The sequence below is a fragment of the Crocodylus siamensis genome, chromosome 6 (assembly GCF_052110815.1).
Source record: "Crocodylus siamensis isolate JL-2025a chromosome 6, ASM5211081v1, whole genome shotgun sequence".
Classification (NCBI taxonomy): Eukaryota; Metazoa; Chordata; order Crocodylia; family Crocodylidae; genus Crocodylus; species Crocodylus siamensis.
The window spans coordinates 46,722,341-46,794,053 of record NC_143400.1 but is presented as its reverse complement, the minus strand read 5'-3'; the positions used below and the strand labels follow the sequence as shown (position 1 = coordinate 46,794,053).

At 44.1% G+C, this 71,713-nt stretch overlaps 6 protein-coding genes across 6 annotated transcripts; 1 reads left to right on the top strand and 5 right to left on the bottom strand.

The window, feature by feature from the left end:
* Positions 1–6,061: 6,061 nt before the first annotated feature.
* On the bottom strand, positions 6,062–7,030 carry LOC149862637 (olfactory receptor 10A7-like). The gene has a single exon (XM_090054027.1). The coding sequence runs from the start codon at positions 7,028–7,030 to the stop codon at positions 6,062–6,064; it is 969 nt and encodes a 322-aa protein (XP_089910153.1).
* A 15,077-nt stretch (positions 7,031–22,107) lies between these two features.
* LOC149862636 (olfactory receptor 11A1-like) lies at positions 22,108–23,085 on the bottom strand. The gene has a single exon (XM_090054026.1). The coding sequence runs from the start codon at positions 23,083–23,085 to the stop codon at positions 22,108–22,110; it is 978 nt and encodes a 325-aa protein (XP_089910152.1).
* A 7,490-nt stretch (positions 23,086–30,575) lies between these two features.
* On the bottom strand, positions 30,576–31,547 carry LOC149862635 (olfactory receptor 11L1-like). The gene has a single exon (XM_090054025.1). The coding sequence runs from the start codon at positions 31,533–31,535 to the stop codon at positions 30,576–30,578; it is 960 nt and encodes a 319-aa protein (XP_089910151.1). The 5' UTR covers positions 31,536–31,547.
* Positions 31,548–40,800: 9,253 nt separating this feature from the next.
* Positions 40,801–41,778, bottom strand: LOC149862634 (olfactory receptor 11A1-like). Its single transcript, XM_090054024.1, has one exon. The coding sequence runs from the start codon at positions 41,776–41,778 to the stop codon at positions 40,801–40,803; it is 978 nt and encodes a 325-aa protein (XP_089910150.1).
* A 6,264-nt stretch (positions 41,779–48,042) lies between these two features.
* Positions 48,043–49,014, bottom strand: LOC149862633 (olfactory receptor 11L1-like). The gene has a single exon (XM_090054023.1). It carries the CDS (start codon positions 49,000–49,002, stop codon positions 48,043–48,045), a length of 960 nt encoding a protein of 319 aa, XP_089910149.1. The 5' UTR covers positions 49,003–49,014.
* A 13,827-nt stretch (positions 49,015–62,841) lies between these two features.
* On the top strand, positions 62,842–63,768 carry LOC149862632 (olfactory receptor 6F1-like). Its single transcript, XM_090054022.1, has one exon. It carries the CDS (start codon positions 62,842–62,844, stop codon positions 63,766–63,768), a length of 927 nt encoding a protein of 308 aa, XP_089910148.1.
* Positions 63,769–71,713: the final 7,945 nt, after the last annotated feature.

The following is a 71,713-nucleotide window of genomic DNA, read 5'->3' as shown; positions in this document are numbered from 1 at the left end:
AAGGATCTGTCCACACTCCGGAGATTTCATGGGACTGGGGGGGGGGAGGGGGTTTCTTAGGTCTCTGGGGCTTCAGTGGTCTCATGGGGAGCTTCTCTTCCCCTAAACAAAGGCTTACCTTGCTGGCACCCCAAAATACAGCTTGCAGCCCTGGATGTAGTGCATTTGCTGGGGTGGGGAGATTGGTTCCCCATTTTCCCCTCTTGCAAGGTCTTTTCCCCACCCAATGGTATATTGTGAATAAATACATATATAAACCTACAGGCAAAGATGATTATTTTTTAGTTTTGGTATTTATTTCTTCAGTTAAGTTACACAAAGGAGAACGATTTGAATCACCCTGATATTGGGCTGCTGGCTGTAGAGCTGGCTAGCTACAGCTGGTGGTAGCAATTAGTAATTACCACTTAGAAAACCCAGTTAAATACAGATGCAATTAAGAATACAGGGGGTCTGCTGACATGAACAATCCCGTTTCACCTTGCATTTAAAACACATCCAACCAACTTTAATTAAGGAGAGTTCTGCCACTTCAAAAGTGTTCTAAAGTCTGGCATATGTATTAATTGAGTACTTTAGTCTGCTTTAAATGAAAACCATCATGTGTAAAAGTGTCCATGATTGTGTGATTGATGTCTATGTAGCAGAGATTAACATTAAATCCCTAACCTGTAACCTTACCCTGCATTTTACTTTTCTGTAGCACCCACTAATTTTTGTCATCTAATCTGCAGTGCAATAATATAAGACAATGGAGACATGTTGTCCGCCTTTTCCTCGTTCTACCCACAGATTTCCTCTGGGCAGTAGATTAACGTATCTAGGAGGACACAGAAAATTCTAAAGGAAGATCCAACAGCCAGTGACTTCCTCTACCAAACAGCGATAAAACCCATTTTATTCTGTATTGTACTAACATAGGGCCACAAACCTATGGGTAACTCTCTAATGCACATTTTTCACTGTGCTGCCTATTGTGTACATAGAATGAGGAGACAACTCAGAGTCATAGACAGATAGGTAGGTAAATGGATACATTGATTTAGTGTAATCCATGTTTGTGTATATGTGAGTCTGTGAACCCTCACATGGTGTTATTGAAACAGAAATATATCCCATGCAGAGACAAACTGTGACTACTCTGGGGTTTTTCTTGTGGTTTTCAGGGGGAATGGAACTAAGAAAGAAAATGTGTGGCTAGCCATGAGGAAGAGATAAAGAGATCCTATTTATGACTTAAAAAGAGCTTCAGCAGGTGGGTTAAACTTTCCTAAATGATGCCCCCAGGTTTCCTCCCAGCCCAGGTGTAGGGAAGCGGACCTCAGCCACTGCTGCTTCTGCTGCATCTGCTCTCAGTTTATCTCAGCTCCCCACAACCCAGCTGGGACAGGGCAGGGGCAGCTCTAGATCTTCCACCCCTGAGGCAGCTGGGCACATTGGCAGCCACAGGCAGGGAAAGGGGAGCCTGGGAGAGCAGGGGACATGCCACTAAGCATGGAGGAGCATGAAGGTGGTACAATTCTTACCTATTTTGGGGACTTCAAGGAGTAGAGCTTTGCAAAGCTTCTGTCACTGATTCAATTCAGTAGTGATTCAGCCTGATTTAGTGGCCAAATCTCCAAATCTGAATTGAATTAGGAAACCCTTTAATCTCTCAGAATCAAATCAGAACCTTCTGAATCTATTTGGAGAGATTCGATGATTTGGATATAGACACAGCTTTAAATGTTTTTTCTACATACCTCAAGGTAACAGGCAGCTCATGAACACTAAGATGGTGGGGTAGATGGAGTGTCCCACTGGAACAGGTGGGGGTCCCCAGCTCACTCAGTGGCAGACCCAGAAGTCGACCAGAAACACTCCCAGTCCAGTTCTGGGTCTGCTGTGGAGCACATGGAGACCCCCCCCCCCACACACACACACATTCCCTGGCTTGGTGACTGGTGCCTCCTGAGTCTGGGGAGCACCTGGGGTCCCCCCCATGGCTGATCACCAAGCTGGAGGGCATGCCACTGTGGGTGATCCACAACAGACTTGGAACTGAACTGGAAGTACTTCCAGTCCACTTCCACACTCCTGTAGGATGCTCCATCCACCCCAAAATTTCAGCGCCATGTACCTCGATGTATGTTGAAAAAACATTTAAAGCTGTTTCTATGACTGAATCACTCAGCCTCTGAATCAGCATTAAATCTTCAGATTTGGATTCAGCCAAATTGAATTGGGACAGTGATCCAAACCAACAAAATGAATCACTGTCCTTTGAATCGGGCCAAATCTGAATCCAATACTGCCCACTATGCACACCCCTGTTAAAGAGTGCAGAGTTACTTCTTTTGTGATGTGATCTGAAAAGGGATGACACTGCAACAGTACTCCCCCTTAGATCTGCCTCTGTTTCTTCCCAAATTATTTCAGGAAATATTTGAGGATGTGTTGGATGCGAACAGCCTAATTTGATTACATTTTTCTTAACTGAGTATTTTTTAAATAGAATTCAATCAATTTATTTGCTGGTGCTCATTGGCGAAAAAAATATTAAAAATGGGATTTTGTCAGGCATTGTTCAGGGATGATGCAGGGATAGCTATACCTATGTTCTGCTGTGTATATTTCCCATGTTTCTGGGCTTTGCTTCTTGTGGCATGGGGATGGAAGGGACTTCCCTGCCCCTACCCTACTGCTTCTTGTGCCACAGATTTTTTAAAGTCTTCCTCAGGGGCACTGGGTGTTGGCTGCAGCCAGGGCTGGGGATTTTGATTGGAATGTGCTGAAGTTCCTGGCTAGAGGGTATTTCCCCTTCGCTCAGGCTCAGACAGATTATCACTATATTTGGGGTCAGGAAGGAATTTTACCCTATGGTAAAACTGGCATGGATTGCAGTGGGGTTTACCATCCTGTGTAGCCAGAGGTGTGGCCCTCTCCATGGAATCTCTCTCAAGTATTTTCACAACCTTGCAGCAGCAGGACCTTGACCATTGTGGAGGTGACCGTGCTATGCTTTGTGTTGTATCAGGGTTGAGTGTACAGTTTTGCTAACAGCTTAGACAGTGGATTTGTATAAGATGATTCAAATAGGGATGATCCTGCATCAGTCAGGGAGCTGGACTACCTAACGTCTCAAGGTCCTACTCCTCTATGATTCTCTGGACAAACTGTGTAGTGGGCCTCAGAACACATGATCATCTCCTTTATACAACTTCCTCCTTTTCCTCCTGTCTGCTCTTCCTTAACAAGTTATAGCTACCTATAACAGTATTCCCATCATGTCTCCATAATCCAAATTATATAAGATGTTGAATAGCACTGGACTAAGCGCCAAACCCTGAGGGACACCATTGGCCACTTCCTGCCAAGATGATACATTAGAACTGTCTGGGTCCTGCCCTGCAGCCAGTTCCCTACTCACCTGACTATCACATTTAAGCCCACAATCTTCCAATTTTCTCATGAGAACATCATGGGATACCAGATCAAAAGCTTTTTGGAAGTCGCGATATATAATGTCAGCCTCCCCTCCCTTATCAAGGTGGTAAATCACCTGATTATAAAAGGAGATGAAGTTAGTAAGAGAAGACCTGCCTGCAATGAAGCCATGCTGGCTGTCATCCAGAATCCTACCTTCTACAAGCCTGTCACATATAGACTCCTTAATGAATTTTTCCAGGATTTTCCTGGGATAGAAGTTAGTCTAATTGGCCTATAGTTATCCAGGTTCTCCCACCTCCTCTTCTTGAAGATAGGAACAACAGTGGCCTTCTTCCAGTCCTGGGGGACGCCCCCCCCCAGAGCGCCATGATTTTTGAAAGGGCTTCTCCAGGGGTTCTATAATGTCTTCGGCCGGTTCCTTCAGCACTCTTGGATGAAGTTCATCCAGACCGGCTGATTTATACACCCAACTTCTTTAATTGATCACACACCAGTTCAATAGCAACAGTAAGAAGGGGGTCATTTTAACCCTGCTCATTCTGTACCCTAGCTGGAATGATTTTCCCCTTGGCCAGGTGGAAGACTGTTGCTTCTCAGGACCCCATACCCAAGACATCGTGGAGAAAATCCCTGAGCTCCTCCAGCCCACTGACCACTACCCTATGCTCTTTATCCATGTGGGCACAAATTACATGACTTGGAGCAATCCCAGCCGGGTCATGAAGCACTACATGGATTTTGGAGCGGGGCTTAAGAGGAGGGAGATAAGGATCAAGGTAGTGAACCAAAGACTGTGGTACTGGTGTCACCAGGAAGGCTTCAGCTTCCATGACCACAGTCCTCTCTTTGGTGAGAGAGACAGTGAGCTTCTGGGAAGGGATGGCCTCCACCTCTCTCCACTGGGGAGCAGGCTCTTTTCAGCCAGATTGGCTGACCTGCTCCACAGGTCTTTAAACTAAGCCCTCCAGGGGGTGGGGAGACTACCACCACTGCTGGCCTGCTGAGCAACCCTTGCAAAGCCAGCAGGCCAAGGCACTCTATGGAGCCCACCCCTGCCCCAGCCCTGGTACAATCTGTGGGCAGGGCAAGGGCTTTCAAAGGGACACTTGCCTGCCTGTACACAAATGCCAGGAGCTTGGGGAATAAACAGAAGAAACTTGTGCTCCTGCTAAACACAAACAATTACAATGTCATATGGATAACAGAGACCTGCTGGGACTTCACCCATGACTGGGCCACAGGTATAGATGGCTATACCTTGTACAAGAGAGATCAAGTGGAAAAAAGGGGTGGGGGTGTAGCTGTCTATGTCAAGGAAAGTTACGTGTCCCTGCAAGACCCTCAAGATTAAAATCCATGGGGAACACAGCACAGGGGACACAATGGTGGGAGTCTACTACAGACCTCCAACCTAGGATCAAGAGCTTGACCAGGAGTTCGCCAGGGAATTGGCCGAGGCCACACACTCCCGGTGCACGGTTGTCATGGGAGACTTCAGCTACCTGGACATCTTGTGGGAAGAGTGCTCACCCAAATCTGAATGGTCACAAGACTTTCTCACTTGTGTGGATGAGCTCTATCTGATGCAAGAAATCTATGAGCCATTGAGAGGCGAAGCACTGCTTGACCTGGTACTGGCATCAAGGGACGACCTTATCAGTGACCTAACAATTGAAGGGAAGCTGGGTGACAGAGACCATGAGCTGATCACCTTCACCATCTGTCATAAAGCTGGCAAATCAGTCACCTATAGAGAAGTCCTCAACTTCAGGAACACTGACTTTGACAAGCTCAGGAAGTTTGTCAGTGAGGCCCTAAGGGGCCATGACCCAAAGGGGAGGGGAGTTCAGGAAGAGTGGTTGCTCCTCAATGGAGTGATTCTGGATGCACAAGTAAAGTCTATCCCACCTCAGAGGAAAGGCAGAAAAAGGGCACAGCAGCACCCTTGCCTCTGCAGGGAACTAGAGCACCTCCTGCATCTAAAAAGAAAGACCTACAAAGGATGAAGGATGTGATCCACCTCCAAGGAGGAATATTCTTCACTGGTCCAAACCTGCAGAGAGTGAACCAGGAAAGCCAGGGCTGTGACTGAACACCACAACACTGGGAACCTTGAGAAGTGCCCGGAGCTGAAACACTTGCTGTTGTATAAGTGGTGAAATGTGCATCAGCACTGAGAATATGGTGGCGGCGCGCTTTTGAACTAAAACACCTCAGAGGTGCTTTAGTTCCAAAGTGCACCGCCACCATTTTCTATGCACTGACACCATTTTCTGTGAGCATTTCAGCTCTTATATAACTGCACATGGTGCATTGCACTTCGCCTCAGCTCACATGCAGAGCAGACTCAAATAATCGAGTCTGCTCCAAAGTCGCGAAACCACAGCGCGTCATGGGAAAAAAAAATTGTGTATAAATGCCCATTATTATCAAGTTTGTGTACAGTTCCTCTCCTCTTTGTACTACTAGAAGACATAGGCAGTTTACTTGCATTGACTGACTCTAACAAAGGTTTTTGTTTGTGCTTTTGTTTTTTTTCCCCCATGGGCGGAAGGGAAACAGTCTGAGACCTTACAGGGAAGACAACACAAGCTTACTATCTGAAACAATACATTCATTATGTAGACACTTCTTAACTGGACACTTTCTGGCCTATCATTTTCTTGACAGCAGATTTAATCTCTTTGTTTCTCAGGCTGTAAATAATTGGGTTAACTGTTGGAGTCAATACTGTATATACCAGGGAAAAGAATCTTTCTTTGCTCTGAGAATGGGCTGAACTGGGTTCCATATAAACAAATGTTCCTGACCCATAGAACAGCGAAACCACGATTAGGTGCGAGGAGCAAGTGGAGAAGGCCTTACTTCTGCCCTCTGCTGAAGGCATTTTGAGGATAGTGGAGATGATGAAGCCATAGGACAAGAGGATAAGCAAAAAGGGGACCATTATGAGGAGAACAGTGAGAATAGTAATAGCAACTTCATCTTTGTGGGTGTCAGTAGAAGCCAGTGTCAACACAGTAACAATGTCACAAAAGAAGTGGCGAATTGTATTAGCCCCACAAAAGGGCTTTGTAAATACTGAAAGAGTTTGGCTGAAGGCTACCAAAGTACCAATGGTCCATGCACCAGCAGACAACTCAGTGCAGACTCTCTGGTTCATGCTGACTGTGTACTGCAGGGGGTTGCATATGGCGACATAACGATCATATGCCATGACAGATAGGAGGAAGCACTCTGTGATTCCAAACAACAGGAAGAAAAACATCTGAACACCACAACCCAGAAAGGAGATTGTCTGGGTCTCTGAGAGCAGGTCCACCAGCATCTTTGGGATTGTTACTGAGGTGTAGGAAGCCTCCAGGAAGGATAAATTCCTAAGGAAGAAATACATGGGAGTATGAAGGGCAGGCTCCACTAGGGTGACAATAACTGCCAGGAGATTCCCAAAGAATGCAAACACATAGAAGAGCAGCACTAGGACAAAGAGCAGCACTTGGAGTTCTTGGAAGTCTGAGAATCCCAGCAAAACTACCTCCGTCAAACACGACTGGTTGCTTTTCCCAGTTTCTTCAACTAGTTTGAAATCTTCAGTTGCCATGGTTCCTGTGAAGAAAGTGATAGTGCATAACTATTGTAACATGTTCTCACTTAATCTTAATAAAGGGAGTGTCTTTTGTAATAGAACTACAGCTATGATGAACACTTTTTGGTATGGTCAGGCTAATCTTCCATACAACCCAGTATCATTTCGCTGATAGTGGGTGCAATACATTGAACAGGGCATCTCTACAGTGATCTGTCCCTGATTTAGTAGCCTTCCTGGGCATATGCAGACAAAACAGGGGCCCTAAATTGAAGCGGTGGATTTAAAAAAAACACTGCTTAAATTTAAGGTTGAATAAATCCCCAAGTTATGCACACACCTTTCCTGCCTCTTCAGTGGGGAGGGGAGGGCAAGCTGCCAGTGGGCAAAGCGATCCCTGGGCTGTTGTGGGGGGCTGGTGCTTCCCTTTGCAGCAGCAGCCATCCATCCCCCCGGTGGCATCTGGCCACAGGCACCTGGCTCGGGTGGTCCTGGAGGGCACCACAGTCACGGAGGGAAGCACCAGGCCCCCACACACCTCAGGCAGGCAGTCTCCAGGTGGGATGGGGGTAGCCAAGAAAGATCAGGCTTGCTGCTTTTCTTGGGTGAAGCCTGTTTTCCCAGGCTGCTGCCAGGATGCCTGCAGGGCTTCCTGCAGAGCCGTGGAGCTTCATGGACCCCAGTGCTTCACTCCACAGCTGTAGGGACAGCAAACTAAAACTGCTTGAAGAAGTTTTAGTTTGCTGTGCCCCAAGTCAATTAAGGCACATTATACTGCTGGATTTCCTACAGCAGCTGAAATTAATGTGCAATACATGGCTGAGGCGTGTAAACGCTGGCTCCATTAAAGTGGTGCAAAAAGCATTTAGCCCACTTTAAAGTGTTGTGCACACATGCCTCTCATTTTGTCTACACACACAGTCTCCTGGCATCAGCCATGTACTGGGTTAGAGATGGCAGGTTCTATATCCGTTTTGGGATATAGGAACCAGCACTACATGAAGTATTCAAGATGTGGGTGATGTTATAGTCATGATAACCTAGGAATTATGTGAGTCAAGCTTTTTTTGGGCAAGATCATTTTATTGCACCAGCTTCATTTGTTGGACTAATGTTTGTTTCAAATGCTATACAGTTTTCATCGTGTTATAATGGGGGGGGGTGTGCATACAAATTTGTGTGTGTGTGTATAATTTGAGATAGTAAGACTCCTATACCAACATTGCCAAAGTTTTTTTTTTTTTAAGGGTCACAAGATTGACACACTTAAAATATATTAGTTATCCATCCTTAACTTTCTTCTAGTATTTTTCATTTCATTAATTGCTATTCAGATATGATCCTGAGTACTGACAGATGCACTCACAATGTCACAAGTGGTCTTACTTGCCAGGTAGACAGACAGTCTGATTGTATGTATATATGAGACTGGGGGGGAAAAGACAAATCCAAGTTTATTTTCTCCCCTTCCTTTACCTTCAGTTACCTGACTAATGGAGTTTTACTTTCATGCACTCTAGCAGCATGTTCTGGCAGGAGCCAATTTATATATTGGCATCTCATATGTACTCACAGAAAACTCCGAGCATGTGATAAAGTTGGCCATTGCCTACAAAAGCCCGTGCTTCTGTGAACTAAGTTTAGCTACTAAAGTCTCACCCTGCCCTACCTTTTACATGGAAAATCTAAGATTCCTACTTTTGCTCATCCCTTATATAGACCAAGTGAATGGGAGATTCCCCCTGAAAAAAGATTGGGTAAAATCTGAGTGAACACTTGTGACTTGGCTAACACTGATTTTGATGCATTTAGTCGGCTTGAGATATTCCTCAGATAAACCAAATTGAAGATGGATCAAAAATAATTAGGGATCTTAAGATATATATTCAGCAGTTCATTTTCATGAGCATAATAGACTCCTATAGGCACCAGCACAGCCATACAAACAAAACAGGAGTTAATTTACATTAGCAGCCTTTTATCTGACCCGACTCATTTTTTAATTCAGAGATTCTTGGTCTTTATGACCCCGTAAGCTGTGGAGTCTCTGATCAGGAATTTAAAAACAAGATTGTAGTTTTCTTAGTGCTAGCTATTTTAGCATGCTGCACATTAATCCATCAGTTTGAAGTGAAAGCAAAGAAGTTGAAAATAAAAAAAGACATACCAAAATCACTTAAGATTAGGTACCTATTTCCCTTGAAAGATCAAGGGGAATGAGTTGCTTAAATGACTAATAATATATATATACATTTTAATGACACAGTGTGTTACAGTTAACATACTTCCCAACACCCCTAAAGACAAGTATATAGATTCTACTTGTACCATGGCATGGCACAAATGTCTAGAAGATATTTTCTCTTACCTCTGGAAAAAAATCTGTTCACCAGTCTCTCTGACTGGTGGTGTTTCAAGTAATTGTATAGAAAAACAAAGCTTTAATTATTTATTTAGAAAATCACAGGAGAAAAAATAACCAAAAAGAGCTGGTAGCTTGGTCCCCTGGGATGTCCTGCCCAAACTTTCAGTTTCAGAAGGAAGGTTTTCAACAACAAGTAGCACAAGGCTCATTTACTCTACTCCCATGGTGCTTACACTGACACAACCCTGAAGATCTGAGTGTTCCCTCCACATAGCATTGACTTAAGTGTTACTAATGATGGGAATATGGCCTATCAATCTAGTGTAAACATCACAGAATGGATCATCCCTGACGAGCCTTAATTGTGTGAATTTGCACCAGAGGTAGTTTTGGGCCGCTAATTCACTGGAAATTATTAGCACCATTTTTAATGCTTGGATGTCATTTATTGTAATTAATGCTCAGTGGACTACCACATAATTAGCAACTCACTTGCCCAGAAAGCAGAAGACTCACATTTTAAGGATTTCTCACCTACGGTGTGAACCTCCATCTTCTTGTTTTCTGCAATTTTCTAACTGCCATGCCACAAGTTTGGGATAACCAAGAAGCCTCTCCAGAGTACCTCTGCAATCCGAGTCTTTGAACTGTGTATTTGCTACTCATTAGGCAATGGACAGATATGACTTCTGTACTGCATTCAAGACAAGATAAAGATTTTTATACTATTATGTACTACAAGCAGGCAGACACTAATGCTTCTGATGCCATTATAAATCCCACCAAATTGTGCCAGGAGGAACCAAGTATTTTGTTGTACCAGTAGTTCCCAAATTACCCCTGTACACCTGTCATGCTACAGCAGCCATTGAAAAGGGCCTACTTGGTCATTCAGCACTCCCCTAACCTGATTTCAAGTGCCCACTGTGTGTGACTCTGGCCCAGCTTTACTGCCTCTGAGTCACAGGAAAGATGCAACCTCGCGCATCTCCATATTTCCAAACATGATAGTGTACTATCTATCTGTACCATGCTCTTCAGCGAAAAAACTGAAGTCAGCAAGAGCAGAGGTTCATGTATCCATTTGGAATCCATTCAGTATAAGAAACCAGTCAACAACCATAGGGTCCACCCCATCTGATTCCATGGCACCATCTGGGCATGCCAACAACTGAAGTAAGGCAATGGTAATGGACCTGCTTGAAATTCGGGGTGTGGATCTCACCAGAGTGAACCACCCGAACCAGGTCGTCTCTGAGCATATTGCTGCCAAAATAACCACTCAGGAACATGGCCAGCACTGGCTGCAACTATTCAAAGATGGATATACTGATGCTGTAATATAAGATGGCCCAAAATTCCAATCATATCCCCAGCACCTACAGGGTGATGAGCACCTACTCAGAGGAGCTCTCACACCTCCTTGCTGAGAATGACTCTGCCTGGCCCCACTTCAAGGCCAAAACCACTATCCAGGTTCAAGCTCTGAGGGGACACTCTGATGCCACCCAGGACAAGGAGGAGAAGGCCTGCCCTCAGCCTGCCTTCATGACAGCCCAGGAACTGGCACAATAGGGCACAGTCCTTTTGGGGGATTCTGATGTCTCTATGGTGAGGAGAAAATGGAGCCTTACCATCTTCCACCACAAGATGGACATTGAAAATGAGATAGGACAGGGGCTGTCCCCCTTAGAGCCCATGAAGAGTTGAACTGTGGCCCAACATGCTTTTTGACATGGCTGCTGGAGCTGTCCCATTGGTATGGCTCTGGAAACCAAGGGTTGAATGCTGCTGATGATAGTCTCCACCTGACTCCTTTCCCATCACCAAATTCAAGGTCTTCACTCACTGTTGGTAGCTAAAATTGACAGTAAGGGACAAAAGAGGGATAGAGGTAGCAACGTTCATCCCCTGAAATCTGGAATCAGGTGGATGCAGTGGCCCTGGCAACAGTGAATCCAAGCCATCACCCTGCAGCAGAAGGCGAATCATCTGATGACAAGAAGCCTTGCAGTCCAGATCTGTCTTGCAAGAAGCCCTATAGACTGGATGCAACCTGAGAGGTGAAATGAGTTACATACCCCTGAAACAGAGCAACCCAATCCATCCATGTACCAAATGCCCTTAGTGACATTCTAGGCCATGGCATCAAATGCTTGACCACGCTTCTTCCATCAATCCCCATCCCTGGCCAGCTCCTGGGACCAAGCACTCAGGAAGCCCTTCACACAGGTACACCCACCCTACTACACACATGCCAACTCCCTCCCACACACACCTTTTCCCCTTACACACACTCTAGCATCACCTCCTATACAATACACAAGAGTAAGACTTTACTTTGAGCTGTTATGCAATAACCCCTACATACACTATTCCAAAGAACATAAATAAAGACAAAAGTATTTTTGGAAATAAGGTTAAAATATGGTATAGAAGATGTTTGATTCTGAGTATATGATTTGTTTTTTATTTATATTTTGTTAAAATGATATCTTTTGAAAGATTTTATGTGTGTGGCCCTCAATAACTCACCAAAATGCAAACAGTCCACCAGTCAAAATAATTACTCAGCCCTCCTCTAGATGGTGGCTGACATGGGCCCCATGCTGCTATGGAATGTGTCTGACTATTCACTGGGGGCAGGGAGAGGGGGTAAGTGGTATCACTGTTCTTGTTTGGGGTTGTACTAACACTGCTTCTTAAGATCTCCTAAAGTACCCGTTCTCAACGGGGGATCCACAGCCTCCAGGGGGGCTGCAAGCACATTTCAGGGGTTCAGCCTACCCAGCCCAATGTAGGTGGGAGTGAGCTTGGCTTCCGGGGCCTGAGGCAAATCCTGAGGAAAGGGCAGGGGCAGGCCTGCCCTACCTGTGCTCACAATCTCCATCTTGTGGGCATTTCTGCAGGAAGGTGCGCGAGGCTCCATGCCACTGATGCTCAGGTGAGTGGGACCCCGCTACTGAGCCCTGCCTGCTGCACCCAGGGCTGTATGGGCAGGGCTTGGGGGCCAGACCAGTCCTCTTCCAAGCTGGGAGCAATAGCAGCTCTGCAGAGCACAGGCGGTCTGTGGAGTTTTTAGAGCATGCTGGGGGCCCTCAGCAGGAAAAAATGTTGAGAACCCCTGTCCTAAAGCATCCCCTAACCCCATTTATGCTTCCCCAGCTATCTTTAAACCTGGGTGAGAACGGGTCAATTCAGCTGGAGAAGACAATTAAGATGGTCCACAGCATGTACAAGATGTGTCTATAATGAAGATTGTGCTGTTGTTGGACAGTGGCTCCTTGTTGATTCATTTTCAGTTGTTTGGTGATTATTTTCTCGCCTACTTCAGACTTCATTTATTCTGCCTGTGCAACAAAGTCCTTAGGCAGTGTGGGGATGCGTAATCAAAATGTTTGCAGTTACACAGTCCAAGCCACACTCTCTTCCTAAGCTCCTAAAGGACACAATCGCCACTCATACATACATCATGATCCTGCTTTTCTGATATCCATAGCATTTATTAATGGGGGAGAGGAGATGGCAAGATGAAGTCTCAATGAATAGTGAATACAGTTCAGGTTCAGCAATTATCAAAGTCCCAGGAGTGCTCTTGCAGGTATGGATGGCCAGTCAGATAGGAATGAATGAGGGGCTGCATGCTTATTGTGGTCTCATGCCATATGTTTAAAGTTATGCATTCTGCCTACCTGTAACTGCTGAGGTTACTGCCAGGGTGCAGAGGGATTTCCTGCCTATATGCTAGATCTTTGTTTGATCATGACTCAGTCTGGCTGTGAGAGGAACTGGTTGTGAGTCAGAATGTGAAGTCGTGGCTTACAAGTTAAGCCAGGGATCTATTCTCTCTATGGCTCTCTCAGAGCTAGCTCACCTCTTCCATGATTCAAAGTTGTCTGGAATGGCCATGTCCTGCAGTAGATGGAGTGTATATTGGCAGGAATGCCTGTCATGGATCTTCACAAGACATATTTCTGGCAAGTATGCACTCTGAACAGATCCGCTTCCAGCGCAGCTTCATCATTCTCAGGGAGACATGAACAAAAACGGAGGAGTCTGGGAATGATACAAAATAGCAATCTCTGTGGTGAATCCCATTGGCTTACCCACCACTCTCTTCCCTGGGAATTCTGGGAACCCATATGCCCTTCTTTGGGTGGTATGAATTCTCTGTGCCTTCTGGTGTCCCTTACACCCAGCTGGGCACAAGTGTCACAACCCTGTCGTTTACAGAGAACTTGGGCAATTGAGGATTGCAACACAATTCCTCAACTCTACACCCCAAGATGCTAGTCACTAGAGCTGCGCGAGGCTTTGGACTGTACTTCAGATCCAGAGAAGATTTGTATGCTTTGGATGCCAAAGCTGAATGACCGGATTGAAGCTCTGGCTTCTTTAGGCTTTCCTAAGCTTCAGAGCTGCTTCAGAGATCCAACCATAGGGTATAGTGGGAAACCAATGAAATATCTATAACTTTGGGGGTTTTTGTCTGATTTGGATTAAACTTGCAGGGATAATACCCTCTTCTGGGAGCATAAAACCTGCCAAATTTCAAGAAGATCAGTGCAGGGGTTTGGGGGAAACTCCACCCCAAATTCTTGAAGGCAAAACTCATGTCACGTGTATGTGTTACACCACAGGGGGGTGAAAACTGCAGGGGTGGTGGCCCCTTCTGAGGCCATGAAGCCTGCCATCTGTCAAGGAGATAGGTGCAGGGGTTTTGGGGGGACTACACCTCAAGCTGCTGACAGGAAAAACTCATGACATGGGTGCTTGTGCAACTGACTGTCTCTGTCTTGGGGCTGTTGATTGTCTGTATTATTTCCTCTCCTTAGTCTGTGGTTTTGTAGGTTGCTGTCTCTTGGGTGTTTGACCACCAGAGCATCAGACCAGCCTGCACTGCAAGTCACTTTGTTTCCAGGACTCCTGAAAAGCATTTCCGCTGGTCTCATAGATTCCATGTGGGATGCAAATGAAGAGGACAAAGTCAGACATGTAGCACATTGACATCTGGATGGACCCCCAGTGCCCTCTAGTGCATCATAAGGTACTTAGAGGTGTATTCCAGATCCATGTAGATGAAGAGGTGGTAGTTGAACAGTTCCTTTCTGGAATCCAAGTCGCCTCAATACAGTTCATAAATCCCATGTGGCTGAAATGAACAACATACTACTTCAGGTCAGTGAGGCAGAAAATCCACAGTTCAAAAACCCACTGGATTGCTAGGCACACTTCACCCAGAACCAATCCTGCAATGGACATGCCTGTGCCAAACTGATTGCTCATGAACCTTGGTGGGTTGCAAGCTTCCTGTGAAGGTCATGCGCTTCTCCAAAGTCAAAGGCTCCCTCGTTCTGGTGGCTTGCTGCTTGAGACGGGAGATGATCTCAGCACAGATCTCCACGAAGTTGGCTTGAGACATGTGGAAGTTCAGCCACCACCACTCATCCTCCGAGAACAATGTGCCCCCATTAGTTGCTATACATCTCTCTTGACCAAAAGTGCTAGTAATCTGTTTAGAGTTGCTCCCATAGCAGCTTGGACTCCATTGTCTTTGTAGGTGCTGGTGGAGAAGAGGTGATGAAGGTCATGGAAGTGCCTTGTCATGGTCTGGACCATGAGCTCTTCTGCTTTCCTGGAGAATTATGCTAGCTCATGAAGGAGGTGGGTGGTCATATTAAGGAAGAACTGGTAGAGACTGACTTTTTCCTGACAGCAAAGCTAATGCCTCCACAGCCTGTCTTACATTTACCAGAAAAGGCAGTCCAGAAAGAGTATGGTTAAAGCAGTGCCATCAAATTTATACAGGGCTAATTAAGGAGAAAAAAATCCTGAAAATTAAAGGGAGACTCATAAAGTAAATATTAAGGCCCAGAAAATAGTGTGGGTCCTTCAGAGAACTGCTGGAGATAAAGACTAAGGGTGAGAGATCTGTGGAAGGGCTTGAAAGGATGAACCCACAGGCATCCAGACAAGCATATTCAGGCATTCTCTGCACTGCTACTTTGCAGTGTGGGTAGGGAGGGATGGGGAAATCCCAGGGTAAAAAAAAAAATAACTCAGAAAAAAAGTGGGGTGGTCACGTGATGGCAGCATATGCTACCAAAACTGGAGCCTGGCTGACCAGAACCACACTCTGACTGCTAGCAGGGTCCCAGATGCAGAAGTGCCATAGCTACAGCTTCCCTGGCCTGCAACCCCCCGGGTATGGGTGCTGGGGCCAGCACAGTTCCTGGCCCCTACCACTCTTACCCTACCCAGAGTAACTTGCAGCATGCTGCAGACATTCCCTGGGAGCAAATGGCCATGTCAGATGAAGGGGTTGTTATTTTACAGTCCAGTCAGCACCAAGAAGGAGGCTGACACCATATGGGTGTGGTTGTCTGCTATTACCCAAAGAAATGGATTAGAGAACCACCAGGAGTGTTTTCAAGGGAACCACAGATATCCACACTACTGAGGATGAAACCCTTTTCTTCTGCTTATTACAAATCTAAGAATGATGCTATTTCAATATGTGCAAGTCCCTGAAAAAACATTGATGCATCTACTTTAGTAGCACATAATCCTTTTAGCATAAAAGTTAAGACATACATAAGTGGCAAGTAGGAAAAGAATCTTCCTATTTTTTGCATTAATTATTTTTTAGAGGATGGAGAAGCATATGTGCAGCGAAGCTCAGGAATAGGTCTTTTCTCTTTTTGTGGACTGTAATCTGATTCATAGTGGTTCTCAAACAAGAAATCGAAGTCACATCATCTAAAGAAGTTTCTGCTAAAGAGTGTCTATCTTTGCCACTATCAGCTTTGTCAATGTAGTGTGGACAGAGTAGCTTGTCCTTGTCAAGGTATCCCTCCTTTCCTCAAATCTGGTGTGCCACTAGGGACTTTAGTGATTTCCTCTGAAATCCACTTGTGCTCCAGCCAGACTTCCAGGATGGGATTGTCTGCTTGCAGTCAGTACAGTATACATGACTTGCACTTGAGCTCTGTGTGTTTCTGTTAAGCCATGGTCTCAGTCTGCCCAACACAGCTACTCATCCAGGCCTGGCTCACAGATAGAACAAGGCTGGCCAGGAGGACCTAACCCTCCACTCACTCCCTATCAGAAAAGTAGCCAGCCAGGGTCATCCACTTCCCCCATGTAAACCCATGATAAGATACAGAAACAAAAACAGGAAGTTTCCAGCCAACAGGGTTCAACCTGACCCAGGCCTGTTTTGCTGTACCTTTCATCTTGCTATTTATCTCTCTCTGCTCCACCTCCTGCCGTCTCACCCCAGCTTGCTCTCCAACTGTACTTCCTGCTTGATCCCCTGGCTTCCCACTTCAGCTTTCTCCCAGACCTAACTCTTGAATTGACCTCCTGGTGTGTTGACCCAGCTTGTTCCTGGATTATGATCACTTCTCCTGACCTTTGTCAACACTTCAATCCCTGAATGGTCCCAGACTTGGCTACCCAGGTCTCAGTATGAATTTCTGTCCCAACCTTGCTCCATGCCCTCCCCACCCCAAGAACTGACCTTTTGGGGATCTTGGGGACTTACCTCCTTGGGGTAGGGATAAGGGTAGGGGCAAGTGGGGTGGTGGACACATCAGGCTGTTAAGTGGAATGAAAGGTCACAGGAAGGTGAGTGCTGGGGTTAGTACAAGACTCCCTGGGTGGAGCTCAGGGTTAAGTTAGAGGTTGGGAAGATGTCTCACTTCCATATATTCTCCAGAAGATGAAGGTCCTACAAGAGCTGGGCTAGGCCTGCAGGGATTAGAGCCTTAGCCTGACCCCTCCATTCTCAGACCAGATGAGGCACTATAAACCTCTGAAATAATTGCTTTCATAATCTCAGGGATATCCATCTGGCATGATGAAGAGGGTATCCTTTATTTGGTCAGAAACAAAGAGAAGGGTTGTCTCTTCCAGGAAGTTGAAGGGTGGCATTTGGATGATTTCCCTTACTGTTGAGAAGGGAAATGAAAAATAGGACTTCAGTGCCTGGTGAGGGGACCTGCCATAAGCCTTTCTCCTTCTCTCCTGCTAGCTCTCCTGCATCTCCCTCTGTTGGGTCTACACTCCATGCTTCACATTGGAGAAGAATCATTATTTGGGAGTTAGAAATGTGTTTTCCAAAATCACCATGGGCAGCATTGACAGCTCACAGAAGGACCTGTTTGCCTAAGTGCCTGGCAGTGAATGCCAGGGACCTCTGGACTGTCACAGAGGTGGACCCAGATGTTTCTGTGCTGCATACAGGATCAGTGTCCTTTGGAATCCCATCAGCTGAGGAAGGAGATGCCCAACAGCCCATTGTTCAAAGAGAGTAGCAACAGAGAGTAGCAACATATAGGAGCATCAGCAATTTCTTCAAGACAGGAATCTGCCCTTTTACAGCTGCAGTGGTCAGGAATGCTCTGAAACTTAGGTGCAAGCCCTTTCTTGCTAGACTCTCTTTGCCTTCCTTTAGAGTTTTCAGTGCATGAAAGAAGAAAGATGCTGAAACTGTTACTGTAGCCCTGCAATATTTTCAGAGAATGCTTTTTCATTTACTTTCTAAAGACCTTCTCTTGCCTTGTGTGTTAACATGCAAACACTGTTCATGGCTGTGAAATTCATAGCACAGTATGCCTTTGTGGGTTATACTTTCAAGGGGTGGAGCAGTGCCCTTATAACACTGATGTTGGTGCACACATACCCAGCGTTGGACCACTAAAAATCAACAGAATTATATTTTTAAAAATGCAATGGTGCCAAAATTTTGGTCATCCAGATAGGCTATTTTTGGTTACTTCAGGGACTTCTGGCATCCAGGCAAAATAATGAAATCTCCCTTCCAGATCACATTTTGGCACCCTCATGTGTGTGCATCTACACAAGGACTAGGATTCCACCCTTAGACACTTTATTTCATTTACATGACTTATAGGTGGTATAGAATGTGTTTCCCTGTGCAGTTAGGCATCTTAAGCTTAGTTAGCTTCTGAGGGTTTTTTTGAGGTGGGAGAAGGGAGTAGGGGGGACTGTAGTAAGTTGTCACTCAGCTTTTCATTTTTCTGGGCAAACTTGTACCCACAGGGAACAACATCAAATATAAAACAAACAAATATACAAACAACAAAGGGTTACCTCAAAACTTGTGATCCTTGCTTGAATCTGAAGAGAGAAACCCTGGCTCTGTGCTGCCTCCTCAGCACTATAGCCTTCCCTCTCCTCCAATTCCAATTCCCCCCCTCCCCCCGGAAGCTTTTAACTTCCTATGGGCCGGGCAATCATCCCTGGAAGCTGGCTCTGTATCCTTCAGCAGGCAGGCTATTACTCATGACCCCTACAGCTGGGCTCCCACCCCTGAGCCATGAACCCAGTTATAGGGATGTTACATTTGAACTTAGGTGTACAATCTGTATTTAAATTGTGTTTTCTTGTGTAAGAACTCTTTATCATGAGCCATAAGTTGGGACTATCAGAAGCAGAATAATTATGAATAACTGTTCACATGACAAAGTGCTGGGATGCTTACATTTCAATAAGTGTTAGGTTCCTCTATGTTTGTTTCAGAACCCTACATTGAGACCTGTACTGATAAAGATATGTGGGGAGCCAGAGAAAAAGCAAGGGCAACGTTGGACTTCTGCTAAACCAGATGGGACAACTGACAACCAACTCCAAGTAAAAAGCCAACTTGCTAAATGGGTACTTTGCATCAGTCTTTCATAAGTCCCATGGGACACCCCTGCCCACTATAGGACAGGGAGGCCCAGGTGAGGGAGATTCCTTACCCTCCATCAATGCTGACCTCATGAAGGAACACCTTGAGAGGCTGGAGACTTTCAAGTCAGCCAGCCCTGACAGTTTACATCCCAGGGTACTCAAGAGCTGGCTAGCTGATATCACAGCCCAGACCTTGGCATAGATCTTTGAGAAACTCCTGGTGCTCTGGTGAAGTGGCCAATGATTGGAAGAAGGCCAATGTGGTGCCTATCTTCAAGAAATATAGGCACCACAAAAGCTTATAGGGTGATCCAGGCTGACCTTGACAGGCTCAGAAAATGGGCAGATGAGAACTTGATGATGTTTAACACTGAAAAATGAAAGGTTCTCCACCTTGAGAAGAAAAACTTGCAGCATCCTTAAAGGCTCAGCAGTGCTATGCTGGCTAGCATTAAGGATGAAAGGGACTTGGGTGTCATGACTGACCACAAGATGAACATGATGTGATACTGCTGCTAGTAAAGCAAGCAAAATGCTTGCTTTCATTTACAGATGCTTCTCAAATAAATCCCAGGACATCATCCTCCTGTTGTACTTGGCCTTGGTGAGGCTGCAGCTGGAGCACTCCATCCAGTTTTGGGCTCTACAATTCAAAAAGGATGTGGAGGCGCTTGAGAAGGTGCAGAAGAGAGCCACACACATGATCAGAGGCCAGGAAAGCAGACCTTATGAAGAGAGGCTGAGAGCCATGGGACTCTTCAGCCTGGAAAAGCACAGGCTCAGGAGTGATCTTGTGGCCACATATAAGTTAATTGGGGTGCTTACCAGGATCTGGAGCAAAATCTGTTCACCAGAGCGCCCCAAGGGATGACAAGATTGAACAGTCACAAACTCCTCCATGACCATTTCAGGATGGACATAAGGAAGAACTTCTTTACTGTCCAAGCCCCCAAGGTTTGGAATAGACTGCCACTGGAGGTGGTTCTTCCTACTTTGAACACCTTCAAGAGACATTTGGATGTTTACCTTGCTGGGATCCTCTGATCCCTGCTGGGATCCTCTGATGCCTGCTGACTTCCTCTGATCTTCTGATCCCTGATCCTGTGATCCCTGCTGACTTCCTGCCCCTGGGGCAGGGGCTGTACTCAAAGATCTTCCGAGGTCCCTTCCAGCCCTAATGTCTATGAAATCTATGAAATCTAAGACTGAAGCAAAGTAGTCATTCAAGAGTTCAGTTTTCTCCTGAGTGCCAGTAACTAACTGTTCTGAATTGTTGAGAAATGGCCCACACTTCCATTCATTTTACTCCCATTGCCTACATACCTAAAGAAGAACTTCTTGTTCTCCTTTATTCCTCTTGCTAATTTTAGTTCAGTCACAACCTTAGTTTTTCTAATCTGATCTCTACAAGTGAGGGCCATAGCTATGGCCCTCACTTGTAGACGCTATCCCCATTGGAGATGTCCCTAGCTTCCACTGAGTGTACGCCTCTTTCTTCTTTCTTAAGAGGACCATGATTTTCATGTTTAGCCAAGAGGGCTTCCCAGCCCTTTTAGTGCATTTCCTCTGCATGGGAATGAACTTTGGGCTTTGTGCTTCAAGGATTATGTCCTTTAGGAATGACCACTCTTCATTCACTCCTTTCACCTCTGGTCCCTGGTCCCTCAGCACATTCCTACTAGTGACCTGAACTTGTTGAAGTTTGCATTTTTGAAGTCCAAAACGTCAAGCCTGCTTATCCAATTTGTATGCCTTGTGACAGACCATGAACGTAATGGTTCCATTGTCACTATTGCCCAGGCTGCCCTTTATGTTTAAGTCAGTCACCAGGTCATCTCCTTTGGCCAGGACTGAGTCTAGAAGAATATTACTCCTGGTTGGCCCATGTACCTCCTGATTCAGAAAAAGCTCTTTGATGCAGATCATAAAGGAATGCAACCAATCTGACTTGGCTGACTGCTCCTCCTAAGAGATATCTGGATAATTGAAGTTACCCATGATGACCATGTCCCATGCCTGGGCAGCCTCTGTTAGTTCTCAGGCGAACTCTATATCAAGTTCATCACCCTGGTTTGGTGGTCTGGAGTATACATCTACAGTTACATCTCTCTCGCTGCCGTCCCCGCCCTCCACCCACACCCTGCAGCTTGACCCTCAGGGTTTCAAGCCATTCATCTTTGGAGCCGATGTTGGTCTCAAAGGAGGCATACTGCTCCTTCAGATAGAGAGCTACCTCCACCTTTTTTCCCTACTCAGTCCCTTCTATACAAGAAGTAGCCCTTTATGGCTATGCTCCAGTTATGTAAGGAGTTCCGCCACGTCTCCATAATCCTACTAGATCATAAAAGCATGGAGTATGCTGATAATAATCCTGCTGGAACTAGTCAGGAACACTGTCCTCATCAGAGGGTTCCTGATCTAGAGGGTCTTGCTCCTCTACTCTGGGGTCAGATCAATCATCAGGACTGGGCTTAGGAAAGGATTTTACCCTGTGGTCAGATTTGCCTAGACTGTGCCACCTTCTGTACCAGGGGTCATAGTCCTCTTCTTTGGAAGTCCTGAGAGTATTTTAACAAACTACTTCCTGTCCACTGGAAGGAGACTGGCAGGACATTAACATTGCCCTCATACCCCAGCTTTACCTGTAGCAAGTTACATGGTGCTTTTCATGTTTTAGGTATTATACTTTGTAGTTGCATTTTAAGGTATTCCTGAAGCTTTGAAGAGCACATTAGAGAAACACTTGGTTTAGATAGGGATAATTCTTCTCTGAATAAGATGTTAGAAAGAATGAGCTCTTTTCCATACATGATTTTTAATGCTTCTGTGATCTCTAACAAGAACCCTTAAAATATCCCTGAGAAGAACGTACAGCCTCAGACAACACAAGTATCAGCATTGTTTTGCTTTGGTGGAAAATCCTGGTGGCCATTGACTTTACATGGGAAGAAAATGCCTAGTGGTACTGGCAACACAGATGCATTAAAGCAAACCAACTTTTATTTCTAATTCATTTGCACTGAACACTTCAACACAGAGAAACCTGAATTCCTGTGACAACATAGAATTTAGTAACAGCTTTTCTTAGAGCCTCCTTTACTTCTTTGTTTCTCAAGCTGTATATGAGGGGGTTAACTAGGGGAGTGAGGACAGTGTAGAAGAAAGAGAATGCTTTATCTAAGTCTCTCAGAGTGTCTTGTTTGGGTAGCATATACACAATAAATATGGTTCCATAAAATATTGTCACTACGGTGAGGTGGGACGAGCAGGTGGAAAAAGCCTTTTGCCTCTTGGTGGTAGAGCTGATTTTAAGGATGGTTGTGATGATACAAATGTAAGATGTCATTGTTAATAAAAATGGTGGAAGAGTGCATATAGCAACTAGAATGGCAGATAGAACTTCCGTCATGAATGTGTCACTGCAGGAGAGTTTCACAATTGGGATAAAATCACAAAAGAAATGGTCAATTTTATTAGGGCCACAATAAGTTAAGTTTAGCATTAAAAGTACTGTTATACCAATAGCCATAAAACTACTTATCCAGGACATGGCTGCTAGCTGTAAGCAGAATCTTCCATTCATAAGGGATGCATAATGCAGTGGTTTGCATATGGCCAAATACCGGTCATAAGACATTGCTGCTAAGAGATAGCATTCTGTACCTGCCAGTAAACCAAAAAAATAATACTGTGTGAAGCAGCCATTAAATGAAATAGTTTCATCCCCAGTCACAAAGCTTGCCAACATCCTGGGCAGAATAGCTGAAGTGTAGCAGGTCTCCAAGCAGGATAAATTCCCCAGGAAAAAGTACATGGGAGTATGAAGATGGTGATCAACTACAATCAATACAAGGATGAGGATGTTCCCGGCCATGGTCAGAATGTAGATTGCTAGAAACACTGGGAAGAGAAGAACTTGTATGTCTGAGATGCTCCTGAATCCCAGGAGGATGAATTCCCTGACTGCTGTTTGGTTTCCCCACTCTGTGTTCACCCTTAGGTCCATCTTGGAGATAAAACACAAACCAGGGAAAAGAATATGAAAAGGGCAGATTTTAATAGAGTAGCAACATAGGATTAGCTCTATAAATACACCATGATCCACATCATCAAGGTGTTTCAGAAAGGAAAAAAATTCTGGAGGCACCTTCTATGTCATTGTAATTGTTACTTATAATCAGAAGTCCCCAGAGTGCAGTAAAGCTGTGGGATCTTGCAATAAAACAATTATCTTCAAGCTTTTGAAGCTAAAGTATCCAGGTTGCCTAGTGTCTCTCCCAAATATACCATTAGTTCAATAAAAGATACCACCAAATAAACTAATTGTTTTTCATATATTTCCTGGACCACCACCTCTATAGTCACCCTCCAACAGCATTCCAATTTGAATATCTTTATTCTTACTCTTCATCACTGAACTTTTCCTCCATCCCACTTTGACTTTGCTTCTCTTCCCACTTTGTGTTGCCCACAAACACTTTCAACAAGCTCCCCCAATATTTTTCTAGGTGCTGGCATTTTACATTAACACAGGACCAGAATCCAATTCATGCAGTTGCCTATGACCTCTTTTTCTCCAAACTGGAAGGAATTCTACTTTCTGATTACTTAATTTTTTTTTAATGTATCCGAGAAGACAGTTCATCCAAGTCTTATTCCTCTACACTATGTAATCATTTTGTTTATGGAAATGCACTCTTTTTATAAATTAGATACCACAAATACAGCACTGATGTTCATAATGGTTTGTCAGTAATGCTTTGCATATCTTGAAACCAATAGACAAACATATCATATTGAAGGCAGTCTCTTTATCAAAAAAGTGTGCTATATTTTACTTTTTATACTCCCATTGTTTTCTGTTACTGTTTCCCAGTCACTGATAATTGTGTATGCATGTATATAACTCTGTGTGTGTGTGCATTACCCTTTAACAGCTTACAATACAGTCAGAATCATAATTTTCTTCCTTCAATATTAATATAGTATTATTTTCAATGGTTCCAAGGAGATGTAATACTGTACAAGAGAAAAAAATATGGAATGGACAGATAGATACAGGATGGATACATGGTTAGATTTTCCATCCCTACTATGGCTGTTTTCTACAGCAGAAATGAGTGGGTAGCATGTATTTACCTTTAGCATAGTAATAGATCAAGCTGGTGTCTCGGCTGTGATCTTTTCATTCTATTTCAGAGAGCAGGACAGAGGTTCTGCAGCTCCTCTGCTATCTTACTGCTTTGTGTGTATACCATTACTCTCAGCAACGAGGCACGTAGGTTCCTGGGTCTGGATCTGCTCATACCCGTGGCTGCCTTTTCCTTATATATCTTCCCAGTAGTTAGATCTCTCTCCTGATTAGTTAGCCTCACACAAAGAGAGGACAACTCTCCCTTGACACTTCTGCCAGTGGGGATGTTATACTAACAGGGCAATAGAAGTTTGTTTCTATTGACAGCAGGACTATACAACTAAAACACCATGAACATTTCCTTCCTACGGGAAACTTTTGAAACCTTAGATAAATTCTCCTCCTTTCTCTTCTCTTCTCCTCTTTTATCTCTTCTCCACATGGGTAGGGTGAGTACTGTCTAAAGCAAAGGGGGAAAAACTTTTTGGCAGTCATGCCAGAAATTAGTCCAATGCCCTCCTCAGGGACCACTCCAATCCTTTTCCCCTGCCCAATCTGCTGCTCTACTTTCTGCTCCTGGCCATGTGTTCCCTGCCTCCTCTGCTTCCTGCCTCCTTCCCTGTGTTCCCTGGCCAATGAACTGCTTTGCTTTCTGATTCCTGCCCTATCTGCCACTGTGCTGCCTGCCTCCTCCCTGATCTACTGTATGCTGTCTACAGAGGCTTTCTGTGCCACTTGTGTGAATGGTAAAGGAAATAATATTTCAGTGCTGAAAACAAAAATGGTGAAGGGATCAATCCTGCAATGCTTGGGTTCCAAAACCTCTCTCTAATTGCATTAGCAACCCACTTACTCTAATCAGTAGACCTTCTCAGCTCAGTTAAGACAACTTCTATCTATGGCATAAAGTAAAAAAGATGATTAGGTGGCTACAGGTCCAAATATGGCTAAATCTACAAAGTGCAGCAGTGAGCACTGTAGCACATCGTTTTCAGTCACCTGGCTTCTGGTGGAAACCATACTATCTAGGTTAAGACACCAGGCCATGTAAACAATGCATGGGGAGTGTTAGGTGCTTCCTCCTGAGCTGGCATGCCTTGCAGTTATTTGTCTTACTCTTGGCTACAGGGAGGCACATCCTTACAGATGGTTTCACAAACCAGAAGTCTCTTTTTTGAGTTAGGTGTTTTAAGCCCTTTCTTTCAAGTCCTGAAATGTAGTTGGTCACATTAGTCTGAATTGGTCCAGAAGGCAGGGCAAGTGGAACCTTAAATACTAATTCATCCAGAGAGGCATACGTTCTCCTATTCACAGAGGCATAAGTTCTCCTAGGTACTTCTACTAGGAGTAGAACTCAGAAAGCACCTACTTTGTCAGATGCTTTCTGAGATAGCAACCAATTAAGTGCTGTCTCCTAGAAAACGTTGTGCCATTCTGAACAAGCTAGGTTTTAAGCTAGCCTTTCAAGTGCCATCTTGCCCTGCCTTCTTTCTTTCAAATACTAAAGAAAGTTCAGTATTTTCTTTCAAAAAGCTGGCCAGAATTATAAGGAATGCTGCCTCTTGATCCAAGAGCTCAGTGTTCACATAGCAGTTTTCCAGGGTGCTCGACAGCCAGGTTGAATTATTTCTTGGGATCTGAGTCTGTCTCCCATGAAAATTACCTAATGGCCAGGGTATCAGATACTGTGATCACTCCTGTTGAAGCTGCTCCATTTTGCTTGATATAATTAAATATGTATTTATTCAGAAGGAAAGCCCATGACTCGATAGTCAAATCTGGATGGATCTGGATCCTAGGCCTTACTTTACACCCAGAGGGAACAAGCATCAGTACTTAGTGGACTATAAACTGAAATCAATGGCAAGATGTCTGAAGATCAGTTTAGATGCACCTGAACTGATGCCCTGCACTGTCCACATAACTCTTTCCCTCTGCCTTCACAGATGGGGAGATGAGCATATTTGTTCAGCTGCCTAATCGACCAGAGAGGACTTTCCAGAGAGATCCAGGTGTAGTTGTCTACTCTGGTGAACAGTCTGGCTCTGCCCTTATTTTTATTTTGGGGTCATCTCCCCTAGCCTTTTCCCACCAAGGGGTAACGTGTAAGGTAGTGGGGGGACTAGGATTTTAGATCACCCCAGCTTCACCCTTTCCTTCCACACCAGGAATATAAGAACAATTCGCTAAGGTTCAGAGGCTCTTTTTCTCCTGGGGCTCCTGAGAACTGCACAACTACATTGAGAACCAGAAAGCCTGCTCCCCATGGGGGTCCCCCCACCCCTCTTCACTGGAGAGGCAAGCAAACACTATTTGAAGGGAAAGCCTCAGGTAGAGGGAGAGAAAGTCCGTTTTGGAGTTTAAGACTCCAATTTCCTCCCTTTCTCCTTTTTTCCTTAAGTGGGTTAATGCCATAGGGGTATTAATCCCTGAGAAAACTGCGCAGAAATGAGTCCTGGAAGTTACTGGCTACACTAGCCTTAAGTGGGATTACCACCATGGGGGTGTTAATCACTGAAACAAACTGTCCAGGAATGGGTCTTGGCAGTTACTGGATACAGGAGCCTGGCCCCCGCTGATTTGCAATTGTATTGTCTCAGCATGGGGTATAACTGATCCGGGCCACAGCCATAGGACTGTGCCTTTTTCCTGCTGTTTCAACAGCCATGGTGTTTCTGGCTAGCTGTTTGACTGAACCCTAGCAATATGTTTAAAGCTCAGTGCATTACAGGCCTGGCTGGCTTTTGCTGCCCAGCTCAGACCCAATGAGGTAAGTCTGTTTGTTTGTTTGTTTTGTTTAAGTTTTTGCAGTTTTTGCCCAGCAGAGCCAGAATTGAAACTAAGAGTTTAGGGGTGCAGCATCTTATCTGGAGCCATGGTTACCCCCTCCGGACCACCAAGTGGAAGTTGTGATGACCCTACAGTGTTGCAGGGAGCAACAAGGGGACCCTTGCAACACAGAAGGACCACCAATCTCTAGTTGCTTCCTGTGGCCCAACGAATGCAAGAAGCACCTCAGAGGACTCTCCAGTGAAGCTCCCCTCTCCAGGACATTGTTGAAGGGCAGGTATAAGGGTGCCTTATACTTTGTCTTTGTTTTCTGAAATGAATTCTTCCTCTGGGTTTACAGTGCTTGTGAGGAGGGGCTTTCGTTCATGCAGGACACCCTTGTAATTTATTTAGTATTTCCCAGGTGTTCTGGATTGAGGCTTGAGCCACAGTAAAATATATTTAGACCCCAAAATTGTACCCAGTCCTTGTTGCTGCTGACTGGTGCTTAGCAGAATGGTTACATAATATGTATTTCATTCATTTAAGTACCGCCTCCATATCACCCCTTTGTTGCTGGTGTCAATGAACAAGCCAAGGATTGCGTGGGCTGAGGCAATGCAAGGTGCAATTTACTATTATGGAGGGGGCAAGCATCGGTAAGTCCCATCATCAATTTAGATGGTTATCCTCTCCTGCACACAGCCCCTTGCCCTAACCTTAACCAACAAACTAACAGTTTTAAAGCAGTCTTAAACCTAAGTCTTAACACTGTTTTCAGACCTAAATTTAACCTTCACTTTAATCCTAACCCTCACTCTAGTCTTCATCTTAATCCTAACTGTAAACCTTAAACTATATTTTAACTTTATCTCTAACCAAAGTCCTATGCCTATCCATAAATCTAGCCTGAACTCTTAAGCTGTGCACTGGCCTAACCAGTATACTGCAGAGTGAGCATGCTCAATCCATGTGCTTACACATCCACAGTGCAAGGGTAATAGAAGTGCAACCTGTGTATAAGTGCCAAAACCTGTGTGTAAGTGCCCAAACCAGCACTTAGTTAGCTAGAAAACATCCATTTGAGGGCACAAAGGAAAACCGAGTTCTACCCTTAATAGCTATAACTTTGAACTAGACACATTTTCTGGGAGAAAGATTCTTTAGCCAATTTAATTAGGTTACAAGGAATAGCTGGATGAAATGCAGTGTCTTGAAACATAAGTATGTTCCAAAATGATAATCTAAGGATCTCTTCTGGCCTTGAAGTCCAGAAGTGCATGCAGTACTCCAGCTGTGTCCTTACCAATATCCTCTTTAGTTTTGCTGGAGATGCACTGGTTGATGCATGCCAGCGTATTGTTTGCTCTGCTAACTATAGAATACACTGATGGCTCATACTCATGTTATGGTCAATCATGACCCCCAGGTCCCCTTCAGATGTGCCTGTAAGTTTGTTGTGGATTTTTCCTCTCCAAATGGAAAAATTTGGAAAAATTTACAATTCTCAGTGTTGAACAGCATCTGGCTCTGGTCTGCCCATCTATCTAATTTGTCAAGGTCTTAAAGCAGAGGTGTGGCCACACTTCCCCACATCTTAGTGTCATTGGTGGACTTTGCCAGCGTGCTTTTCACCCCTTCAATTTCCACTTAAGAGGGATCTCGCCTATGATGCACACACTTGAATTCAAATTCTAATTCCATTCAGTAGAAGGCAGAGAGATGGGGCAGAGACCCACAAAGACACCTTAATTCAGTATTTTATTATAGGGAATAAACAGTTACATATATTGCTCAAGTTAAATCCAAACTGCACAATTGTCAGGTGTCTGAAGCTTAAGCTTCAAATTTATTGATGGAAACTGTCACTTCTACTTCCTAAAAGATCTCTTTGCCTTGGTTTTTGAGGAGGAATAAAAACATCCTCTTAATTCTGATGGCAAACTATTGTGCATATTGTGGCTGGTATTTCACCTGCAAGCTTTTATAGCAACTGTACATTTGCTGGGAACTAAACTCCTATTAGCAATATCCCACTCAATTCTATCTGCAACTGGCACAAAGTTCTGTGTTAAAGGTTTGAAGTTCTGATTGCACAATCTGCAGTTAAAACAGTGTAAACATGGAGTAGGTACCTTGTGTTGAAGTCAGCTATAGTTGATACATGTGTCCACCATCACTGTAATATGTGAGTGTCATTGTCTTTAATGTATTGATCCTAACAACAGCCAGGTGAAAGACAGAAGCGAAACTAGCCCCAAAACCAGAACTGTCACACAAGGCACGTGGGGAAAATTTAGATACTTCCTCCTCAGTTACCTAAAATAATGCAGGAAGTCAGTAGCAAAGCAGAGGAATGAATCTAGTCTTAAACCACTGAAATAGTGATCCCAACCTCTGATGCCCCTTGGGAAATAATTGCAAGCAAGTAATGGCTTGCAGGAAACATTACTCTTTGTCAACCTGAGTTTTCTTTCTCTTTTTTTTCTTTTCCTTTTAATTTCTTGTGGCCATAGAGTCATAGAATCAAAAGGAAGTAGGGCTTGAAGGGACCTCCACAGATCATGTAGTCCAATTCCTGGCCTGAGAGGCATGATCATTCCTATTCAACCCATCCTATACAAATGCATAACCTAAACTGTTCATAAAACTACTATCAACCCTGACACAAAATAAGACATAACACCCTAACCTCCCACAAATAAAGCAGGGGAACCAACATCCTGCAGCCAATGCTCTACTTTATTTAAAGGTTGTTAATATACACTTGAGAGATCATGGGTGAAGGGCCACACCTGCCTCTCTCCTCCCACTACAGGGGAAGGCAAAAACCTACACATGACACTGTGGTGTTTTAATTGGAGTAGTTCTCTGGGAATCATACTAATTAAAATGACACCTCCCATCCCCTCAACCCCAAGCACATATATAGGCACCCAATAGCTCAACTGACTAAGTCAGTAGCATCATTTCTTTGCAGAAGGTCAGACTCGATGATCATTAAGATCCACTTCTACCTCAAAATATGTGAAATGAAGAATATATATGGAAACTTGTTTCATACAGGCTATCACCAGCAGCAGCAGCAGCATCAAAGAAAGCATGTTATAAATCCACACAGAGCTACTTTGGGTAAAATGATTTTCAAATGAGAATGATGTCTGAGTCACTGATTTAGTTCAAGTACCAATCTGTAAAGAAGAAAAGGAAGAAAAAAACCCCAGAAAACAGTTTATCTGTCATATAGAGTCATCTGCTCACTTCTACCAAAAATATTGTACCAGATTTAAGTCTTAAACACCTGCCAGTATTTTAGGGTAGAGTTTACAAACAAGCCCAAGGGATTTGTGCACTCTGCTCCCATTGATTTGCAATGTTCTTGTGGATTCTTATTCCTTGTAATCACTTTGAAAACCCCGTACCAAATGGCTTTCCAAAGGTTTGTTGGCAACCCAAGTGTACAATACAATGTTTAAACACTCATGGCCTCCTTTGAAAATCTCAGCCTGGTTTCCCAAATTCATTCAGTCCCCATTTTCCCCTTAAAATTAGCCAGAAGCTTGAGACCCTGGGAACCTGCTCCAGTGAGTCAGTTACAGAGACTGGTTAGAACCCATCTCATTGCATTTTATGAATGGAAATCTTGCCGAACCATAACATTTACTGAGAAATCTTCTGAGGGCTTCTTTCACCTCTTTGTTCCTCAGGCTGTAGATGAGTGGGTTGAGCATGGGGGTGAAAACAGCATAAAATGCTGAGAACACTTTGTGTAAGTTCTTTGAAAGGTAGGCTGTTGGAACTACATAGACAATAAATAGAGCCCCGTAAAAGGTTGTGACAATGACAAGGTGAGAAGAGCAGGTAGAAAAGGTCTTTTGCCTTCCAGTTGTGGAAGGGATTCTCAAGATGGTACTTATGATGCAAGCATAGGATGTCAGGGTTAGCAAAAATGGGATCAGTGATGCAATTGAAGACAGTGTGAAAATCACAAGCTCTACAGGTTTGGTGTCAGTACAGGAGAGTTTCACTATGGGTGAGCAATCACAAAAGAAATGGTCGATTTCATTGGAACTACAAAACTCTAGCTTAGACATTAAAATGATTACCATGGTGGTGCTTAGAAAGCCACTTGACCAGGAATAAGCAGCTAGCTGGGAGCAAATCCTGCCATTCATAAGAATGGCATAACGGAGTGGATTGCATATAGCTAGATACCGATCATAAGACATCACTGCCAGCAGGTAGCATTCTGTTGCTGCTAGGGCAGCAAAGCAGTAAAACTGTGAGAAGCAAGCTCTGACAGAAATGGTTTTGTCCCCACTCAAGAGGCTGGCCAGCAACCTGGGCAGGATGGTGGAGCTGTAGCAGGTCTCCAAGCACGACAGGTTCCCCAGGAAAAAGTACATGGGAGTGTGAAGGTGCTGATCAACACCAACAAGTGCAACAATAAGGATATTCCCAGAAATAGTCACCAGGTAAACTAGTAGAAACATCAGGAAGAGGGGCACTTGCATTTCAGGGATATCCCCAAATCCCAGGAGAATGAATTCCATGATGGGGGTTTGATTACTCCATCCAATGTTTGCCACAGGTTGTGTCTAAGGAAGGTAAAGCAAAATAGTCATCCTAATTGCAAGGAAATAATTTATAATGGGATGCAATTCAATTTGTATCTAAGTGGAAAATAATAAACCTTGCCATGCAGCTTGTAGATCACAATGCTGAATGGAAGTGTTGCAAATAGAACTGTAGTGCTGTCCAAAATCCACTTATTGAATCCATGTCCTGGTTTCAAGATTCATTCCACTCTTCCAAGTTACTTGATATTGGAACTACTGTATTGTGATACATTATATAGCAGATGAATATAATCCTAGTGTATATGGAAATATAACCATGCACTAATATCATTGTTTTATCCGCCATGCTCTTGATTAGGGGTAACTGAAGATTGCTTATCCAAGCATTCTAATGCATAATTTGATCTCAGATTACATTATATTTTCTAAAAAATCTGTTTTCTCTTCTTTATTATTTCTCTCTCTTTCTCTCCAAACACCTTGTTTCTGAACACCCTTTTTTTCCTGTCTTTTGGTATTATTTGCTTATTTCTATTCTGTTTCCACATTTTTGCACCTGAAAATTTTCAGTCTTACATCAAGTTTTTTTAGTTGCCAGAAACAAAAAGTCTTCCATTTCTTTTTCCTTTAGGAGAAAAAGGGCAACTGATTTGAAGCTTCATGTATCAGAAAAGAACTGCTTTAGGTATGCACTGCTGAAAGAGAAAAATAGTTGAAACCATATACTAAAAGTCATATCCAAAAAGCCTAATGTATTTTTTAATACTTTGATTATTTACATACAAAGGAAATAGTTGTTAAGTGACAGATTTCTACCACATGTATAGGGTTTTGGGGTACAGTTTCTCTGAACCCTCTGCACCTATCTTCTTGAAATCTGGCAGGTTTTGTTGCCTCAGCAGAGGATAGCGTGCCTGAAATTTTGACCCTGCTGTAGCTTAACACACAAATGTGATATGAGTTTTGCTCTCAAGATTTCAGGGTGCAGTTTCTCTGAGTCCCCTTGCACCTATCCTCTTGAAACTTGGCACTCATCATGCCCTGAGAAGGGGCTACCACTCCTGCACATTTCATCCAAAGCGTGCCAGAAATGACAACGTCATTGCCTGTTTCGCCCTTTCCCATTATATCCTATGGGTGAAACGTCGAAACGGGGTCAAAATGGCAAAATGTTTCAACGGAACAAAACAGAACAGCCATTTCGACTCAAAACAAAATTCCAAATGAAGCACTCTTCTGTTGAAACGTCAAAACGCTGGTCGAAACAAAATGCTTCCGTTTTGCACAGCACTAATTTACACACAATAGCCAATAGTTTCTAAGGACTAGATCGGTTTAATTAATTTAGACCATTTAACATGAAGGTTTTCATTCTTTGCTGTTCCCGCTTCATTTAGCTCAGATTTCCTCTTGCCAGTGAAAGAAAGGAAAGGAAAGAAGTAACGAATGTAAACAAAACCCACACCTGAAAAAGAAAGAAAAAGTTGGGGACAGAATAGTTGGAATCATTATCTTTTTACTAATCATTAATTTGTGAAATAAAATGGAATGGATTTTTTTTTAGGTTTTTACTATAATAAAAATTTCTACATGGGCAGTTTGAAAAGTAAAACCTTAAGCATTATTTTTTTCAAAATATGAATATCATGAACTAGATACGAATTCTTGTTGGTGATATCTTGTCTTGGATAAGCTGCAAACACATTAACTCACAAGGATTCTTTCCTCACACACATGTCCTGGACTACCACGGCACCATCATCATTTCAACACTACCATTATATGATTAATTGAATTTAAAAGGTGACAAAGAAGTCTTTACCTCACTCAGAGCTTGAATTTCAGCCATCTTCTTTCAGTTCAGCATCGCACACACCTGGATAGGGTCCTGCAGACTGTTTTCTATCCCTTGACTGTGTCATGGACCTTGCATCTCTTAGGGAGGAGATCAATATATATTTCTCTTGACTGCCAGAGTTATAGCTTCTTGCCTTGCATCCAGTATCACTATGTATGTATTCATGTTTCTCCTGATTCACCAGCTGCTCTCTATATCAGTGAATGGCAGGCTCTTTAACACTTCTGCTGCTGAGTCCATGAAATGATTGGAAAGTGAAAAGGCCAGTGTATTTATTTTGTCCATGAAACATACAGCTGTGTTAATGTCATGAAACTGATACACTTTGTAGCGCTGCTCTCAGTGGAACGGCCCCAAAGAATACAAAACATGTAAACATGTCAAAGGAAAAAAAAGAACAACTGTAGCTCTAACCACAGAAGACAATTAATTGGGAGACAAACACTTTTAATCTCAAAGGACAATATAGGGAAAAGTCTAGCCTTAAAAGTGTTGTTTGCTGGTGCTAGGCATAATGCGCCTGTGACAGATTAGCGTAAGTGTCTAGGTCAGTTTATTAATTGCTTTTCTCTGTGAACACCATGTCATTTTGACCTCAATTTGAATGTCACTTTTAGGATGGCTGAAGGGTTTCATTCTAATGCATGAAATGGACATCAAGTGGATAAAATGTAGGCTAAATTCAGTTACCCTCATGCGCCAGTGATTCATAGCCATGTAAAAGATGTTTTCATCAACATCAGTGCAGAGTTGGCACACCATATGTAAACGCATTTCCACATGGAAAAGCAAGTACCAATAAGTAATATGAAAACTGGCAAGCTCCAGTGACCATCCAGTTTTCTGTCAGCTGATCTATCACTAGACCTTCTATTCATGAAGTATTTGGGACTCTCCAAAAAGTGCCCACCTGAATTACTATAGGCCCTCCAGTCTTCAGGTATTCACTTATGGGTGTACTCAGATGGGATTTTCCTGTTGCCCCAACTCCTTTGCCTTCTACACTATAACTATACCAACATAAGGGGCTCTTTCGCAGTTGTGTGGAGGGCTGTCATGGATTACAATGCATTTCACTGCTGGATCATCTGACTAGCCCCCGCCTGATTCTCAGCAAACCAGCACACCTAGTCCAGTTGTTTATTATATTGTGCAATGAAACCCAAGAAAGAAGTGTTAAGCTATTTGCTATCAGGGCTCATGGTAATATATTTTATTGGACCAACTATACTTTTGCAAAAAAAGATGCTTTATAATACAGCGTGGAGACCTGAAGCTATCAGCTCAGCACTTACAGAATGTGAGTGGAATATATATTTGGGGATCCCAGAACAGGGGGAGGGTTTTTAGGCCTTGTCTGGTCCATCCTACTTTGACCTTCTCAAGATGTTGCTGGCCTATTTCATTCCTCCTACCTGGCCTATGACAAGTTGCACTGGGCAATAAATTGACTGAGTATGCTATTGCCCCTTGAGAAGAACACATGCCCAAAATATCTTCCTTCTAGGTCCAGGGTGTGGCAATATTCAATGGACAATGTACCTTCTACCTGTGACTGGAAGCAAACCCTCAGTGGTAAAATCTCAGTGCCCATTCACTGTGTGAGCATAGTTTCGTCCACTGCCCCAGTTTGGCATTACTGGGTAATTTGTTCTTTCACCTCCTGCTATTTTGTTTCTTGGTTTGTTTAAGTAAACACAGGGAACTCAATAACTCAATGAGCTTTCCTGTTGCTGCCCCCGTGTCTCAATATGTATGTCCTTGTCTCATGCCTATAATCCCTATTCATGCTCAAAATAGGTGGCCAAGGCCTCCTGTTTCAGATTCCTCTGCCTGGCTGCCTGTTATCATTATTTGGAATGAAAACTGCAGTCACTCCTACTGAAAAGGAAGGTATTCTGCCTGTAATAACCAGTCATCTCCCACAGGTGCTGGGCAGGTTGTACCACCGTCATTTTCCAATGCTTCTGTATCCTCCTTTTGTTTGCATCATCCCCTCAATCGCAAGCTGTACATGATGATTTTGGTGGAAGTTTATCCACAAATTCCATTCTGTGCACTCAAAAAAAAATAAGGCAAAAATCCAAAAAAAAACAAAAAAAATCCCCACCTCTCTAGTCTTCAAGTGTGTCTTCCATGGCACTTTGCAATGGCTGTGTGTGTTTTAGGGCTTGATAACACTGCCCTGAGCTTGTCTGCCAACAGGTGGTGACAAGGTAGACTTTGGCTTTGGATCACCTGGTCTGCCAGGAAGTTGGCCTTATGTTTTCTTTCCTGCCATGACTTTGATGAAATATATTCCCAGAAGGCACTGCCCATGATGCTTCTGCTTGGTCTCAATCCCTGTTTCTTCTGTGGGGCTCCAAACCTCCCCTTTATCCCAGCCTAGCCTTTCCAGACGGTACTTATGGTGGGAGAGCCCATGCTAAAAATAGAGGCAAGTACTCTAGATCCACAGCCCCAAAAGGCCTGGCTGAAACCCTTCTTACCCAGGTGTTTCTGGAGAGGAGGAGCTGGGAACTGGAACCGCAGTATAAAGAGGAGCCCAGAGCAGGCAGGAGGAGAGAGCGCAGGACCATAAGCAAAGGAGCTGGGCTGAGCAACGCCGCAGGAAATCTGTGAGAGCAGTGTGGAGGGCTGGCAGGAGGCTCTTGCAGAGAGGGAGCTCCCCGGAGGAGCTCTAGAGGATGCTACGGTGGAGTGGCAGGTTAGGAACTGCCTGATCCCATCAGCAGCGGCAGAGCCCAACAGAGAAAAGGTACCATACAGACTCTAACAGAGGGGCACGATCAAAGCCTGGTACCGTAATGACCCTAAAAGGGGTACAATAAACATTGTAAATCATTACCTCAATGAGATGAAGGTACTGTGTTGACCCCAATAGAAGGCACAAGAGGTGCAATCACAAGGACATGACCAGAGGAAGGAGAGAGTAAATCGCACTGACATGGGTTTGGGGGGGTTTTTTGTTTATTGCTAAAAGATGGTTGACGATACTCCAGAACAGGAGGCATGGATTCCTTCCATTTTTTTTTTTTAAGATAAAGGCCCCAGGGAAGAACCCAGTGGGCGAATCCAAATCCAAGGACGCTTAGACTACTGGTGGACCGAGCGAGGGTGTAGGGGATGGTGGAGCCCTCAGCGTCATAGTACAGCGGATGACGACCAGGCAGAACTGCACATCCAGGTAGTGAACAGACTCCTACAAACACCAAAGACATGGCAGGAAGAATGTGGGTGTGTGCATCTTCGTCTAAGACTCGTCCCTCACTTCAGCCGGCAGGCTGAGGTCCTATGAAAATACATATCTAGAACCTCTATCTATATATGTGTGTAGTTCCCTGGAGGAAGAGAAACAAAAGAGGAGATTGCAAAGACTCTTGGGAGGGTGAGCTACCCATCTGGCCACTTGACACTCACTAAATCCTTCTGCAGCCAGGTTGCAATACTGCCTGTTGTGGTCTTATTTGGCCTTCTCAACCCAGGGTGACCTGTGCTTTCAATTAGGTACACCCTTCCAGGGCTTGTCTTGGCCCATACTCAAATATCAAAAGAAGAGGCAATAAAAACCATGGAGAACCCCTGCTGCTCTCAGCCTCCTTGTCAGGCTCAGTCCATGTCCCCTTTGGGATTTTGAGAACCTCATTCCGGATAAATCACAAAGATAAAGAAATCCCTTAATTCAGTCCTTGTTATGTGTTGGTCTGTCCTGCATCCCTGTGGACATACACAGTCTCCTTGGGGTCTCCCCCACATACAAGAAGGCTCTACCTCTAACTATAGTTTCCCTCAGGGCCTCCTGTAGATCCTCTGTTGGTACTCTGCTCTGGACATTATCACAGGCATTGTGGATTTCCTCTCTCCAGATACTCAGCTGCGGCTCCGCTTCGGAGATTACCACCAGCCCTGTGTGAAGTCCACTCAGGGTCACTCCTGCAGCTTCCTCAGGCACCCTCCACAGCCCTTGCCTACTGGGATGCTCAGCCGCTCCCCCTCTCCCTGCAGCATGCAGGGGACTGACCAGCCTCTGCCCCTGTCCGGGGCAGAAATACCTTTGGGAAGCCTCCCTCCTCCGATCCTGAGTGAGATGCTGCTCTGGAAGTGGGGTGGATATATTCCTTCCCTTCTGGTCTCCAGCTGCATCTCCCTGTCAGCCCTTCATGCTGTGAGTTTTGTCTCACTCTTTCACACACTTATGAACCAATGCCCCACACTTTCTAGGCACTAGGTAGCTGTCAGTCCCTACAAAACTTGAGAAACCTGGACCTACAGATGCTCATTCTAGAAAGTAAGACATAGAGCAAGCAGGCATTTAGCAATCAGGCATTATTCCATCCTCCCCTTTTGATATATCCCTGAGTTGCTTGAATCTCATTGCAGAGGCTCTTCCAAGTGTTGGGAGTAATAATAGAATCAATCCGACTATTTTCTATTTATTTATTCATGAATTCATTTGATTTCTATGCTACCCTCTCTAGAAAGACAGAATAGCCTACAAATCTAAAGTTATAAAAACAGAACAAATAGTAAAACTGCTTTCAACAAATACCCAGGCTCAAGTTGTGGTAAACCCGAAGAGGTTGGGAGTTCCAGAGCTGAAGACACTAACTGGGAACAGCCTTCCATGTGTTTTGTTGAAGTGAACTTGATTCATGGATGGTACTTGCAAGAGGTTGTTCTTAGCCGACATTAGGGATCATCATGAAAACTAAATGAGGCAGTCCCAGGTATGTAAGACCCAAGCCATTTAGGGATTTACAGGCCAAGGCCAGCACCTTTACTTGTACTTGGAAAGTGACTAGAAGCCTTTGGAGACTGGAGCACTGGAGTAATTTACTCCCAGCCACCCACACCTGTTAGAAGACAGGACTCTGGGTTGTGCAGCAAGGCTGTCACTGCTTGGAGTTATTCAATGTTGCATGGAAAGTGGAGAATGTTGCAATGCTAGAGGACCAAAAGGGCAGTGGCTGCTTAAAAGTAGAGCACTTTAGAGCTAGATTCATGGGAAGATTTTTCCACTGATTAATGGGTAATGATATGGGCTGCTTGTTAAAGTAAAGTTTTTGTAATGGAGGCAAGAATTTGTCATGGTGCATGAATTGCTGCCATTTTGGTGGATTGAGTCAGTATATTCTTCATGTGTTCTTATCATGCTTTACTGAGGTCTTGATTCGGGATGTGCTTCCTCATCACTCTAAGGAAATAAATGATATGTGGATAATGGAGTAACTTAACTTTACGGAAGTTTACCCTCTGAGGGTTCAGGGAGGTAGCATATTTTCTCAATTCTAAAACAACACCCCTCCTCCTCATTAAACATGGAGGAAAAAACCCTTGTCTTAACAGTTGAGTGGGTGGGTGGTGGTTGGTGGGAGGCAGCAACTGTGCCTTGGGCTGCAGCCTGTACCAAAGGTTAGGGCCATAGCTGAAGCTCCTGTTTGTCCCCTGGACCTCCCTACTGCATCTGCACCCTGCCGTTTCCCACTTGCAGCCCCTTCCCCTCTTTTCCCCTCATGCAGTCTTTATCCCCTGTCTGCCCTTCTCCTCCCTCCTGCCCCTTTGCATCATGCCAGCAGGATCTGTGCATGCATAAACCTGGGGCCCTGAGCATGGCACAGCCCAGGGCCTTAGCAACAGCAGCAAGCCTAAGCGGCTGCTACAGGAGCTAGGCTGGGACAATGAGTAAGATCTTTCAGAAAGGATCAGGGCACACCAGCATGAACAGTTATGGAAACAAAAATAGCCCAAGGACAACTAGGCAGCCATTTATGTCTATGGGAAGGATGCTTAATGACCAGTATTTGCAAATCATTGTAATATAAGAACTAAGGGCACTGCATTATCTATTTACAAGACCAAGACTTTGAATTCTGTAAGTATGGGTAAGACTTCACATGGCAATTCAATCATGATAACATCACCTAAAATGTGAATGATCCCAGATTCTGGCACATTAGCTAGTGCTGGGTTCACTTTAGGCATTTTAAATATGCCATTTTGGGCCAGGAATACCCTTCTGTTCTGCTACCTAGCTTGAGTTAAGTTTGAAGGGGTGTTCATCTGAGATCAAACCACCATTTGCAATCCTCCATATATCCCCAGTAACCTAGATAGGATTACTTTCAGGGAACCTAGCTATCATGGGAACAGCCAGGCAACAGGTGAGTGGGGATGGGGTGACTAAGGAGGGTGGGAGGGACAATTGATGAAGGGAAGTAGAGGAGCCAAGGGGAGAGGAGCGTGGGGAAGAAGTAGGGGGCGGGGGAGGTTGGAGGAAGCGAGAAGGCGTGGGAAAGACGGGAGCAGGTGGGTGCAGGGGAACTGCCAAGCTGCTGTCCCCCTCTCCTCCAAATCACTCCTCCACTCCCAAATCATTCTCCTGCCACCTCAGTTACCTTCTTCTCCCCTTAGCCCCTCCACTCCTGGAACACTGTTTCTCTGTCCCAATCAGCCCAAGAGCAGAAGTGCTGCTGTAAGTGTTCTCCCTCCCTGCAGGCTCCTGGAGTCCCTGAATACCATCCCTCCCCTAATCCATCATCCTACCCACAGATTTCCTCTGGGCAGCAGATTTACGCATCTAGGAGGACACAGAATATTCTAAACGAAGATCCAACAGCCAGGGACCTCCTCTACCAAAAAGCGATAAAATCCATTTTACTTTGTATTGTATTAACGCAGGGCCACAAACCTATGAGTGACTCTCCACTGCACATTTTTCACTGTGCTGCCCATTGTGAACATAGAATGAGGAGACAACTCAGAGTCATAGAAGTATAGGTCGGTAAACAGATACACGGATTTTGTGTTATCCACGTTTATGAGTATGTGAGTCTGTGAACCCTCACATGGTGTTATTGAAACAGAAACATATCCTATGCAGAGACATAAACTGAGATTACCCCAGGGTTTTGTACTTGTGGTTTCAGGGGGAATGGAAGTAAGAAAGAAAATGTGTGGCTAGCCATGAGGAAGAGATAAAGGGCTCTATTTTGATCCTATTTATGACTTAAAAAGAGCTTCAGCAGGTGGGTTAAACTTTCCTAAATGATGCGCCAAGGTTTCCCCCCAGCCCAGGTGTAGGGAAGTGGACCTCAGCCACTGCTGCTTCTGCTCCCAGTTTATCTCAGCTACCCACAACCCAGCTGGGACAGGGCAGGTGCAGCTCTAGATCTTGCACCCCTACGGCAGCTGGGCAGGGAAAGGGGAGCCTGGAAGAGCAGGAGACATGCGTGAAACAACACAACTATCAGCATTTTTTTCATTTGGTGAAAATCCTGTGGCCATTGACTTCACATAGAAAGAAAATGTCTAGTGGTACTGGTAACATAGATGCATAAAAGCAAACCAAGATTTATATCTAATTCATTTGCACTGAACACATCAACATAGGGAATGATGAATCCCTTTAACAACACAGAATTTAGTAACAACTTTTCTCAGGGCCTCCTTGACTTCTTTGTTTCTCAAGCTGTATATGAAGGGGTTAACTAGAGGAGTGAGGACAATGTAGAAGAAAGAGAATGCTTTATCCAAGTCTCTCAAGCCATCTTTTTTTGGTACCATATACACAATAAATAAGGTCCCGTAAAATAGTGTCACTACAGTGAGATGAGAGGAACAGGTGGAAAAAGCCTTCTGCCTCTTGGTGGTAGAGCTGATTTTCAGGATGGTTGTGATGATACAAATGTAAGATGTCATTGTTAATAAAAATGGTGCAAGAGTGCACATAACAAGTAGAATGGGAGCAAGAACTTTCAGCATGAATGTGTCACTGCAGGAGAGTTTTATGATTGGGAACAAATCACAAAAGAAATGGTCAATTTCATTAGGGCCACAATAAGTTAAGTTTAGCACTAAAAGTACTGTTATACCAATAGTCAGAAAACCACTTATCCAGGACATGGCTGCTAGCTGTAAGCAGAATCTTCCATTCATAAGGGATGCATAATGCAGTGGTCTGCATATTGCCAAATACCGGTCATAAGACATTGCTGCTAAGAGATAGCATTCTGTACCTGCCAGTAAACCAAAAAAAAAATACTGTGTGAAGCAGCCATTAAGTGAAATGGTTTCATTTCCAGTCACAAAGCTTGCCAACATCCTGGGCAGAATGGCTGAAGTGTAGCCGGTCTCCAAGCAGGATAAATTCCCCAGGAAAAAGTACATGGGAGTATGAAGATGGTGATCAACTACAATCAATACAAGGATGAGGAAGTTCCCGGCCATGGTCAGAATATAGATTGCTAGAAACACTGGGAAGAGAAGAACTTGTATGTCTGAGATGCTCCTGAATCCCAGGAGGATGAATTCCCTGACTGCTGTTTGGTTTCCCCACTCTGTGTTCACCCGTAGGTTCATCTTGGAGATAAAATACAAACCAGGGAAAAGAATATGAAGGGGGCAGATTTTAATAGAGTAGCAACATAGGATTCGCTCTATAGATACAACATGATGCACATCAGTAAAGCTGGGGGTTCTTGAAAAAAACCAACTAGCCTCAAGCTTTTGAAGCTAAAGTATCCAGGTTGCTCCCCGTCCCCTTGATTTTCATCTAAAACTGCTTCAGACAGATGCCAATTGCTGAGCTGTTGCATTACAAGCTCAAGCCAGACTTGTGCTTCACTTTACTACTCTATTGAAGTTTTCAGCTTCAGAGGTGTGTTGCTGGTGGCATTTTGGGTTATTTTCCTCCATGTATGCATACCTAAGAAAGGGCACTTTGTCTATTTAAGCTTGCCTAGTATCTCTCCCAAATCTACAATTAGTCCAGTAAAAGATATCCCCAAAGAAATAATTGTTTTCCATATATTTCCTGGACTGCCACCACTATTGTCACCCTCCAACAGCGTTCCAATTTAAATATCTTTATTTTCACTCTTCATCACTGAACTTTTTTTCCATCCCACTCTGACTTTGCTTTTCTTCTCACTTTGTGTTGCCCACAAAAGCTTTCAACAAGCTCCCCCCTTTATTTTCTAGGTGCTGGCATTTTAAATTAATGAAGAACCAGAGTCCAATATGTGCAGTCACCAATGATTTCTCTCTCTCCAAACTGGAAGTAATTCTACTTTCTCATTACTTTATATATTTTTAACTATCCAACAAAGCAGTTCATCCAAATCTTATTCCTCTACACTAGGTAAACATTTTGTTTATGGAAATGCACTCAGTTTATAAATCAGTTGCCACAAATACAACACTGATGTTCCTAACGGTTTGTCAATAATGCTTGGCATATCGCAAAACAAATCGACAAACCTTTCATATTGACGGTACTCTCTTCAGATGCAGACTATTTCATTCTATCAAAAAAGCATGTGATAACTTACTCTTTATACTCCCACTGTTTTCTGTTACTGTTTCCCAATCTTTGACAACTCTGTATGCGTGTATATAACTCTGTGCATGTGTGCATTACCCTTTAACAGCTTAAAATACAGTCAGAATCATAATTTTCTTCCTTCAATATTAATATAGTATTATTTTCAATGGTTCCAAGAGATGTAATACTGTACAAGAAAAAAAAACATCTATGGGACAGGATGGTTAGATACAGGATAGATAGAACTTTGGATTTTCCATCCCCATTACGGCTATCTTCTACAACAGTAATGAGTGTGTAACATTTATTTACCTTTAGTATAGTAATAGATCAAGCTGGTGTCTCGGATGTGATCTTTCACCCTGTTTCAGAGAGCAGGACAGAGGTTCTGCAGCTCCTCTGCTATCTTACTGCTTTGTGTGTGTTCCATTACTCTCAGCAATGAGGCACGTAGGTTCCTGGGTCTGGATCTGCTCATACCCTTGGCTGCCTCTTCCTTATATCGCCTTCCCAGTAGCTGGATCTCTCTCCTGATTCATTAGTCTCTCACAAAGAGAGGAAAACTCTCCCTCGACACTTCTGCCAACACAAGGAGCACCTCAAGGGAATCTCCAGCGAAGCCACCTCCCCAACCCATTCCTGAAGGGCAGATATAAGCGTGCAAACCCTTGGAAATGCCTAGTGGCTGAGCCCCGAGTCCCAAACTGCCTGGGCATGAGTGAAGCCTCCGCAACAGGGTGCAATCTATGAGCTCTGCCTTGTAGCTGGTAGTGGTTAAAACTGTATTCAGGGTTCTTCTTTGTTCTCTTTGTCTTTGTTTTCTGAAATGAATTCTTCCTCTGGCGTTACAGTGCTTGTGAGGAGGGTTTTTTTCTTTATGCAGGACACCCTAGCAGTTTTTTTAGTATTTCCAAGGTGGTCTTCACTTTAATCCTCACCCTCACTCTAGTCCTCATATTAATCCTAATTGTAACCCGTAACCTATATTTTAACCTTATCTCTAACCAAAGTCCTATGCTTATCCATAGCTCTAGGCCTAACTCTAAGCTGTGCACTGGCCTAAGCAGTATACTGCAGAGTGTGCAGGCTGAGTAGGGATGTGTGAAGCTTCGGGTGCTGATTTGATTTGGAGGAGATTTGGCCCGATTCAGTGGCTGAATCTCTGAATCTGAATTGTATCAGGGGACCAGTTAAAAGGTTTGAATGAATTCAAAGTTCTCTGAATAAATTCAAACAAGACTCGGAGAGGCTTGGTGATTCGGGCAGTCCCTGCCCACTACAGCAGGGACTTGGACCCAGACTCCAAGCTGGTATGTAGGAAGTGAAGGAGGGGAGAGTGGACCATGGGGGGGACCCCCACCAGGCCGCATCCCCTGCCTGTTCCCCCGGACCCGCCAGACCCCTGCGTGCTCCCCCAGACCACCACATGCTTGCATCAGCTGGCCCCACCTCCTGGGGGGTGCGAGTCCAGTCCCCTTTGGAGATTTTTCAGAGTACGTGCCTGCACCACCCCTCCTAGGAGTCTATTCCAGGGTCTGGTCACACAAACTGTGAAGAAGTTTTTTTCTTCTATCCAGTCTGAAACCTTAGTCTAGCAATTTATGACTGTTGCTCCTGATTTTTCCCTGGGGCACTCTGGTCAATAATTGTTCGCCTAGCCTCCGATGCTCTCCTGTGATACATTTGTAGGCTACCACCAACTGCCCCGAAGTCTTCTTTTTTTTAGGCTGAACAGTCCCACATCTGTCAGCTTTTCACCATATGACTTGCTCTTCAGCCCTCTATTCATATGAGTGGCTCTTCTCTAGGCTCCCTCAAGATTCTCCACATACTTCTTGAATCCTGGCACCCAGAACTGGACTCAGTACTTCAGCTGTGGCTTCACCTATGCTGAGTAGAGCAGGAGAATAACTGCCTTACTCTTGCTTCAGATGCATCAGTTGATACATGCCAGTGTATTGTTTGCTCTGCTAACTATAGCATCACACTGGCAGCTCCTATTCATTTTATGGTCAGTTATGACCCCAGGTTCCTTTCAGATGTGGTGCTAGCTAACTTAGCACCACTAAACCTGCACGTTTCTTGTGGATTTTTCCTCCCCAAATGGAGCACTTTACACTTCTCTATGTTGAACAGCCTCTGGTTATGGTCTGCCCATCTAACTAATCTGTCAAGGTCCACCTGGATGATTGCCCTGAAGCACGACTGCTAGGGGTGTGTGAAGTTTTGGGTACTGATCTTATTTGGAAGAGATTCGGCCTGATTCGGTGGCTGAATCTCCAAATCTGAATTGAATCAGGGGACCAATTAAAATGGTCTGAATTGATTCAAAGCTCTCCGAATCTTTGGAAAACATTTGGAAAACAGCCTCTGGTTATGGTCTGCCCATCTATGGATGCATATGCATGACAGGGATGGGTTGGAGCTGGTCATTGCCAGGCTGGGTGAGCAAGCAGGGGATGGACCTGGGCAATTTGGAGATTCAGAGATTCAACAGGAGCAAAATCTCCAAATCAGATTCAGCCCAATTGATTTTGGGCAATGATTCTAATCTCTGAATCGAACCACTGTCCCTCGAATCGACGGAATCCAAATCCAGAGCAAATACTAATTGCTTCACACAGGTCTAATGGCCACACTTCCCCACAGCTTGGTCTCTTTGGTGAACTTTGCCAGTGTGCTTTTCACCCCCTTCTATTTCCACTTAAGGGGGATCTCCCGTATGATGCACACACTTTAATTTAAATTCTAATTCCATTTACTAGAAGGCAAAGAGATGGGGCAGAGACCCACAAAGACACCTCCCTACAGTATTTTAGTGTAGGCAATAAAAAGTTTTATATCATGATCAAGTTAAATCCAAACTGCACCAATGTCAGGTGTCTGAAGCTTAATCTTCAACTTTTATTGATGCAAACTGTCACTTCTACTTCCTAAAAGATCTCTTTGCATTGCTTTTGAGGAAGAATAAAAAGATCCTCTTAATTCTGATGGCAAACCAGTGTGCATATTGTAGCTGGTATTTCACCTGGAAGGTTTTATAGCAACTGTACATTTTCTGGGAGCTAAACTCCTACTCGCAATGTCCCACTCAATTGTATCTGCAACTGGCATAGTTTCATAGTTTGTAGGGTCAGAAGTGACCTGAGCAGATCATCGAGTCCGACCCCCTGCCTGGACAGGAAAGAGTACTGGGGTCAAACAAGCCCAGCAAGTTGTACATCTAACCTCCCCTTAAAGACCTTCAGGGTAGGAGCCAGCACCATTTCTCTTGGAAGTTGATTCCAGATCCTAGCCACCCTGACCGTGAAGTAATGCCCCCTGATATCTAGCCTAAATCTACCCTCTGCCAGCTTGTGACCATTATTTCTGGTCACTCCTGGTAGTGCTCAGGGGAACAGGGACTCCCCCAATGCCTGCTGGTCCCCTCTGACTAGTTTGTAACAGGCCACTAGATTCCCCCTCAGCCTTCTCTTCTGGAGTCTGAATAGGCTCATGTCCTGTAGCCTCTCTTTGTAGGGCCTGTCCTGCTGCCCCCTGATCATATGAGTGGCCTCTTCTGGACCCTCTCCATGTTGTCCACATCCCTCTTGAAGTGCGGCACCCAGAACTGAACACCGTACTCCAGCTGCGGCCTGACCAGTGCCGCATAGAGGGGGAGGATCACCTCCTTGGACCTGCTTGAGATGCATTTGTGGATGCATGACAAGGTGCGGTTGGCCTTCCTGACTGCATCCCCACACTGCCGGCCCATGTTCATCTTGACATGAAGTTCTGTCTTGAAGCTTTGAAGTTCTGATTGCACAATCTGCAGTTAAAACAGTGTAAACATGGAGTAGATACCGTGTGTTGAAGTCAGCTATAGATGATACATGTGTCCACCATCATTGTAATATGTGAGTGTCATCGTCTTTAATGCATTGATCCTAACAACAACCAATTGAGATACAGAAGTGAAACTAGCCCCAAAGCCAGAATTCAGTCATAGAAGACATATGGGGCAAATTATTATTTCCTCTTCATTTACATAAAATTACACAGGAAGTCAGTAGCAAAGCAGAGGCATGAATCTAATCTTAAACCACTGTAACAGTGATCTCAACTTCTAATGGCCCGTGGGAAATAATTCCAAGCAAGTAATGCCTTGCAGGAAACCTCACTCTCTGTCAACCTCAGCTTTGTTCTTCTTTTTTTTTTCCCTTTAATTTCTTCTGGCCATAGAGTCATAGAATCAAAATGAAGTAGGGCTTGAAGGGACTTCCACAGATCATCTAGTCCAATTCCTGGCCTGAGAGGGAGCATCATTCCTATTCAAGCCATCCCATACAAATGCATAACCTAAACTGTTCATAAATCTACTATCAACCCTGACACAAAATAAGACATAACACCCTAACCTGCCACACATAAAGCAGGGGAACCAACATCCTGCAGCCAATGCCCTACTTTATTTAAAGGTTGTTAACGTACACTTAAGAGATCCTGAGTGAAGGGCCACACACACTCTCTCCTCCCATCCCACTACAGGGGAAGGCAAAACGCTACACGTGACACTGTGGCATTTTAATTGGAGTAGTTCTCTGGGAATTACACTAATTAAAATGCCACTTCCCTTCCCCTCAACCTGGAGCACCTATATAGACACCCAATAGCTCAACTGACTATGTCAGTAGCTGCATTTCTTTGCAGGAGGTCAGACTCGATGATCATAAAGATCCCTTTCTGCCTCAAAATATGTGAAATGCAGAAGAACACAAATGGAAACTTATTTCATTTGGGCTATCATCATCATCATCATCATCAAAGAAAACATGTTACAAACCCACACAGAGCTACCCTGCGTAAAATGATTTTCAAATGAGAATGATGTCTGAGTCACTGATTCAGTTCAAGTACCAATCTGTAAGAGGAAAAGGAAAAAAAAAACACGGAAAACAGTTTATCTGTCATATAGAGTCATCTGCTCACTTCTACCAAAAATATTGTACCAGCTTTCAGTCTTAAACACCTGCCAGTATTTTAGGGTAGAGTTTACAAACAAGCCCAAGGGATTTGTGCACTCTGCTCCCATTGATTTGCAATGTTCTTGTAGATTCTTATTCCTTGTAATCACTTTGAAAACCCCGTACCAAATGGCTTTCCAAAGGTTTGTTGGCAACCCAAGTGTACAATACAATGTTTAAACACTCATGGCCTCCTTTGAAAATCTCAGCCTGGTTTCCCAAATTCATTCAGTCCCCATTTTCCCCTTAAAATTAGCCAGAAGCTTGAGACCCTGGGAACCTGCTCCAGTGAGTCAGTTACAGAGACTGGTTAGAACCCATCTCATTGCATTTTATGAATGGAAATCTTGCCGAACCATAACATTTACTGAGAAATCTTCTGAGGGCTTCTTTCACCTCTTTGTTCCTCAGGCTGTAGATGAGTGGGTTGAGCATAGGGGTGAAGACAGCATAAAATGCTGAGAACACTTTGTGTAAGTTCTTTGAAAGGTAGGCTGTTGGAACTACATAGACAATAAATAGAGCCCCGTAAAAGGTTGTGACAATGACAAGGTGAGAAGAGCAGGTAGAAAAGGTCTTTTGCCTTCCAGTTGTGGAAGGGATTCTCAAGATGGTACTTATGATGCAAGCATAGGATGTCAGGGTTAGCAAAAATGGGATCAGTGATGCAATTGAAGACAGTGTGAAAATCACAAGCTCTACAAGTTTGGTGTCAGTACAGGAGAGTTTCACTATGGGTGAGCAATCACAAAAGAAATGGTCGATTTCATTGGAACTACAAAACTCTAGCTTAGACATTAAAATGATTACCGTGGTGGTGCCTAGAAAGCCACTTGACCAGGAATAAGCAGCTAGCTGGGAGCAAATCCTGCCATTCATAAGAATGGCATAACGGAGTGGATTGCATATAGCTAGATACCGATCATAAGACATCACTGCCAGCAGGTAGCATTCTGTTGCTGCTAGGGCAGCAAAGCAGTAAAACTGTGAGAAGCAAGCTCTGACAGAAATGGTTTTGTCCCCACTCAAGAGGCTGGCCAGCAACCTGGGCAGGATGGTGGAGCTGTAGCAGGTCTCCAAGCACGACAGGTTCCCCAGGAAAAAGTACATGGGAGTGTGAAGGTGCTGATCAACACCAACAAGTGCAACAATAAGGATATTCCCAGAAATAGTCACCAGGTAAACTAGTAGAAACATCAGGAAGAGGGGCACTTGCATTTCAGGGATATCCCCAAATCCCAGGAGAATGAATTCCATGATGGGGGTTTGATTACTCCATCCAATGTTTGCCACAGGTTGTGTCTAAGGAAGGTAAAGCAAAATAGTCATCCTAATTGCAAGGAAATAATGTATAATGGGATGCAATTCAATTTGTATCTAAGTGGAAAATAATAAACCTTGCCATGCAGCTTGTAGATCACAATGCTGAATGGAAGTGTTGCAAATAGAACTGTAGTGCTGTCCAAAATCCACTTACTGAATCCATGTCCTGGTTTCAAGATTCATCCCTCCCTTCCAAGTTACTTTATATTAGGGCTACTGCAATGTGGCACATTATATAACAGATGAATATAATCCTAGTCTATATGGAAATACAACCATGGACTAATGTCATTGTTTTATTTGCCATGCTCTTGACTAGGGGTAACTGAAAAGCATTTATATACATAATTTGATCTCAGATTACATTATATATTTTTTTTAAATCTCTTTTCTCTTCTTTATAATCTCTCACTCTCTTTCTCTGAAAACCCTGTTTCTGAACACCTTTTTTTCCCTGTCTTTTGGTATTGCTTATTGCTATTCTGTTTTCACAGTTTTTCAAGTGAAAATTTTCAGCCTTACATTGTTTATTTTCCAATATTTTTATTATTTACATAAAAAGGAGATATATGTTAAGTGACATATTTTTACCACATGTACATTAACATACTGATTGCTTATCATATTGATACCAAGAATTTTAGAAATGATATTATTTGCTTATTTCTATTCTGTTTCCACAATTTTGCAACTGAAAATTTTCAGTCTTACATCAAGTGTTTTTAATTGTCAGAAACAAAAAGTCTTCCATTTATTTTTTTTCCTTTAGGAGAAAAAGGGCAACTGATTTGAAGCTTCATGTATCAGAAAAGAACTGCTTTAGGAATAAACTGTTGAAAGAGAAAAATAGTTGACAACATACATTAAAAGTCATATCCAAAAAGCCTAATTTATTTTTTAAATATTTTGATTATTTACATACAAAGGAAATAGTTGTTAAGCGATAGAAATCTGTTGTGACAGATTTCTACCACATGTATATTAACAGACTGATTCCTTGTCATACTGATACCAAGAATTTTAGAAATGAGCAATACTGAGCATCCATATAACTTTCCATTTCCAAACTTCACAGCACTATGAAATGTAAACATGCTTGATTGTATTGGTATAGTGTATGCCACTCTTCGTTTCCTTCATTGCCTTTATGCTCATAAAGGCATAAACTCATGCATTGAAAATCCAATTCTTAGAAATGTTCTCTCAATCTGTATACAGCAATTATAATATGCTAAGCACTTTAATGATTCCTAATCTACTTTCAGGGATGAAATGTTAGAAGACTCAAGCAATACATTTGAATAAACATTTGAGTCAAACCATCAGGATGGGAGGTTGACTTTGCACAGGTATGGCAGCCCAAATCTTCCATTTTACATTTTTTACAAAGAGATCTCAAAATGCAAGGATTCTTTTTTTTTTCTTTTTTTGAGTAGGGATATTTGCCCCTTACTGCAACAGAAGTAACATTTACACACAATAGCCAACAGTTTCTAAGGACTAGAGCTGTTTAATTAATTTAGACCAGTTTATCATGAAGGTTTTCATTCTTTGCTGTTCCAGCTTCATTTACCCAGGTTTTTCTCTTGTCCGTGAAACAAAAGGAAGGAAAGAAGTAACAATGTAAACAAAACCCACAGCTGAAAAAGAATGAAAAAATTGGGGACAGAATACTTGGAATCATTATCTTTTTACTAATCCTTGATTTGTGGAGGGAAAAAAATCGAATGGATTTTTTTTAGGTGTCTGCTGTAATGAAATTTTCTGTATGGGCAGTTTGAAAAGTAAAATCTCAACCATTGATCTTTTTTTCTTCAAAATACAAATATCATGAATTAGATACGAATTCTTGTCAGTGATATCTTGTCTTGATAAGCTGCAAACACATTAACTCACAAGGATTCTTGCCTCACACACATGTCCTGGACCACCCAGGCAGCATCATCATTTCAACACTACCATTATATGATGAATTGAAATTAAAAGGTGACAAAGAAGTCTTTACCTCACTCAAAAGCTGAATTTCAGCCATCTTCTTTCAGTTCAGCATCACACACACCTGGGTAGGGTCCTGCAGACTGTTTTCTATCACTTGGCTATGTCATGGACCTTGCATCTCTTAGGGAGGAGATCAATATATATTTCTTTTGACTGCCAAAGTTATAGCTTCTTGCCTTGTACCCAGTGTCAGTATCACTATGTACACTTCTGCTGCTGAGTCCATGAAATGACTGGGAAGTGAAAGTGGCCAGTGTATTTATTTTGTCCATGAAACATACAGCTGTGTTAATGTCATGAAACTGATAAACTTTGTAGTGCTGCTCTCAGTGGAATGGCCCCAAAGAATACAAAACGTGTAAATGTGTAGAAGGAAAAAAAAAACACCCCAAAAATGTAGCTCAAACCTCAGAAGACAATGAATTGCCTGACAAACACTTTGAATCTCAGAGGACACTATAGAGAAACAGCTAACTTTTAAAGAGTTGTTTGCTCATGCTAGACATAATGCGCTTGTGACAGATAAGCATAAGTGTCTGGGTCAGTTTATTAATTGCTTTTTTCTGTGAACACCATGTTATTTTAACTTCAATTTAAATGTCACTTTTAGGAAGGCTGAAGGGTTTCATTCTAGTGCATGAAATGGACATCTAGTAGATAAAATGTAGGCTAAATTCAGTTACCCTCATGTGCCAGTGATTCATAGCCATGTAAGAGATGTTTTCATCAACATCAGTGCAGAGTTGGCACACCATATGTAAACACATTTCAACATGGAAAAGCCAGTACTGATAAGCAATTTGAAAACTGGCAAGCTCCAGTGACCATCCAGTTTACTCTCAGCTAATCTACCACTAGACCTTCGATTCATGAGGCATATGGGGCTCTCCAAAAAGTGTGCACCTGACTTACTATAGGCCCTCCAGTTTTCACGTCTTCACTGATGAGTGTGCTCAGATGGGATTTTCCTGTTGCCCCAAATCCTTAGCCTTCTACACCAAAACTATATCAACATAAAGGGCTCTTTCTCAGTTGCATTTAGAAATGCATTTTGTCCACACAATGGATCACTATGAAATGGATCACTATGCATTTCACTGCTGGATTATCTGTGATCTAGCTAATATTAGTGTGTGCATACATACAGTCTGAACCTCTGATTAAGTACCCAACCATTTGTGTTTCAAGCACTAAGATTAACGGAGTGACTAACCCCCGGCTGATTCTCAGCAAACCAGCACACCTAGTTCAGTTGCTTATGATATTGTGCAATGAACCCCAGGAAAGAATTGTTAAGCTATGAGCTATCAGGACTCATGGTAGAGGCAATATATTTTATTGGACCAACTATATTTTTGAAAAAAAAAGCTCTTTATAATACAACTGGATACCTGAAGCTATCAGCTCGGTACTTACAAAATGTGAGTGGAATATATGTTTGGCCATCCCAGAGCAGCTGGGAGCTTTTTAGACCTTCTCAAGATGTTGCTGGCCTATTTCATTCTCCCTACCTGGCCTATGACAAGTTGCACTGGGCAATAAATTGACTGAGTATGCTATAACCCCTTGAGAAAAACACATGCCCAAAATACCTTCCTTCTCGGTCCAGGGTGTGGAAGTATTCAATGGACAATGTATCTTCTACCTGTGACTGGAAGCAAACCCTCAGTGGTAAAATCTCAGGGCCCATGCACTGACTGTGCATATTTTCATCCACTGCCTCAGTTTGACATTATTGGGTAATTTGTTCTTTTACCTCCTGCTATGTTGTTTCTTGGTTTGTTTAAATAAACACAGGGAACTCAAGGACTCAATGAGCTTTCCTGTTGCTGCTCCCATGTCTCAATATTCATGCCCTTGTCTCGTGCCTGTAATCCCTATTCATATTCAAAATAGGTGGCCAAGGCCTCCTGTTTGAGATTCCCCTGCCTGTTATCATTATCTTGGAATACAAAATGCAGTCGCTCCTACTGAAAAGGAAGGTATTCTGCCTGTAATAACCAGTCATCTCCCACAGGTGCTGGGCAGATTGTACCACCTTTAATTTTCAGTGATTCTGCATCCTCCTTATGGTTGCAGTATGCCTTCCCTTGCAAGCTGTACATGATGATTTTGGTGGAAGTTTATCCACAAATTCCATTCTGTGCACTCACAAAAAAAAAATCCTGGTCTTCAAGCATGTCTCCCCTGACACTTTGTGATAGCTGTATGTGTTGTAGGGCTTGCTACCACTGCCCTGAGCTCGTCTGCCTACAGGCAGTGACAGGGTGGACCTTGGCTTTGGATCACCTGGTCTGCCAGGAAGTTGGTCTTATGTTTTCTATCCTGCCATGACTTTGATGAAATATATTCCCAGGAGGCACTGCCCATGGTAATCCTGCCTGGTCTCGATCCCTGTTTCTTCTGTGGGGCTCCAAACCTCCCCTTTACCGCAGCCTAGCCTTTCCAGATGGTCCTCAGAAAATCCTTCTGCAGCCGGGTCACAGTGCTGCCTATTGTGGTATTGTTTGGCCCTCTACCCCAGGGTGACCTTTGCTCTCAATTAGGTACACCCTTCCAGGGCTGGTCTTGGCCTATACTCAAATATGAAAAGAAAAGGCCAAAAATAACCAAGGAAAACCCCAGCTGCTCTCAGCCTCCTTCTTGGGCTCAGTCCATGGCCCCTTTTACTCAGGATCAGGTTCTCATAATCCCAGTCACAGCGATCAAGAAATCCCTTCATTCAGTCCTTGTTATGCACAGGCCTGCCCTGCACCCCTATGAACATTCACAGCCTCTTTGAGGTCTCCCCTACATGCAGGAAGGCTCTACCTGTGACTGTAGTTTCCCTCAGGCTGCTGACACCTAAAAGAGAGAGCCTCAGAGTGGAGCCCACTTCCTTACCAGATGTACTTTGACTCTGATAACAGCCCTAGACTTGGTAGATATAAAATTGTTTAACTGTTTGTATTGTTGCTTTTTTGTTCTTACTCTGTATCAATACATTCACCTATTATCAACTGGCAGGTGTTGTGGTCCATCTATGGGTTGTGCCCACCCAAAACAAAGGTAATAGGTGCTGAATCCAAATCCAGTGTCAACATACGGGAGCAGCTTGATTTTTTGTGAGTTTCAAGGCCAAGTAGTTGTTGAGTCATTTCACCTTCTTTCCATCTTTTGTTAAGAGTTTCCCCTGGTTAATTACCATTGGAGCCACAGCTTTCTTGGTCTTTCTTTTCTGGCCAACACACTTATAGAACCTCTTCTTGTTGTCCTTAACCTCCCTCACCAGGTGAAGCTCATTATTTATCTTTGCCTTCCTGATTTTTCCCCTGCAGGTTCTTTAAGTTTCCTGGTACTGTTCCTTGGTGACTTTCCCATTTTTCCAGGGCCTGTATGCTTTGCTTTTTCACTGGAGACATACTAAAGGCACCATATATAGCCATGCTGGTCTCTTGCCACTCTTGTGCTTCCATCATGTCAGGGCAGTTTCTTGTTGGGCTTCCGATACTGTGCCTTTTAGAAGCTCCCAGCTTCTGGGTGCCTACATTTTTCAGGCTGTCTTCCTATGGCACCATGCCTATTAACCCCTTGAGTCAGATAAAATCCACTTTTTCAAAATCTAGCATCCTTATTTAGGTAACTTCATGCTTTCCCCACCTCAGGATCTGGATTTCTAACATATCATGGTCATTTCCTCTCAAGTGGCCTACCAATTCTTCCCTGTTGGTCAGGGATCCACCTTCTGGAACAAAGTTGCCCTGCACGTAAGTTAGGAATGGGCTCAACATTTTATGTTTGTTGTCTTGTTCTACCACCTGTTATCCAGAAAGTAATATAGCTTCCCAGCAGTACTATCTCACAGCTTTTGGATACATTTGTCACCTCCTTTACTTCTTCTCATTTATGCATGACTGTCTGTATTGAACCCAATCAATAACACAGTGGGATGCTGGAGGATCACGGTGTTCCCTATCACACTTCCTCCAGTGTAAACACATAAGAAGAAACAAAGTTCCTCTAAATACTATCTCATTCTAACAAGTATAAGTTTTGAGCACTTTGCTGATTTTAAAGTTCTTTAAAAAGGGCAAGTATACCTTCATAGGTACATGAAACCCATCAAATGTGATATGGTCTGTATCATGTATCCTGGAGAGCACTGAAGAAAGTTCCATGGTAGTATGAAGCCATACCTGTCATGACAGATTAATAGATTCATAGATGTTTGGTTTGGAAGGGACCTCAGTAGATCATCAAGTCTGACCCCCTGCCCTGGGCAGGAAAGAGCACTGGGGTTAGATGACCCCAGTCAGGTGCCTGTCTAGCCTCCTCTTAAAGATCCCCAAGGTAGGGCGGAGCATCACTTTCCTTAGAAGTCCATTCCAGATTCAGGCAACACTTACCATAAAGAAGTTCTTCATGATGTCTAACCTAAATCTCTTCTCCATCAGTTTGTGGCTGTTGTTCCTAGTTACTCCAAGGGGTGCCCTGGTAAAGAGATCATCTCCTATTCCTTGCTTCACCCCCCTGATGAACTGTAGGTGAACACAAGATCACCTCTCAGCCTTCTCTTTCAGAGGCTGAAGAGATCCAGGTCCTGCAATTTCTCTTGGTAGGGCTTTGCCTGCAGGCCCTTTGAACCCTCTTGAGGTTGTCCACGTCCCTCTTGAAGTATGGCACCCAAGACTGGAAGCAGTAGTCCAACTGCAGCCTGACCAGTACCACATAGAGGAGAAGTATCACCTCTGTAGACCTGTCCATCATGTACCTGTTAATGCATGATAAAGTGTGGTTGACTTTACTAATCACCTTATCACACTGATGACTTATGTTCATATGGTGTCAACAATGACTCCGAGATCCCCTTCTACTGCTGTGCTACTGAGAAGGTCCTCCTCCAGTCTGTAAGTGTGTTGGTGATTCCTTCTCCCTAGGTGCAGCACTTTGCATTAGTCTTTGTTGAACTGCATCCTATTCTGTTCTGCCCACATTTCCAACCTATCCAGATCCACCTGAATTCATTCCCTACCCTCTCATGTGTTAACTTTACCACATAATTTGGTATCATCTGCAAATTTGGAAAGAGTGCTCTCCACGCCCTCATCCAAGTCACTGATGAAGACATTGAACAGCACAGGTCCAAGAACTGGGCCTTGTGGGACCCCAGTGCCCACATCTTTCCAGCTTGATACTGACCTGTCCACCAACTCTAAGCCAATTTGCCATCCATCTGACTGTGTAATCACCTATGTCACAGCCACTCAGTTTATTTATGAGAATAGGATGAGATAACATATCAAAGGCCTTCTTAAAATCTAAGTAAATGACATCTACCTGGACTCTTGTGTTTCAACATTTTGTGACCTGGTCATAAAAAGAAATAAGGTGAGTCATGCCCTTCAGCATTATTTTTCCTGCTGGACTCGCATAAATGTAATCCTTAATGATTTTTTGCAAAGGCTTTCCTAATGATAGTGATGAGACTTGTCCCGGGGGGGATGAACCAAGCCCCAGAGTCACGGTGGGCCGGGGTGGCAATTAGACATGGAAACAGGCCGGGTTCTATTGGCTATGGAGAACTGAGGCACCAGAGCATAGCGGTTTTTTGTAAACAAGGTGAAGTTTATTTGACTTACACTTAGATGCATAGGAACCGATGTCTTCAGTTACAGTTAGCAAACTTATGAATGACAAGAACAACAAAGGGGTCTGTTGGCCCATGAGGTTCAGTCCGGAGACTTAGTCCCAGGGCTGGTCAACAGCTCATTGAATGGATAACACAAACTACAAAACGAAACTGTAACGCGGTGAACGATGAAATAAGACGTGACGCCAGTCCAAAAGGGACGAAGAACGGTGCTGGAGTCAAATGTCAGGTACAGCAGGGCGGATGGATGGTCGAGGGTGAAGCCTGAGGTCAGGATCCATGGAATTGAGGTAAGTTCAGCTCTTAGAGGGTCCGTAGCCAGTGCCAGTTAGATCGAGAGCCAACAGATCAATAGGATCAACGTAGGAAAACCGCGATGGGGAAGACCGATAGGCCTAAGAGCCTAACCGAGGGACAGTCCCTGAGAGCCAGCCTCTGTCCCCAGTTGAATGGATCTCTCTCTTTTTCCCCCCCAGAGGGAGGGGCCCTCAGACTTTTTATAGCAGCCCTATAGCCAATCAGGCTGCTCGGCTGAGAGAAATTTCTAGAGGTATTACCTCATTCCAGTTGTACACTGGGCATGCTCTGCAATAAGATCTGTGTAGCAACTGAGTCTGCACAGGGCTGAAAGTGGGTCAGGGCTGATTGACAGCTCCTGAGGTCATAGAAAGGGTAGTTCAGGCCCTGTATGGAATTTTCCACTCTCAGTCAAACTGAGTTCATGCATTGGCAGCACCTATACTTAAAATTTTGCTCCAACAAGACTAACCGGTCTAAAGTTACCTGGATCCTCCTTCTTCCCCTTCTTAAAAATAGGGACCACACTGGCCCCTTTCCAGTCCTCTGACATCTGACCTGAGCACCATGAGTACTCAAACAGCTTTGCCAGTGGCTCTGCTATGACACTGGCCAATTCCTTCAGCACCCTTGGATGAAGATCATTACTGGTCTTGCATGTTATCTAGGAGAACCAGGAGATACTAATGCGCTAAACACAATGATGGAGGGCACTATTGGTAAACTGAATGCATGCCATCAGTGCCCTGGAAGCTGGATTTATCAGCATCTATTCCACTTTCAAGGGTTCATGTAATGTCCTGTGCTACAAGGATAGAGTGTGAATTGGTCTGTAGATAAACTGTGATCACCTGTATTCTTTAAACCCCTTTCAGCTAGCATTTTGAAGTTAAGCCATTGCACCTTGCATATAATATTAATAAGGTGTATAACTCTGAGCTTTACAGCTTCTGCCATATTGAGATAAGGGACCATTGCTAGAACACAGATTCCCAAGCCTTCCCAGATAGCATCTCTCTTATTACTAATTTGTAATCTTCTTCTTGTTTCTATATATTTACCTATCTTGTTTACCCAGTGGAGGCAAACATCCAGAGGAAGGCTGGAGAAAGGGCTGGGTAGAATACTGCCCACCTTAGATTTTCCAGATAAGGTGGAAATGTATGCTGGGATGTAGATGATACACATTTACACCTCCTGTGTGTAATGGGTGGTTGGGGGAGCTAGACCTTCTATTTTTTTTTTCCAGGACACGTGCCTAACCACTATACTATGATCTAAAACACAGGAGGGTTACTTCCCCTGTTTTATTTCCAGGACTTATACATACAGGGTAATTTTAATTGGCCACGGAGTGTCATAGAATCTTTAACAGTGAGTGAATCCCTCAGACTGTAGCTATGCAGCTTTGCATATGTCATTAAGACAAGTAAAAACGATGCAGGATTAGCAATTAAGTTCACTCAGACCCTCTGACACATGTAACAGAAGCTAGCCCTAACTAACTTTCCCAAAGTCCCTTGGGAAGCTGGTTGTAGAGCAGAAAATGGAATCTGGGTATTACAGATTCAAAATAGTTGGGCCTTCCTGTCTCCCTTGCTAGCAGCATCCCCAGACCAGGTACCCATTTACCTTTGCACGCACAGACTGGCAAATATAGACTGAACATGTATTGTGGGCTATGCATATATACAGCTGCCTGGGTGTTCTCGTTCTCAATTTCAACCTGTGACTAAGTCAGGAAAGCATAGCCAGTCATAAGTTGATGACATTAGATCTGTGATTCTCAACTAACTAGGGTGCTATGGCACCCTGGGGTGCCCTGGAGTCCTTACAAGCTTCCTGCAGGGTACCATGCAATGTTAGCACTTTATGTGTGAAAAAAATGATTCATGAAATAAACTTAGAGACTTCAGCTAGGAAGCATCATTGTCAAAGGCATTCTGGCCTCCTGTAGTCTTTCTGCATTGTTTACTGCATTAAAAAATGACACTATTTATTTCATTTCTTTGGCAATGTTTCTTTTGAATCAGGCCCCACTTGGCAGCCCAGAAGAACAAAATGAGGGGACAGAAAAAGTAGTAGATCCTAGGTTCTAGCCTGGACTCTTGCTTTCAATAGGGTAGCATATTCCCCGCTGCACTACCATCTATGAATTGTTCCCAGTAACTTTTAAATATAAGGGGCTTTGTCTCAACCTCAAAACAGCTGCTAAAGATGCTATTGGCTTATTCCTGACCTACACTATGATGGTTTGAGACCTATATTTAGACATCAGAGAGCTGAAAATACAAACACCCTTGTGAGTGAAGTAGGCCTAGTATGTAGGTTTCTGGCTTCCTGGCTGAGTATCCTCATTGCTAGTGGGGTTAAAATATGAGAAGGGGCTCTTTCCTTTCTCTACTTTTCCAGGACTTGTACTTGGGCGTGTATCCACAGACCTGGATGTAGGCCACAGTGCATAACCCTACTGTATGTTTCATTCATACATACTTATGCACCCACAATATTCCAAAGGGCAGAAAAGTGCCTTTCGTCACACAAAAGGAAATAGAATTCAGGCCCTGGACAGATACATACATACACACACACACACACACACACACACACACACACACACACACACACACATATGTATGTGTATATATATATATATTTACACACACACACGCACACCTATATATATAGCACGCGTGTGCGCACACACACATTTTGTTAATGTATCAAAAATGAAAAGACTGTTGTACAAATTTGATTAAAACCAAACAATGATTTGCAACAGCAAAACCATCATCACAAACAGTATGTAATACAGTATGTGACTGATGCTCCTAAGACAGCACCTGTTTATTTGGGTGTAAGGCTGATGGGAAGAGCTCCTCTGAGAGTTCAAAGACATGATTCAAGCCAAATGGAGATCCATGGAATTTTTCCCATTCATTTCCATGGGCTTTAGGTAGAACTTGAAGGGTAAGAATGAGAGAATCTGGGAATTATCTTAGTACAAGCTAAAAGTATGGAGCTTGATTTATGCTTTGACAGTACTGCCACAGGGGAGTATAAACCATTGTTCCTCAGTACCTATTCAGACTATTTCAGCAGCTTATCAAGAAAGACCCTGTGTAAATTGTCAGCATTGTTGAGCTGTTCTTTGGAGGCTGAACCCCAAGGGAAGCTTGCTAAGTGATGAAATAACCCTATCTTCCCTGTATTCTGGTATTTTGCATGATGCAGGTTTGAAGGATCATTTTGGCTTGAAAAGAGAGAGAGAGAATGACAGCAGATATTAAAATAGGAAGACAAAGTACTAATTAGGGGGAGGGAGAGAGAAAGGGAAGAGGAAAGAAAGGTGAGGAGTAGACAGGGAAGAATGGGAGGGAAGGAAGAAGCACTGTCATAGTGAGCCAGACCTAGGATCAGGTTCTTCCTGTTCATGACTCCAAGAGCGGTGAGAAGCTCTGACAGAAAATGTAAGAGCCTGCAGAAGCCATGGTGGGATAGTCGGCTTCTCCTCTTTGCATTAGAACTGATTCCAGAGCTCTACTAACTAGAGACCAGTTTGAGGTTCTCTAGATCATCAGGTGACTCAGTACCCAAATCATGTGCTTTAATACACCTTCTACAAAATGTCTGTTATCTTTATGTATAACCCAGTTCTTCCTCCTAACTGAATACATGCCTATTTTGGAGATGTTGCTACATTCTTGGACTCAGTGGGTTCCTGTGTTTTAATAATACCATGGGTGAGGATTTATTTTATTTGTTTTAAACTTTCTAACTTTGAATGGAATTGAATACCCTTTTGTTCTTACTTTATGAAATATACAATATATACAATGAAGACAATATAGGACAATAAAGAGAGAAAATATTTTTCTATCATTTTTTTTTACTGTGTAATAAAAGAAGCATTTGCTAAATATCTCTAAAGACCAAGGCTTTTGTCTAATGTAAAGATTAGTATATTCATCAGGCAAATATTTCATTAAAACAGTTATTCCCTCATCATGAATTTTGGCAGATCGGCTCTTAAATATTTATTTTCAAATCATATTCCTTTCCAGTTCAAGATGTTACCACTGTGCAGCAAACCCATCCAAATGTGAGTATGTTCTCTAAGATATGTTTCTTTCCCAGGCTATGTTGTAGTCATTATTTATAACGAAGTATATGGACTCAGAGAGTGACCCTGCATTTTTTAAAACTACTTATAGTACCACAGAAGTTTTTCTTTGTTTAATTAAAAGCACGACTGCAGATAAAACATACCCATCTCAACCAAGTACATTTTTCCCGTCTCCATCATCATGTTTGCTCTCCATAGATAGTCAGCCTCATGAGTGGGGACTTATGGAAGAAAAAGAGTGTGCAAATTGTCATTTCTATTGGCCCTATAAAGTCAACACAACAAAGACAGTGTGGGTGGACTATGTTCCATGCTTTTCTGGACACTAGATTTTAACAGCAATTGATAAGGGGCTGCTCTGTAATTTGGTGTCTGAGCAACTTGTTGATCTGAGGTATTTTGTCCCTTGCTGCATTGTATATATACTGACACCCATTTAGACTCTTGTAGAACACAGTGTATCGAAACATGGAAAAACTACCCATGGCACAAAGCAAATGTGAAAATAAGAATACATTTCTTCTGTTTCTCACATTGCAAGTCAGCAGTCTTGGGTTCTACTTCCAGTCCCATAAATGGACACTAGCTGTTCTTAAGGGCTGGACTTGTCAAAAAAAACCATAGGAAGTTAATTTCCCATCTCTGACTCCTAACACAAAGGGACTGGATACCTAATTACTTGTGCTTCATTGAAAATGCCAATCCAGGACTCTATTCCACTTTCCAGTGGAAGTAGGTTCTTGTCTTTTACCCATAAAAGTAGGAGTATGAATGCCTGGTTTCTACTCTTAGCTCAGTAGCAACTGACTTCCTATTTAAGAGAGGACAAAGAAGAGTCATGGGTACGTGAATGGAAAGCAAGCATAATTTAAATTAGTATTCAGTTCCCTTCCTGTATAAATGACCATTCATTTGATTAGCATTGACATGCCCACATTTATTCCCTACCTGGACTCATAGTTCTGCACATGCAGGCACACCCAAGGTAGACTAAGTACTAGGGTTCTAGACCCCCCTCACCTAGCAGAGGTGAATTTGGGTTTTCACTGATCAGAGGTTTCCAAGAGCAGAAGTCTAACCACTGCAACACAGGTCAACCATTTTGCTCTGCTTTTGCTCGCATTCCTTTTGTAGCTGGTCCACTGGGCAGCCATGGGCACAAAGTATATTGGAGATACAGTTGTGGTGAGGAGGGCATAAAATGAAGTCAGGGGTTGCATGGCTCAGCAAAGTGACTGTTGGCCTTGAAGAAAGAAAAGTCCAGGTTCTAAGCTAGGTTTCTGCTCCAAGGGAGGCAGAAGTTTTTCCTCTTTCCATTTTTTTACAGTTAATATATTAGTGCCTCAGTTTCAAAAGGTGTGCCACAGAAGGGATATTGTAAGATCTGACTTGTGGTAAAAGTGGGATGCTTGGAAGTCAGAGACACCCAAATCCCCGAATGCAAATGTCTCTGCATGAGGAAGCCTAAAACCTGTGCCCTCTGACTTCCTAGATGAATGTCCCAACCATTCAGATGCATTAGACAAAGGATAGAATACTATCCTTTCCCTCATTCTTTGCTGGTCTGCATGTATATAGATTCCTTCTAGCTTTTTAGGGATAGAATTCCTCTGGGCATGTAAATGCCATAAATGAACCTTTAGCTGACCAGGAAAAAAGAGATGGTCAGCTCTGGTAATTTCTCTCTCTTGACTTTATGGATTTCAGCAGGTAAAAGGAACAAATGGGAAAATCAAATGAAAGCACTGTGATGGAATTCATTCTCTTGGGCTTCCCTGGATCCCACTCTTTGCACATCTCCATGTTCATGCTCTTTCTTCTCATGTACATCCTGACAGTCATTGGGAACATGGCTATCATAACCCTTGTGATGACCAACCACCACCTTCGCACTCCCATGTACTTTTTTCTCTGCAACCTCTCTTTCCTAGAGATATGGTACACAACAACTTCTGTTCCCAAGACCCTTGCAATTTTCCTATGGAAAAGCAGAACTCTTTCCTTCCCCAGTTGCCTCCTGCAAATGTACTTCATTTTCTCCTTTGGTTGCACAGAATATTTCCTCTTGGCTGTCATGGCCTATGATCGCTATTTGGCCATATGCAACCCATTGCGATATAGCTCTATTATGAACAACACCTTGTCTACTCAGATGGCCATTGCATGTTGGATGTGTGGTTTCCTAGTTATCTCAATACCAGCATTTCTGATCAGCAGGTTGTCTTTCTGCAGCCTCAATGTCATTAACCATTTCTACTGTAACATAGATTCCTGGATAGTCCTGTCTTGCACAGACACACACACAGTTGAGACAGCAGCTTTCATTATCTCAGTGATTGTTATCCTTGGCTCATGTGTGATTACTCTGCTTTCATACATCTATATCATCTCTACCATACTGAGAATCCCTTCAACCAAAGGACAACAAAAAGCCTTTTCCACTTGTTCTTCCCATCTTGCTGTTGTGATTATATGGTATGGCTCCACCATTTTTCTTTACGTTAAGCCTTCTGCCCAGAGTTCATTGGAGCTGACCAAAATAGTGAATATCCTGAACACGATTGTGACACCATTGCTAAATCCTTTCATCTATACTCTGAGAAACAGGGAGGTAAAGGAAGCCTTGTGTAATGTATTTCACAGGGCATAATCCTATTTCCATGTATCTCATTAGCTATTTCATTAAAATCAACAAGGTTGTGCTCATAAATTGAGCCCAAGTTACATGAGAGACCAAAGATTAATCTGGCAGATGCTGGCAGACTAATGCTATGGCAAAAAAAAAAAAGTAAATAAATAAATAAAAGAGCCTGTTTGTGATGGCCAGAACCAAAGACATTAATAAGCAATAAATATGTGCTTCTTAGAGGCATTTGGAACTTTTGTTTAATATAAAGCTTGTATTTTTGTAACCTGCAAATGTAACTTGTAACTGTCTGTTGAACTGACTAGGCCTCAAAGACAAAGCCATAGGTGTAAAATTTGCTCAGAATTTAGCTTTGTTGATGACAAAACTGGATTCAACTGCCTAGCTTATCCAGCACATTCCAGGAAAGGACATCTCAAAAAAGTATAGTCAGAGAGTTCTGAAGGGGCTGGATTTAAGCAGGCTATTGTTAATTTCAAACCTGAATATGTTGTGTTGCAGTTTGCTTATTGGATAAACCCAGGTCTGGGCAGTAACCTTTTAAAATAATTTTAACACCTTTTAATCCCATGGGGAAATAGCTATAAAACAAGATTGTGAATGGCCCTAAAGCCAGCAGATTAGCATAAGACTAGGTATAAAAAGTACGTGCATCGGGTGACCAACAGGAAGGAAGGAATAGGATGGAAATTGCTGTTCCAAGCCTGGACCCCGGAGTCATGGTGTGAGTGAAGATTGGATCCTGATTAAGGGACCTTCCCCGGTAATCCTTCACACAGCATTGATTAACGATGCCTGACTTTGTTGGAATCACCTGGTGCGCACCTGGCCGATAAGTTGCCAACCCACGTCTGTCTATTTGTTGTTTTAAACTGCCCAGGAGCTGATATTCTCACAGTGCCTAGCTGACCTGAAAGAAATTGATCTATTTATCTGTTGTTATTATCTGTTATTATTTACTATTAGCTCTTTAATATTGCATTATCTGCTTATTGCATTTATCTCTCTGTTAACTGTTGTGTGTGTGTAAGCTATAATAAATTTGCCATTGTTTTACTCCCAACCCTGCCTCCTTGATCCCAAACCAAACAGCCAAGTGGCTAAATTGATATACTCACAGTGCCTAGCTGACCTGTGACACCTGTTTTCATAATTAAGAACTCTAGAAATATCCCAGAAAAAGCACATACAAGACACATAAGCCAATGACATTTCATTAGTATTAGTGTCTGAACAAGATGCAAGGTCATCATAAAAAATCATAACATTCAAGAAGATTGAAAATGAGGCCTCCCATTCTTGAGCTGTGAAATATCAACAAACTGGTACTAGATTTCTTCATGATGAAGATGATATCCCAAGCACAGCAGGTAAGTGGTCTGATGGGTTTTGTGTAGAGGTTAAAATCTCCTCCCTCCACTCTATGTAAATTATACCAATAGTAGATGAATATTGAAGTACAGGAATGACTTCCCCATCATCAGAACAGTTGTCAAAAATACTAGTTTATTATTTTAAATGTGGAGACCTTTTTATTCTTCATTATCAGTACAGTGTGAAATTTCTTATGTATTTGTATATTTTTGTATCTCTGGGTAAGGCCATTCATAGTATAAGGATGTAAATGTTGTTGATTTGTAGATCTCCCTGTCCCCATCTTTTGATGTGTTATTCAGAATGGACCATGGAAAAAGAATAGGAGAATAGGTCCAATGTGTAAAGAAGAGGAAACCAATCTGCTCAGACATCCAGGAAAACTCCTGCTGGTAATTGTGAGGTGCCGTAAGCATTTGTAGAGGGCTACTGTTAGAGACTGGGGCAAAGGAGCTTGGGGACAGTCACCTGATTGCTTGGTGAAGTCCAAGAATTGGGTTCTCAAGAAGCCAGGAGTCAGGTTCAGAAATTGAATTGACTGTTTCCTTTGGCACCAGTCCAAACAACCAGGGAGCACTGAACAGGGATAAGAAAGAGAATAGTTTGCCAGTAGTTTCCTGGGAGCAAGAGGAGGAAGTAGAAGAGGCAGCAGGCACCAGATCCTGCTCTGGGAAGGTAACTAACCCAGGTTTACCTGTGTGCTTGGCTTGCTGAGAGTTGTTTGGTGGGTCTGTGTGCTTAGGTGCGTGCTCTGAGCAGCTGAGTGGTCTAATTGCTCATTGATTGCTGCCCGGGCAGGACAAAGGGACCTAACAAAGTGGCCTCACAAGTCTAGCCCCGGGGGGGTATATAAGGATCAGCTGAAAAATCTGAAATGTACTTGGTGATCAGCCACTAGGAGATCCTGCCCCCACCAGTTAGTGTTCAGCCGCTGGGGGACCACCCCCCATCAGTGATCTGGTGCCCCCCAGACTCAGGAGACACCAGTAGCCCATGGCTGGAGGAAATCTCTAGGACTATGGAGGAAGGACTGCCAGAGGCAGTGTGAGAAGTGGAATAGGAAAAGTGCATGGACTCAGGAAAGTGGAAGATAGATATATTTTCTGGCAGCAAGAAAAAGTCATCATCCCCACATGCAGTGGTTTAACTGGAGAACAAATATGGAGTGCTAGCTAGCAACACAGGAGGAAGAATGTATTTCATTGATGGAAGAGGCTAGGTCAGGAATCCCCATGTAGCAGAAAGACCCCACACTTCCTTCCTTTCCCCCATCCATTTCTATCTTTCTCTTTTCCCTCTCTACCCCCACCCTCTCCTTCTTATGTGAAATAAGGTCTAAGATAAATCTTTTGTGAGTTAAGCTAAGGAAATGAGTCTGTGCATTGCAATATGTTACTAAATCTATATAGCTATAGATGCAGCTTTTGGATTATGTATTGCTATTTTTACTATCTTGTACTGTTTTATATTCGAATTTTTGCTATTTTGTGCTATTTTTATACTGGTTCTGTATATTTCAGGCCTGCTTTCATGGTTAACCAAAGTAATGTCAAGCCCCATTTTGTAATGTCATGATTCCATTTTATGCTGTAACCTGCTTCTCCCCTTGCTTGTCAAGACATGTTGTAACCCCATTGTAATGTCAATTGTGTCTGTATGAAAAGTTGGTCCCCAAGTGAATGGAAACTGTGAGTGCGTATATGATAGTGACAAAGGTGGAAAAAACAGAACCATCAACACAACAATACACAGGAACAGGTCTGCATTCAATTCAAAATAAGATTCCAGGAAGCAATCAGAAACAGTATGGATTTCTAGTAACCCAGCACCACCCTCATTGTGAATTCTGAGAAGAAGCCCCCCATCCAAAACAGTCAAAAGAATGGACACTTTGAAACTCCGCGTCCCACCAGGTGGGACTCTCATCAATGAGAAAATGACAACTGTTAGCCCCTCTTCCATCTGGGCTTTGAACCCACAGGGATCACAAGGGAACTACCTGATAAAAAAGCAGGGGAATGTGACCCTGGAGGATGCCTCCCCAATCTAATTCTCAGTTAGGCTGCGGAGTGGTGAGAGACGCACGGGTGAAGCCCGCTGCACCCCCGCTCCCCCAAAGCCCCCAAGACACCCCCTCAGCAGCCGCAGAGCCCCCTGCCAGCCCCCAGCACAGCTGAAGGTAAGCGGGCTTGTGGTGGGAAGGGGTTTACTCCTCGCTCCCTGGGAGGAGGCGGCTGCGTGGAGCTGGGCCGGGTCAAGCCCCCGCCCAGGCCCCTACTTGGCCCAGCCCCCCAGGGAGCCCCGCGACCGGAGCCGCGTGAGCAGGCTACGTAAACAGGCACTCGAGTTAGCACGGAGTTCGCACAGGAGAGGGCATGGGAGGGCACGAGACCATGCCTGCGACCCCCCAGAGTAGTCAGCTCCAGCCGTAGCCAGCCTACCAGAGGCATGACACTGATGGGCACGCGCTGCACCCCTCGGGTCCCCTCGGGCTCTGTGGCCCCCCAGTTGGGCACCTCAGAGACAGCCACCCAGACGGAGCCCATGGTTCTGGGCTCCACGCAGACGGAGCCCCTGGCTCTTGGCTGCGGGGGCTGCCTGTCCCTTTTTCAGGCTCTGGGGCCCGGGAGCATGGCCACCAACCCTTGCAGGGTCTGCTCCCTACTGGGGTCTTTGGCGCGCCAGCTGGAGGAGCTCCAGGCCACAGTCCAGAGACTGCATGCCATCAGGGACTGCGAGCAGGAGATAGACTCCTACTGCCAGGCCCTTCTCCCCCGGGAGCCACAGGGTAGAGCACCGTCTCCCTCCAGACTAAGGAGGACTCTGGGACCTCCCGCTCTGCCCAGTCAGGGGTATGGACCAAGGTGGTTAAGGGCCCTAAGGCCCGCTGCACCAAGGCCCCTCCCTCGCCGGAGCTTAGCAACGGGTTCGCACCTCTTGCAGCCCCAGCAGAGCCTGCTCAGTTGCCAGCTCCTACAGGCAACCCAGGCTCAACCACAGCTACTGCCCCCACTCTCCCCAAGACAAAGCGAAAGGTGTTTGTTGTGGGAGACTCCATCCTGTGGGGCACTGAGGGGGTAATCTGCCGCCCCGACCCCTTAGCCCGGGAAGTCTGCTGTTTCCCGGGGCCCCGCATCCAAGACATTGCAGAAAGGATCCCACAGCTCCTCTGGCCCACAGACCACTACCCCATGCTTCTTATTCATGTGGGCACCAATGACATGGCTCAGAGCACCCCCAGCCAGGTCATGAGGCGCTACAGGGATTTGGGAGTGGGGCTTAGGGGTCTGGGAGCTCAGGTGGTGTTTTTGTCGATCCTCCCAGTCTCGGGCTATGGGCTGAGGAGGGAGAGGAGGATCCAGGCAGTGAACCAAAGACTGCGGAGCTGGTGTCATCGGGAAGGCTTTGGCTTCCATGACCACAGCCCGCTCTTTGGCGAGAGAGGCCGTGAGCTGCTGGGATGAGATGGCCTCCACTTCTCCCCACTGGGGAGGAGGCTCTTCTCAGCCAGGCTAGCTGACCTGCTCCACTGGGCTTTAAACTAAGCCCGCTGGGGGATGGGGGGACTACTGCCACTGCTGGCCCACTGAACAACCCTTGCAAAGCCAGCAGACCAAGGTACTTAAGGGAGCCCACCCCTGCCCCAGCCCTGGCACAATCTGTGGGCAAGGCAAGAGCCCCCAAGGGGACACTTGCCTGCCTGTACACTAATGCCAGGAGCCTGGGCAACAAGCAGGAGGAGCTCGTCCTCCTACTCAGTGCAAAGAATGATGACATCATTGGGATAACAGAGACCTGGTGGGACTCCACCCATGACTGGACCACGGGTATAGAGGGCTATAGCCTGTACAGGAGAGATCGAGTTGACAAAAGGGGAGGGGATGTAGCTCTCTATGTGAAGGAAAGCTACATGTCCCTGCAAGCTGATGTTGGTGACCAGCATGGACAGCTAGAGACCCTCTGGGTAAAAATTCATGGGGAATATGGCACAGGGGACACAACGGTGGGAGTCTACTACAGACTTCCCACTCAAGTCCTGAGCTTGACCAGGAGTTCACCCGGGAACTGACTGAGGCTGCTTGCTCCAGGACCTTGGTTGTCATGGGTGACTTCAATTACCTGGACATCTCGTGGGAAGATCGCTCAGCAAAATCCAAGCAATCACAAAGCTTTCTCTCGTGCGTGGATGACCTCTACCTGACTCAAGAAGTCTATGGGCCAACGAGAGGCAAAGCGCTGCTCGACCTGGTATTGGCTATGGGGGACAACCTAATCGGTGACCTAGTGATCAATGGGAAGCTGGGTGACAGCGACCACGAGCTGATCACCTTCACCATCCGCCGTAAAGCTGGCAAGTCAGTCAGCAACACAGAAGTCCTTGACTTCAGAAAAGCCAACTTTGACAAGCTCAAGAGGCATGTTGTTCAGGCCCTAAGGGACCATGACCCCAGGGAGATGGGAGTTCAAGAAGAGTGGTTGCTTCTCAAGGAAGCGATCCTCAATGCACAAGCTAAATTTATTCCAACATGGAGGAAAGGCAGCAAGAAGGCACAGCAGCCCTCCTGGCTCTCCAGGGACCTAGCGGCCCTCCTGCGGCTAAAAAGGAAAGCCTACAAAGGATGGAGGACGGGATTCACCTCCAAGGAGGATTATTTTGCTCTGGTCCGGTCCTGCAGGGAGCAAACCAGGAAAGCCAAGGCTGCAACTGAACTCCAACTAGCTTCAGGCATCAAGGACAACAAAAAGTCCTTTTTCAGATATGTGGGGAGCCGGAGGAAAAGGAAGGGCAACGTTGGACCCCTGCTAAACCAGATGGGGCAACTGACAACTGATGCCCAGGAAAAAGCCAACCTATTAAATAGGTACTTTGCATCAGTCTTTCATCAGTCCCATGGGACACCCGTGCCTGCTATGGGACAGGGAGATCCCCTACCCTCCATAAATGCTGACCTCGTGAAGGAACATCTTGAGAAGCTGGATACCTTCAAGTCAGCTGGCCCTGACAATCTGCACCCCAGGGTACTCAAGGAGCTGGCGAGCATCATAGCTCAGCCCCTGGCACGGATCTTTGAAAACTCCTGGCACTCTGGTGTAGTGCCCGAAGACTGGAAGAAGGCCAATGTGGTGCCAAACTTCAAGAAAGGGAGGAGAGTGGATCCAGCTAACTACAGGCCCATTAGCCTGACTTCTATCCTGGGGAAGATCTTAGAAAAGTTTATTAAGGAGGCCATCCTTGAGGGACTGGCCCAGGCTAACATTCTAAGGGACAGCCAGCACGGGTTTGTTGCGGGTAGATCTTGTTTGATCAATCTCATTTCCTTCTATGACCAGGTGACCTATCACCTGGACGAGGGAGAAGAGATTGATGTCATATATCTTGACTTCAAAAAAGCTTTTGATCTGGTATCCCATGATCACCTCTTGGCCAAACTGGCCAGTTGTGGCCTTGGCTCCACCATGATCCGCTGGCTGGGAAATTGGCTCCGTGGTCGGACCCAGAGGGTTGTAATTGACAGCAGTCACTCATCGTGGTGCCCTGTGACCAGTGGGGTCCCTCAAAGCTCTGTCCTTGGACCTATACTGTTCAACATCTTCATTAACGATGTGGACATTGGAGTCAGGAGTGGACTGGCCAAGTTCGCCAATGACACCAAACTTTGGGGCAAAGCATCCATGCCAGAAGATAGGTGGGTGATCCAGGCTGACCTGGAGAAGCTCAGCAAATGGGCAGATGAGAACCTGATGGTGTTTAGCACTGAAAAATGCAAGGTTCTCCACCTTGGGAGGAAAAACCTGCAGCATCCTTATAGGCTCGGCAGTGCTACGTTGGATAGCACTACAGAAGAAAGAGACTTGGGGGTCATCATTGACCACAAGATGAACATGAGCCTCCAATGCGATGCTACGGGTAATAAAGCGACCAAAACGCTGGCATGCATCCATAGATGCTTCTCGAGCAAATCCCAGGACGTCATTCTCCCCTTGTACTCGGCCTTGGTGAGGCCACAGCTGGAGTACTGCATCCAGTTTTGGGCTCCACAATTCAAAAAGGATGTGGAGAAGCTTGAGAGAGTCCAGAGGAGAGCCACGCACATGATCAGAGGTCAGGAAAACAGATCTTACAATGATAGGCTGACAGACATGGGACTCTTTAGCCTGGAAAAGCACAGGCTCAGGGGTGATCTGATGGCCACCTATAAGTTTATTGGGGTGACCACCAGGATCTGGGAAAGCGTTTGTTCACCAGAGAGCCCCAAGTGATGACGAAGTTGAACGGTCACAAACTCCTGCAAGACCGTTTCAGGCTGGACATAAGGAAGAATTTCTTTACTGTCCAAGCCCCCAAGGTCTGGAACAGTCTGCCAGCGGAGGTGGTTCAAGCACCTACATTGAACACCTTCAAGAGTAAATTGGATGCTTATCTTGCTGGGATCCTATGACCCCAGCTGACTTCCTGCCCTTTGGGCAGGGGGCTGGACTCGATGATCTCCTGAGGTCCCTTTCAGCCCTGATGTCTATGAAATCTATGAAATCTATGAAATCTGGACCATCACCTCACCACATAACCTGAACC

Bases quoted from the DNA above. Each gene is read 5' to 3' on its own strand.
- LOC149862637 (XM_090054027.1), bottom strand. From the start codon at position 7,030: ATGGCAACTGAAGATTTCAAACTAGTTGAAGAAACTGGGAAAAGCAAC.
- LOC149862636 (XM_090054026.1), bottom strand. From the start codon at position 23,085: ATGGACCTAAGGGTGAACACAGAGTGGGGAAACCAAACAGCAGTCAGG.
- LOC149862635 (XM_090054025.1), bottom strand. From the start codon at position 31,535: ATGGAATTCATTCTCCTGGGATTTGGGGATATCCCTGAAATGCAAGTG.
- LOC149862634 (XM_090054024.1), bottom strand. From the start codon at position 41,778: ATGAACCTACGGGTGAACACAGAGTGGGGAAACCAAACAGCAGTCAGG.
- LOC149862633 (XM_090054023.1), bottom strand. From the start codon at position 49,002: ATGGAATTCATTCTCCTGGGATTTGGGGATATCCCTGAAATGCAAGTG.
- LOC149862632 (XM_090054022.1), top strand. From the start codon at position 62,842: ATGGGAAAATCAAATGAAAGCACTGTGATGGAATTCATTCTCTTGGGC.